The sequence below is a fragment of the Oryctolagus cuniculus genome, chromosome 1, assembly GCF_964237555.1.
Source record: "Oryctolagus cuniculus chromosome 1, mOryCun1.1, whole genome shotgun sequence".
Lineage (NCBI taxonomy): Eukaryota > Metazoa > Chordata > Mammalia > Lagomorpha > Leporidae > Oryctolagus > Oryctolagus cuniculus.
The window spans coordinates 43,885,273-43,957,361 of record NC_091432.1 but is presented as its reverse complement, the minus strand read 5'-3'; the positions used below and the strand labels follow the sequence as shown (position 1 = coordinate 43,957,361).

The window sequence follows — 72,089 nt, the reverse complement described above, 5'->3', positions numbered from 1 at the left end:
ATAGTTAAGTAACTTAGCCAAAGCTATATATGTAGTAAGAGTAGGTAGAAGCCCACATTGAGGTAGTCTAGCTCTGGAATTCTCCTTCTTAATATATCTTGTTTAAAAGGGAAAGAAGCTTTGTATACACACCTGTGGTGTGTCTCTTAAAACATATAAAATATATACAAGTAGTTATACATAATTTTATAATTATATAGAAATAATATTTATAAAAAGATATAATAGTGCCCCTTAAAATTAATGACCACCTGGAACCTCAAAATGTGACATTATTAGGAAATAGAGCCTTTATACATGCAATTAAAAGCTTGAGCTGAAATAATCCTGGATTTAGGGTGGGCCCTAAATTCAATAACTAATGTTCTTAAAAGAAAAGAGAACACAGGGACTGGCGCCATGGCTCACTTGGTTAATCCTCCACCTGCGGTGCTGGCATCCCATATGGGTGCTGGTTCTAGTCCCGGCTGCTTCTCTTCCAGTCCAGCTCTCTGCTGTGGCCTGGGAGGGCAGTGGAGGATGGCCCAAGTGCTTGGGCCCCTGTACCTGCATGGGATACCAGGAAGAAGCACCTGGCTCCTGGCTTCGGATTGGTGCAGTGACGACCATAACGGCCATTTGGGGAGTGAACCAACGGAAGGAAGACCTTTTTTTCTGTCTCTCTCACTATCTATAACTCTACCTGTTAAATAAATTTAAAAAAAAAAAGAAAAGAAAAGAAAAGGAAAAAAAGGAAAGAGAACACAGAGGTATAAAGAAGAAAGCCTTATAAAGATGAAGGCAGGGGTTGGCATGACACCTCAATGAGTTAAGGAACTCCAAAGATTGCCATCAACCATTAACAGCTAGGAACCTACACTGCTGAAATCTTGACCTGGGGCTTTTAAGATCTCCAAACTATGGGAGGATAAATTTTTGTGATTCCAAGCCACTTGCTTTATGGTAATTTGTTATGAGTGCCCTAAGAATTTAATGCATTACACTTTCCATAAGGGAAGCCTCATAATAAAGTTTGGGAGGATTTACTTATTCAATTTATTTTACTATTTAAACTATTTGTCAGGTATTTTGGGAACAGTTATGACCTTTGGAAATATGGATCATATTTTCAAAGAATGCACAGTAGGAAGTGACAAGTAACATATAAGTGATTTACATAAAGAATTATAATAATAATCCCACATGTTAAGTACTCATGTTAGACATCATGAGAAGTGACAAGTGCATTATTTTATTTAATCTTCAAATGGTAGATATAATTCTTTCCATTGAACAATTAAAGAAACTTTTAATTATCTTCACCAAGGTTGTCCATTTTTACCAAAGAGAATTAGGGCTGATTCCAGTTTACAATGAGAGCAAAAAGAAAGAACCTCATCAAAGAAAACACATTTGATCTAGTTCTCGAAGGATGAGTAATGATGGGACTTACATAAATGGAGAGCAAAGGAAATGTGATATGAGTGAGAACAGTGGTAAGCATAAAAGCAGAAGAGCAGGGAATGGTTTTGTAATAGCATGTTTCAGTTTGTTGGACTGTGTAGAACATCATGAGGGAAAAGCAAGAAATCAATTTTTATGGTAGAGTCAGCCCAGTTGTTTGTCAATGAACAAATGTCAGGAAGAGCTGGGAAAGTATTCCTTATACAGATTGGAGTTTTGGAATATTTTGTTATAACAAATGGAACAATTAAGGTGTTGCTTTGGGAAGATGAGTTCCATAGAAGCTGGAAAAATGGGTTGGATACCCTGACAAAGATCTATTTAGGACACAGATACTGTAGATAGAAGAACAAACTCCTTTCATTACTAGAAAGACAACTCTTATGTTCAAACCCCAATTATTCACTTATTCAAAAATATCTGTTGAGAATTTCCATGTTACCCAGAGTGGGATCCATATGAAGTTGTCCTGGGTTCCTAAAATAGCGTTAGGGGAACTTTCACAATCTCTAAAGCCCTTGATGTCCTTCGGTTGAAGGAGGAGGATGTCCTCCAATCTTTCGCAAGTGACACTAACATCGACTTCCAAATGAAACTGTACAGCTATAAAAAGAAAAATTATGCTGCCTACATCATAAATCTGAAAAGGAGTCGGGATAAACTTCTGCTGGCAATTTATGCCATAGTCATTGAAAATCAGTTGATGTCATTATTTTATCCCTTAGAAATAATGGCCAGTGGGCTGTGCAGATGTTTTCTGTTGCAAGTAAAGCCACTCCTATTGCTGAACCTTAGAGCCTTCACTAACTAGATTGAAGCAGCCTTCTGGGAACCAAGTCATCTGTCAGTTGCTGATCTCAGGGATGACCACTAGTATCTCACAGGGACAACTTATATTGAAAAGAAAACTAGGCTGCCAATGAAAATAAGATGAAGAAAGAATTTCAGACTGAATGTATTGCTCCAGCTCCTGAGATCACTACTATTCTCTCTCTCTCTCTCTCTTTTTTTTTTTTTTTTTTTTTTGGACAGGCAGAGTGGACAGTGAGAGAGAGAGACAGAGAGAAAGGTCTTCCTTTTGCCGTTGGTTCACCCTCCAATGGCCACCACGGCCGGCGCACTGCGCTGATCCGATGGCAGGAGCCAGGTGCTTCTCCTGGTCTCCCATGGGGTGCAGGGCCCAAGCACCTGGGCCATCCTCCACTGCCTTCCTGGGCCGCAAGACAGAGCTGGCCTGGAAGAGGGGCAACCGGGAAAGAATCTGGCGCCCTGACCGGGACTAGAACCTGGTGTGCCGGTGCCGCTAGATGGAGGATTAGCCTATTGAGCCGCGGCACCGGCCAAGATCACTACTATTCATCATGAGGTTGCAGCGTTATCTGAAAATGCACAAATACCTTCTGTGCCTGTTCAGCGCATCCTAATGACTGGAGTGCTCAGCCTGCCACTGAAGACTGGCCTGCAGCTCCCACTGCTTCAGCCCTTGTTTGGTTAGAACAACCACAGTGTGGTTTCAAGAGCTGTTCTTCACAGGCTATTATATGCAAAAAGAAAAATAAGCATGACCAAAAATATGATTTTTTGGAAAAACAAAGGCATTGAGCATTATCTTTGTAGCAGAACTCATTCTAACTGTTGAGTACAGAATTTTGAATAAGACAGGCACAATTTCTACCATTGAGGAGTTTTCTTTTGCTGTCTTGGAAAGGCAGAACACAAAACAAAACAAAGAACCAGCAGACACTGTAGTAAGCAGAAAAATAACATCCCAAAAATGTTTTCTTCAAATCCCTAGATCTTGGGAGCAAGGGTGTCTGGAGTTGTTTGACTTGGGAATGAAGACATAGGTTAAGACACCTGCATTCCATATTGTAATACCTGAATTTAATACTCAGTTCTAGCTCATGATACTAACTTCCGACCTTCCTGTGAATACAGATCCTTAGACATAATGATGAGGTTACTGCCATCCATGTGGGAGTTTAAACTTCTGGTTTTGGGACCCAATCTGGCCTACGCCATTGTGAGCATTGGGGGAATGGCCAGTAGATAGAAAGATAGATAGATAGATAGATAGATAGATAGATATCTCTCCGTGTGAGTGTGTGTGTGAGTGCACACGCACAAGCTTGTGTGTCTTCCTCTTTGTCTCTCTGCCACTCAAATATTTTTAAAAATCCCTAAAACCTTTGAATATATGACCTCATGAGGTAAAGAGGACTCTGTAGATGTGACTAAGGACCATGAGATGTTTAACTATCCTGGATTACCCAGCTGGGCTCAGTGTAAACATAGCATTCTTATAGGTGAAGGAGTGAAGCAGCAATCAGTAAAGAACAGATGAAGATGGAGGCTGAGTCTGAGTGCTCTGATTGTTGACTGAGACCTCAAGTCATGGAATGCAGGCAGCCTCTACAAGCTTGCAAAGATGAGGAATAGCTTCTCCTTGAGTTCCCAGAAGAATGCAGCCCTGCTGACTCTAGGACCATAGCCATGAGAGGTCTATGTCAGACTTCTTTTTTTTTTTTTTTTTTTTTTTTTTTTTGTTATTTGACAGGTAGACAGTGAGAGAGAGAGACAGAGAGAAAGGTCTTCCTTCTGTTGATTCACTCCCCAAATGGCTGCCATGGCCGGCGCTGAGCTGATCTGAAGCCAGGAGCCAGGTGACTCTTCTTTGGTCTCCCACGTGGGTGCAGGGGCCCAAGCACTTGGGCCATCCTCCACTGCCTTCCCGGGCTACAGCAGAGAGCTGGACTGCAAGAGGAGCAGCCAGAACTAGAACCTGGCGACCATATGGGATGCCGGCACTGCAGGCGGAGGATTAACCAAGTGAGCCATGGCGCCAGCCCTGTGATAGACTTCTAATCTAATCTACAGACTTAGAGACAATTGGTGTTTCTCTAAGTCACTACATTTATTACCATTTCTTAAAGCAGAAACAGAAAAATAAAACCATATGTATAGGGGCTGGCACAGTGGTTCACTTGGTTAATCCTCTGCCTCTGGCGCCAGCATCACATATGGATGCTGGTTCTAGTCCCGGTTGCTCCTCTTCCAGTCCAGCTCTCTGCTATGGCCCAGGAGGGCAGTGGAGGATGGCCCAAGTGCTTGGGCCCTGCACCCACATGGGATACCAGGAAGAAGCACCTTGCTCCTGGCTTCGGATGGGCGCAGTTCCAGTTGTGGCGGCCATTTGGGAAGTGTACCAACGGAAGGAAGACCTTTCTCTCTGTCTCTCTCTCTCTCTCTCACTGTCTATAACTCTGCCTGTCAAATAAATAAAAATAAAAAGAAAACCATATGTAGAAAAAGAAACAAGATACTTTTAGATAGTGATATGTTGTCGAATAAAGAAAAATTAAAAAATAAGGATAGCATGATAGTAGGCCAATGCAAATATCCTAACACAAAGGCATTTCTGGCTGTGTTTATGACATAGAAGAGCAAGAATGAGAATAGTTAAGATGAATGTGGAGAAAGGAAATGTTGCATTTATTTGGTTGAGAGACAAAGTGAGACACAGAGACAAAGATCTTTTATCCCCTAGTTCATTCCCCAAAAACCCACAATGGCCAGGGCTTGGCCATGGTAAAGATAGAATTGAGAAATCAATCCAGGTCTCCCATGTAGGTGGCAGAGACCCAACTTCTCAAACCACTGATATGGCTTCCTAGGATCCACATAGGTAGGAAACTGGATTCAGGAGAGAGATAATTGAATACAGGTACTCTGACACAGAATGTGGGTGTCTTAACCAGAATCTTAACTACTAGTTTAAAGTCTGCCCCAGAAAACATTCCAATATTCTGCATATATTCATCAAATAATTGTCGGAATGAGGAAACATAATACATTTATAAACTAAAATATTAATTTCTTTTAATGATTAATGTTAATATTTTTCTACTCCCATAAACAATAAATAGGCCCTATTTCAATACTGACAAAGTCAAGATAGTTTTGTTTTAAATATAAAATGGACATAGATTTCCAGTTAAATATAGAAGTTTACATCCACCTTCTCCTGGGACCTCAATAAAATGATATGAAAAAAGTATTTAAAAAGCTATAGCATTTAGAAAATGATAAGACTTTAGATGATGGACAAAAACAATGGACAAATGGAAACTGACTTAAGATAATGAAGACTTCAAGCACAGATGAGGTCTGGAGTGAAATCATGAGGAAAAATCAATTCATATAATGACTGGCGAGACGCTACGCTAGCCCCTTTCCTACTGAAGTTTCGAAATGCTGCTTGCCAGCTGTCTAACATTCCCCAGGAAAGAGACTAAAGGACTCTTACATAGAGAAACTAACTAATTTGAGAAAAATATATACAAGGGGTCTTCAACATGTTCATGCAAAATGTGCTTTTTTAAAAAAGATTTATTTATTTATTTGAAAATCAGAGTTACACAGAGAGAGGAGAGGCAGAGAGAGAGAGAGAGGTCTTCCATCGGCTGGTTCACTCCCAATTGGCCACAGTGGCTGGAGCTCCGCTGATCTGAAGCCAGGAGCCAGGAGCTTCCTCTGGGTCTCCCATGTGGCTTCAGGGGCCCAAAGACTTGGGCCATCTTCCACTGCTTTCTCAGGCCACAGCAGAGAGCTGGATCAGAAGTGGAGCAGCCGGGACTCAAACTGGTGCCCATATGGGATGCCTATACTGCAGGCAGTGGCTTTACCTGCTGTGCCACAGCGCCAGCCTCATGCATTACTTTTAAATTATATTTTCCTGTGAATTTTGTGAAGTGCTCTTATGTTGTTACTCTCTGGAATCTACGGCTGAAGGGCTGTGGCAATAATCTCAGCTGACAAACCCCATGTGCTCATAGAGCTTTACCCTCAAATATAAATGGATAGTTAAGGTCCCTGAGATACTTAAACAAGTCCTGACAATTATCTAATTAAACAAACACAAACATGAAAATTAAAGGAAACACTGAACAGAGGAAAATCTGAAATGAGAACAACTAATTTTTTTATTTACAGGAAAAGAATAAAGATAGTTCTTCTGTAAAACAAGAACAAAATGTTGTCAGTAAAAAAAAAAAAGAAGATTCAGAGAATAAAGGACTCTTAGAAATAAAAAGTGTAATATTAGAAACTTTGGGGTCGATTCAGTGGTGTAGTGGGTAAAGCCGCCACCTGCAGTACCACCAATCCATATGCAGTACCGGTTCGAGTCCTGGCTACTCCACTTCCAATCCAGCTCCCTGTTATTGTGCCTGGTAAAGCAGCAGAAGATGGCCCATGTCCTTGGGTCCCTACATCCACATGAGAGACCCAAAAGAAGCTCCTGGCTCCTGGCTTTGGATCAACCCAGCTCCGGCCATTGTGGCCATCTGGAGAATGAACCAGCAGGTGGAAGACCTCTCTCTTTCTCTGCCTTTGCCTCTCTGTAACACTGCCTTTCAAATAAATAAATAAATCTTTTTTCTAAAAAAAATAGAAGCTTTAAAAATTAATGCATTAGGATACAAAGAAAGGAAATCTATGAAAAATGGATGGAAAATAATTTTTAATTGAGAATTTAGGATGGATTGCTTCTCGGCCTTTTGGCTAAGATCAAGTGTGGAGAATTTAGGGTGTCTAATATCTAAGTGTTTTGAGATGGAACAGAGAAATTGGAAGAGACTAAATTATCAGAGATCAAATAAAAACATTTTCAGGCTCTGAGTGACAAGCACAAAGATCACAAGCGGCCACATGTTAATATGTGCCATCATTCTCTCTAACCCTAGAGAGAGTAGTAAATATAAGATTTCCAAAGAAGGAATTTTATTTTATTTCTTATTTTATTTTTAAGATTTATTTTATTTATTTGAAAGACAGAGTTACACAGAGAGGAGGGGACAAATAGAGAGGTCTTCCTTCCGCAGGTTCACTCCCCAAATGGCCGCAATGGCTGGAGCCTCACACAGATCCGAAACCAGGAGCCAGGAGCCTCCCCCGGGTCTCCCACACCGGTGCAGGGTCACAAGGACTTAGGCCATTCTCTACTGCTATCACAGCCCACAGTAGAAAGCAGGATCAGAAGAGGAGCAGCCAGGACTAGAACCAGCATTCATATGGGATGCCGGTGCTCCAGGCTAGGACTTTAACCCGCTGTGCCACAGTGCTGGCCTCCAGAGAAGCAATTTTGAAAAGCATATACAGTGGCTCAGAAATCAGAATGATTTTAGTGTAGCCAATAAAAACATTAGGCAATGAAAAGAAATGAACAATGCCATGAAAATTATCAGGAGGGGCAGCATTGTGGCATAGCAGTAAAGCTGCAAACTGCAGTGCTGACATCCCATATGGGCATTGTTCGAGTCCTGGCTGTTTTACTTCTGATCCAGCTCTCTGCTATGGCCTGGGAAAGCTGTAGAAGAGGGCCTAAGTCCTTGGGCCCCTGCACCTGCCTGGTAGACCTGGAAGAAGCTTCTGGCTCCTGGCTTTAGATCAGCCCATCTTCTGCAGTTGTGGTCATTTGGGGAATAAACCACTTGATGGAAGATCTCTCTCTCTCTCTCTGCCTCTAGCACTCTGTAACTCTGCCTTTCAAATAAATAAATAAATATTCACAAAATGTATCAGGATAAAATAATGTACTTGGAACTCACAGAAGCAAATATCAATCAAGTGTGAAGATAGAAGAAAGTAAAATTTAACTATGTAAGCTTTCAAATAAGTTATCTGCCAGTCCTCTGTTGGAGGAACCTGTGAGTCTGTAATTCAGGAAAGATATGGAATCCTCAAAATAAGCAGTGGACACAGAAGGAAGGAGGAGGGATCCCCAGGATGATGGCAACTGAGGACCCCAAGTTGGCAACTGGGTAACAGAGCAAGAGAGCACATAGATTAGACTGAAGTAGAAGGGCAGGGAGCACCAGGAGAAAAGTGGCTAGTGACTAAAATGGAATTGATAGATTATCTGATGAGTCTGATTATATAAAGGGAATTTGCGAGCTTTCTTGGAGTATTTTGAGATGTGTTAATGACAGGAACACAGAAAACAATAACAAATAAAAGGATGCAATTACAAACTCTAAGGAAAAGATAATTCTATGTAAGACAGGAAATGAAAACAAAGTAACCCTATGATTTGGCTGTGAGCAATAAGAGCAGATTGCTTCAGCTGAAATTTTAATGCTGCTACTTAGTTAAACTTCAGAGAATTGCTTCCCATTGTTATTATTACTGTCATTATATAGACACAGAATTTTAATTTAAATAAAAATTGTGAGAGGATGAGGGACAGGAAATTGTGTCTGTGTGTGTGTGTGAGAGAGAGAGAGAGAGAAACCAAGAAGACAATTAAAATTAATTCCTTATATTTCATAAGAGGATATTAATTGATATTTCAAAAATTACAAAGTAGCCAACAGCGTATAATGATAAAAACAGCTAGCATATATGGTGTTTAGTCTGTGGCAGACACTTCTTTATACTGTAAGACACACACACACTCATATGCACACATATACTCTCTCTTTCTTTCCCCAAAAGTGGTGTCTCTGGTACAAAATTTTGTTGGTGGATGAAACGAGTCAAAGAGCAGCCCTAAGAAATGTATTTGAGATGGACTTTTGGTCTAGCAATTGAGATGCCTATATCCTGCATAGGAGTGTCTGGGTTTGATATCTGGCTCTAGCTCCTGACTCCAGTTTCCTGCTAACGAAAAAGCTTGAAGACAACAATGTGGTTCTTGTCAGCCATGTGGGAGACCTGAATTGTTTTCCCAGCTCTGGCTTCAATCCAGCCTGGTTCTGGCTGTTGTGGGTATTTGGGGTGTGAATTAGCAGATGGGAGCGCTCTCTCTCTCTCTCTCTCTCTCTCAAATAAAGAAATAAAATTTAAAAAACCCAAAAATTGAAAAATAAGAAAAATATGCCTCATTTTAAAATATAAGTATGTGTGTGTATCATTTGGATAAAACAAAAGTTTAAGTAAAATATATCATGGATTAAAGATATTTTTATGAAATTTCTTACTACTTCAGAATGATGATTCACTTTCTGTCATTGTCTGAATTTTGCTTCCATATAATAGGAAGTAATGAGCTACTGAAAATTACTCTCCCCTCTCTCTCTGTCCTTGATAAGATGGACTCTTACATAGGACACACTATAAGAAGATGAGTTCCACTCAAATGTGGGGGGCTCCTATATGTTTTATGTGTTCTGTTATTGCTTTAAGACCTGGTCCAACATATAACGCTTGACAGAAGAAAAATTCAAATGACAAAAAAAGGAGTATCATTGCTTCCAAGAGTCAATTTTAGAGGAATCAGTCACATTAGATCCGTTGTTGCCTACATCTATCTGGAGGAGGAATTTTCGGATGGTGAGCATATTCAAACTTGAGTCCAAGGATAAGAAGAGTAAGGACTGTTAGGTGATACTATTGCTACTGATATTTTTCTCTTGTCCATGCCTTAGATAAATGTGTTTGGTTTTCTTTCTTATTTTAATGACTGATTTTCTAACAGTGGTGAAATGGGAGTGTTGGCCAGGGGTAAAGAAAGTATACTAAATTAAATCCGCCCAGAGAAGTTATTTGCCTGTATCGTTTAAGTTGAGAATTTTCTAACGGAGCTCAGCAAAACAACTGTGTCCTAATTCTGGCTCTTGTATATTGCCTTTGCGTCTATCAGTAATTTTGCTCACTCCTGAAAGCCTGATTATCATTCAGGGAAAGAACACTAATTTTTTTTTACTTGTTTAAAAAATCAGCTAACATGCTGATGGTTTCTGAACTGGGAACCCTGCTTACCCCTTCCTCTACACAATCGAGTACACCATTGCCTAACTAAACTTCTGAGAATGTTACTGTACTTGATTAGACTACTTCCTTGATCATTTTTTTTTAATTCTAATTATCTGTAAGATAAAGTCTGACTTTCCTAGTCAAAGTCTCAGTTCTCTGGGAGCAAGATCTTATTTATTTCTGTTTTTCTCGTACATAGTCATTACTTAGAAATGTCTGTTAAGTGAAATAAACTAGACACAGAAGAACAAGTACTAGATGTTCTCTTTCATATGTGGAAGTTAAAAATACAGTTTATCTGAACTTAAAATATTGAGCCTGAGGAGAGTGGGAGTCAGGGGTTAGAAAGAGCAAGTTCTAATGTTGCACAGTGCACTGGAGTGACTATAATTCAGAATAGTATATTATATAAATTATGAAGAGAAAGAGAGGAGCTGGTAGGCTCCATGCACAAAGATGGGATAAGGAAATAGAAAGCTAGGTACTTGAGTTGATCAATTTATGCTGGGTACACCTGTTGAAATACTGCACTGTAACCCATAAAATGGACACATTTTACATATTAAATTTATTAAAATTTCAAATTATTAAATTTATTTTAAAAATATTATTTTTCCCAAAGGAACCTCTTATTTAAGGAATATAATTTTTATGAATTTCATAAGTACAACTTTAGGAATATAGTGATTCTTCTCACTGTATACACCCTCCCACCCACACTCTCACCCCTCCTCCTCCTCCCTCTCCCATTCCCACTCCCATTATTCACTAAGATCCAGTTTCAATTAACTTTATACAGAGAAGACCAATTCTATATTAAGTAAGCAGTTCAACAATTTGCACAGGAAAAAACAAACTGTTCCTCAACAGTCAAGACAAGGACTGTTCAAAGTCATTGCATCTCGAAGTTAATTTCACTTTTTTTTTAAGAAACTTAATTAACTTTAGAGAAGCACCCAAGAATGACACATCTTTTGCAAGCAATTAGATATAACTATAACTTATGAGACATAAGACCTCCATTTAATACATTAAAAGAAAAATAAGTCCTTGAGAATAAGTTTTATCATTAACTAAGGAAATACCTAAGAAAACAAGAAATGGAGTTGCACAATTAGGCATAACTAAAACTTATGAGGCATAAGAATATCTTCCACTTAATACGCTGAAATGAAATAAATCTTTGAGAACAAGTTTTACTGTTAACTCTCATAATGCAACTCTTTGAGGACAGAGGTCCTGCATGAGAAGTTGGTGCACAGTGACTCCTGTTGTTAATTTAACAATTAACACTCTTATGTATGCCATCAGTGATCATCCAAGGCTCTTGACATGAGCTGCCTAGGATATGGAAGACTTTTGAATCCACAAACTCTGTCAGAATTTAGAAAAGGCCATAAACAAAATGGAAGTTCTCTCCTCTCTTCAGAAAAAAGTACATCTTTCTTTGATGACCACTTCTTTCCACTGGGGTCTCTTCCACAGAGGTCCTTCATGTAGGAAATTTTTTGCCATAGTGTTCTGGCTTTCTATGCCTGAAATGCTCTCATGGGTTTTTCAGCCAGACCAGAATGCCTTAAGGGCTGATTCTGAGGTCAGAGTGCTACTTAAATCGAGTGTCATTCTGAGTCTGCTGTGTGGACTCCTTCCCATGCTAGAGCATTCACTCATTTTTAATTCTATCAGTTATTATTATCAAAAACTTAATCCTATTTATAGGATCACTTTAACACTTAAGCCTATCCATATGATCACCTTAACACTTAAAACACTATTTTTACCACCCAGCTTAAGGAGAATTATGGTCTCATGGCAAGTTTTTAAACTGTACCCTTAGGAGTAAGTTTGCAGGAATGTATGCCAAGCTATACAGCTTTACAGTTACAAATTTCATACACCTCATAATTACAACTTTAGGTACATGGTGATTCTTCCCTCCATGCCCACCCTCTCACCCCTCCTCCCAACCCTCTTCCTCTTCCCTTTCTAATTCACACTCTTATTTTTACTAAGATCTATTTTCATTTAACTTTTATAAACATATGATTAACTCTATGTTAAGTAAAGAGTTCAGCAAATAGTATTAAAAAGTGTTTTAAAAGTATTAATATTTAGGGGGTGGCACCATGGCTCACTTGGTTAATCCTCTGCCTGCGGAGCAAGCATCCCATATGGGCACCGGGTTTTAGCCCCACCTGCTCCTCTTCCAGTCCAGCTCTCCGCTGCGGCCCAGGAAGGCAGTGGAGGATGGCCCAAGTGCTTGGTCGCCTGCACCCCCATGGGAGACCAGGAGGAATCACCTGGCTCCTGGTTTTGGATCAGGACCGGCCGTAGTGGCCATTCGGGGGGGTGAACCAATGGAAGGAAGACCTTTCTCTCTTCTCTCTCTCACTGTCTAACTCTATCTGTCAAAAAAAGTATTAATATTTAAATATATTTTAATATTTTAAAAATATTAAATTTAAATTTTAAAAATATTAAATTTTAAAATAATTTAAACATGTTAGTTGAATTATTCTTGAAATTCAAAGCTCCCTATTGAGTAGCCTATTTTGCTACTCAAATATTTCATTATATAATTCTTCTTACCTGACTCTGTCTTTCCAGCATTTTGAGTTTGCATTCTAATCATGGATTCTATTTTTTTATACTTTTCCCGATAGTATATTTCTTCATCCACTAAATGTTTTGTGGTGATATATCAAGCCACTGTCAGTTGTAAGTAAATACTAATTAATAGTTTTATTAGATCAAAAAAGTAAAAAGACGCTATATTTAGAAGGGTTTCTATGATTTAATCAGATCTATGTTTCTTCAGAATGAGTGGCTGAAGGAGTGGACACTTAATAACCAAAGGGTCTCAATGAATTACCAATGACACTTCACTCTACACAGTAGCACCTTCCCACTTTGGTTTTCGCAAGAGTATTATGGTGTTTTTACCATTATTATAAGTTCACATGCAGGCACCAAAAAGTTGTATAGGCAGAATTTTTTTATTATTAAAAATGTGTTCCTTTTTTTTTAACTAAAGAATAAGAGAGACAGAAAGCAACAGATACAGACACAGAGAGTTCCTATCCACTTGTCCATTTTCTAAATTCCTGCAGCAGTCAAGGCCTGGGCCAAAGTCAGGAGCTGGTAACACAATCCAGGTCTCCTACATAGGTGAAAGGAATCCAACATCTTGAGCCACTACTGCTGCACACCCTACCCTTCATAGGGTCTGACTTGGCAAGAAAGTGGAGGGAACCAGAGCCAGAGCTCAAATCCTCGCATTCTGACATAGAAGCTGGGTGTCAAATGCTGGGCCAAACGTCCACCATGCCGGAATCCATTTTAAATCATGATTTACCACTATCCTTGTCTTCTTTATGCTAGGGAAAGCTCTCTCCTAGTTTAATATTAATTCCATTAGAAACATGTTTACCCACTGACTTTTCAAATCATTGAGATCAACGTTTTAATATAAGCTTTTTAACAACAACAAAAAATTTCCTCATTTACCACCAGAGGGCAGCAGTTAGGAAACAGCTAGCTGCACAGTACCCTTTTCTGGTAGTCCTGTTTTAACTTCTCCAAGATCATGAATAGGGAATGCTTGTAGCAGTAAAATAGTTTTGAGTTTAAATAATAAATTCTATTATCAAGCTAAATATTCATATTTTTCTTGAAAAGTGTTACTGTAAATATCTTAGAAGTGGAAGTTTCCCTCCCCTCCCCCTTGAACAGCATAAGTAACTTTTGAAACAGAATAAAGTTATACCTTGCTCCTAGCCAAGTGGTACATTTCAATATTGTCAGATGCCTCTCTTTAAAGAAGACAAGATGCCTCCATCTGTGATGGCAAACACACAGTGGTCTAACAGAATCAGTAACCCAGGATGGTGAGAGTAAAATCTCACTCCTTGGTGCCACAAGAAGAGAAATTACAATTAGGGAATTTATCCAAGTTGGTATTAATACCAATATATGACCTACTTGGGGTCATTCAGTCTGTTTATTCATCTGTAAATTCCATGAGTAATGATTATCTTTGCTTTGATCTCCTTCACATTGAAATATGTATTTCATCTATTCTTTTTGACATTCACAGTTTGCAGTTTGCCTTTTCTTTCTCTATTTTCTCCCATACCTTTCTCATACCTTTTACTTGAAGGAAATATTTTTTTAGAGTTTGAAAAAATCAATTATTTCAAAGTTTTTCTGTAATTTACTACCTTTTTTTTATGTGTATAGTGTAGGATTCAAAATTCTTTCTGGACATTAGACAATATGATTTATTTCTGGAATTGGTCTCTATGCACATCAAAATCTGGATTTTCACAAAGAACAATGGCATATACTGACTTTAGTACAGAAAGAACTGGAATGATATGCATTATTCTATTTGTCAGTTATAAATACAGTGTAGATGCACACAAAAAGAATAATTTATAATTATATACATATATTTTGATAGTTAACATATATGTTTAAGGCAACATTGTAAATTTATTAAAAATTTCCTGCTTCTACAGTTTAACCAGAGAAATAATAGAAAAATCAAAAGATATTTTATACTAGGCCACTAAATATAGCAGGGCAGAGTATTGGGTTATATATACAGATATGGTTCTTAAGACAAACTGAATTATTTCTTCTTTCTCCAGCTCTTAAGAAATTGTATAATGATAATTTCTTAGAAATGTCTCTGAGACTAACACTGCAAAGTAAAATCAAATACAGCTGAACTAAAATCTGCCTATATAAAAATCTTTGATAAGAAAAAGTTACAGATGAATCCTAGAGCTTATTTGTATACCCTCCACCTGAAAGACATGCATAATTATTACAGTGAATATTTACTCGGGAATTCAAAATCAAATAAAGCCATACTGTAAAAAAAACTCTTAAAATAACTTTGCTGTTAAGGGATATGCACTTTTAACATTCATTATAAAAAACTATAGGCCAGCGCCACGGCTCACTAGGCTAATCCTCCGCCTGCGGCGCTGGCACTCAGGGTTCTAGTCCTGGTCGGGGCGCCGGATTCTGTCCCAGTTGCTCCTCTTCCAGTCCAGCTCTCTGCTGTGGCCCGGGAAAGCAGTGGAGGATGGCCCAAGTGCTGGGGCCCTGCACCCCATGGGAGACCAGGAAAAGCACCAGGCTCCTGGCTTCAGATCGGTGCAGCACCAACCGTAGCAGCCATTTGGGGGGTAAACCAACAGAAGGAAGACCTTTCTCTCTGTTTCTACCTCTCACTGTCTAACTCTGCCTCTCAAAAAAACAAAACAAAACAAAACAAAACAAAACAAAAAACTATAAACCTGTTCTGAGTTAATTGGCTTATTCTCTTAGAAAGGAACTAGCCCATAGTGGGTACAAATATGTGTTAAATGAACACTTGTTAAAATATTTAATAGAAAATATTTCATTCAAGATAACCTCAAAATTAGCCATCTTGTAAATTTGTGGAAATAAATTTTTCTTAAAAATGTTCTAGAAATAATTTATGAATGACCTCAAATATGGTTCCTTTAGGAACATGTAAATGTAGACAGAAATTTTCAAACATACTACTATTTTTAAATATTTATAAAATTATCACAATTTATTCTATTGAGATGAGAAACTAAACCATTTTCCTTATGTAAGTACCACACCATTTTTCAATGTTCATACACTGAAGTTTCCTTATAGTAACTTTTTGATTGACAAAGGGATACTCTCTTATAGTCAACTTATAAAAACATAGTACTCATTTAGACAATTTCAAATGTATTTTTCATAAAAGACTTCATATTTTTAAATTTAGATTTTAATTTACAAAATTAAGGGGAGGGGGAGTAAGAAATAATGGAAGAAAACTAGTTTTAATTATGTAACTAAGGACAATTTTTGTAAATCTTAACATATCCTTCCACTAGAGGGCAACATTTGCAAGACATTTAAAATGTCTCAAAAGTATTTCCTTACACAGGATATAAAGAAATGTAAATGTTGCTGTTGTGCAATGTCTTATGTATAATCTCAAAAAATACAATGAACAGAATTACTTAAACATTTATATATAAAACTCAATACCTACTCATAATAAAATGCAAGCAATATGTTCAACTCTTCTTCAAATATGTAAGAAAATAGAACTTTCAGAAAGCAACATATTTTTATACATTTCTTTTTTTCAGTTTATTAACAATTTAACTCAAATATAATGAAAAATTGTTAAAGTGGGAGAAACAAACAAAAAGTAGTTTTACATAAATGAATAAAGTAACAAAAAATCATGGGATTTTATAAGTGGAAGAGGTGAAACAGATTATCCACTATGAACCTTCCTTTAGTCAATAAAGAAATGCAAATTTATTGTTATAGGAGTGACTAAAAGTAACAGGGATGCTAATCAGCAGAACCAAAACCCAAATCCGTCTGTTGATTTTACATTTCTGGGTGGGGAAGATTTTTTCTGTCAAGGGCCACTTGAGTATTTATAACACCATTCACAAGCCATACAAAATTATCAACATAAAAATTAGCCTTCCATAGATTTAATACATTTTTAGTTCCACCTGCAATTGCCATGGCAGGACAAGACCAAATTATTTGGAAGGCCTTATATGGCCCACAGGCCTGACGTTCCCCGCACTTTCCAAGTGAGGTCCATGTTTCCAAGTGAGGTCCATGGACCAGCATTCCTGGAAATTTGCCAAATTGCTGAATCTTGGGCTCTGCTCTAGACCCTATTTAATTAGAATCCTGTTAGATTTTTTAATTGAAAACTACTCTAACCCATGTTGCTTCTTCAATAATTGTTGTGTAACTTCAGACAATTCTAATATCTCTTTCCTCCTAGATAAAATTGGAATAAAACTATTTTAGTCTATATCAAGAGTAATTATGAGGAATGAGATCATTCTGTTAATGAAAGCCATTCATAAGTTGTATGCAGCACACATTAGTTATATTCAATGAAACCTTCACTTGTATTGCTCAGAGCACTTTGGAAGACAGGCAATTCTTCCCTTACAGGAAAACTTGTCTAATCATGTGGTTTAAAGTGCTATTAAAAGTGGATGTATGATACTGGAGGTAAAGGAGAGAATCCATGGAAAAGCCTTTAAGAAGGGTATACATGGAAAGGAAGGCCTTTCTTTGATATCTGTAAGCTAACATCATATTTAAATAACTTGCATGGATTTGCATAAAGATAAATCTGATGAATTTATCAGATTCATAAATGTACATGTTTTGCTTTTGGAATTTGAGACCACAAATGTGAAGAAAACCTATTGGGTTAGTAAGTGGCACCTGACTATATGTCTCAGATTGAGAGCAGCTATTAATTTAAGGATAGCCTAAACAGCACAGTTCAGTCTCAGGTGGCCTGGTAAAAATTCTTGTAATTTTCCATGTACAAAATGTTTCCTTTGCTTATTACCGCTAAAAATGTCCCCTCTGGCTGGGATGCTCTCTAAATACCATTATTCTTGCCTCCCCAATTCCACTGGGTTTCCATCATCATATGACTCAGTCTCTTCCAAAGTATTATGACAGACAAGGAAACATCACCTCCTGAGATATTTTTTGTACACTCACACACCAACTGGGTTATTTAACCCAGTTTCACCTATAATTATTTATAATTGTATCTGTGTGTTTATCTACCATGCAGCTTATGAGCTCTTTCAGGGGGCATTCCCAGACCTGGTGTATTTCTTGGCACTCAATGAATATTTTTAGAGTGAATTAATCAATATTAACAACTATTCCAATTTAAGCACACATCCTGTTTTTCAAGAGAATTGAGGACAGAACTGGATGCCATTTATTTCACTAAAGGTGAATGCAATTATCTTACTCTAGAAATGATGCCTTTGTGGAGGATTTACCATTGCTCAGATATGCATAAAGGAGACTTGGCTATATATATACTGGTGGATTAAATTACTAGTCATTTTTGGTAAAACTCAAGCAAGAGTGCTTGGTAAATTCATTTTTATATCACCGCTGCAGTTTCACAGATATTTACTATTTCAATTTTCAATTGAAAAATCATGAATTTCTCTAAATGAATGAAATGTAATTAATTTAGTCATTAATGTTTGGAAATATCTAGTATTTTGAAACCATCAAGATGAGTCAATCTGATAGCTTGAATCTTTCATTTGCAATTAAGTTGTTTGATGAGTTTGTTCATATTTGATCTTTTCTGAAAACATTATTTAAAGACATTCCAGTGCTTTAGAAAAGTTGAATTCTGTTTCATTAAAGATATATATTTTATCATACATTTATTGAAATAGTATCTTTTTCACCAAAATTCAAAATGGCATGTAATTTGATAAATATCAAATTGAACAATGGCAGATCACTTTAGCTACTTCTGATTTTTTAAAGTATCAATTCAGTGAATACATTTCCATTACATCACTTGAAATACTCATGGACTATCCTTACAAGATTCTGTACTTAGATGTATACTTCTGAGTTTTAGTCCCAGAATCCCTGAATAAATCTATTTCTCTGTTAGCTTAAATGAAATTTGAGGTTTTGACCTTGAAATGTAGTTCAAGGTCAATCTGTTTTATAAGAAATTGCCTGAATCACATCTAGGAGGTTTGTAATTCATGTAAAAGTATTAATAATTCACAATTAATTAGCATAGTTTTTTTTTGCTTTAAAATTAATTCATTGATATTATGCCTACATATGTAAAATCAAAAGTCTTTCATGAATGTCTCAAAAAGCCTGCTTTAGGAGAAAGTGACACAAACAAAAAGATTTCAATGGAACATAAATAAATTAAAATAAATCTCAAAACTGCTTCAATTATGATTTTTGATGAGTATGATTATAACCACATATTGCATCAGTATATTGACATTTCAATAGTGTATTATAAATTAGTGAAGTAAAGAAGCTTAAAGTTCCAAGGAATATATTTCAAATTCCCTCTTTTATTTAAACTATTCTTTCCTCTGTTCTATTACATGTCTCTTCTCTTCCCACTCCCCTTTACAACTATTTTCCTTTCTTTTCATAACAGGGATTTAAGCAAATGCATAGAAATATAATTATGAATTTTGTGTGTAATTTTATGCATTTTGATAATCTAGGTAGCCAAATGTCCTGGAATACCACAAACCTATGTGAAGTATGTTGTAATATTCCTTCCCTGCAAGACTGTCAAAATTGGCTTCAGTGTGGTTCTGGGCAAAACTGGAAGTAACTTGTCAATTTTTAATAAAGTCTTCCTTCAATGCCAAATGCAGCATTGTTTCTGCAAATCGTGGAGATGATGACATCTCCCACTTGGTTTCCATAGCATCCGTTCCTGAAGAGCCCCTGAATAGTCTTTGGTCAGGGCAATCCGCACAGCTCCCCTAGAAAGTTGCCAACCTGGTTAGCCAAAGCAGCATCCTGAAACTTACTCTGTCCGTGGTGCTGAATTGTTCTGCGGAGACCCGCCCAGACGGGCGCTGTCAGCCGTGCTGGGGAAAAAAAAAATCCTGATGCTGTCCAAATCAGAGCTGTGAATCTATTTACTCACGTTCTCAGAGAGCAGCAAACCTTCTCCATCTTAATTCGACTCTACCGCAGAGCAGATTTACGCCAGCGTGATGGGAGGAGATCATGGGCAAAGAGGAAAACTAACAGCGGCATTGCTCACCTGAGACCTTAGATGCTCCCAAGAGTTTTTGGAAGTGCTCTGCTCCTTACAGCAAAGACACCATTTTAAAATGTAGCATTCTTTGACTTTGTCCTTTCACACGTTTTCTGTGATATTTCCGGCTCCTCCATTTACAAGGCAGCAGATTCCATAGCAATAAGCTTTCAAAACCGGGAATTTACATTATTTTTAAGTGAATTGACTTCCAGCACAAGGACTCATCTGCACCCGCCCAGATACCATGGCACTGCGTGCGCCCTTTGCCACCGGATCCTCCCCTTCCAATGAGACTTTCTGATTGTGTCTACCAACTCTCCTATTAGGAAACCCGTGGGTTGTATGCAGCTATTCTGTTGTATTCTCATTCTCACTCTCCCTCCCCTTTCTCACTCTCACTCTTGCTGGAGGCACACCAATACCATTCTGCTGAGAAGAAAAAGCCCAGAACTACCTTAAGGAATTAAGACAATATGCGCAACCCTTGCCTTTCATAGCGATCACTATTTAAATCTGGCAAAAGCACCAGTCTTTGCAAGGATGGAGTCTGTAAAACAAAGGATTTTGGCCCCAGGAAAAGAAGGGCTAAAGAATTTCGCTGGAAAATCCCTTGGCCAGATCTACAGGTAAGAGAAAGCAAACCCATGCTTACCTGGGGCTCTGCATGAAAAAAATCTGGAAGGGCATTTCTGTATACTCTGGCTGTTTAGAGAGATTGAAATATGATCAGAAAGTCTTTTTGTTGCTCATTTCTGTGTTAGAGCTGCTCTGTAAATGTACCTGTTAATGGAGAAATTTTGTACTAAATGAACCTGTTTGCTTCTCGTGTTTTTTGTGTTTGTGTCTTTGCATGAATTTTGCTTGACTACTTGCACATTTTCATTCTTTCCGACTTAGAACTTATCCTCTTTACAAGACAAACAGACCAAGATTCTTGCTTTAGGGCTTACGAGCACCCAAAATTAAATTCCCCTGATTCAGATGAATGAATAAAAATACCCAACACTTTAAAAAAATTAACCAAGAAATCCCAATGAATATGGCAAAGAGAAATTTAGATTTCAGCTTCAAAACCTTACTAAATAATTCCCCAGCAGAATCTTCCTTCTGTACTGAATGAAAAGGAATCAAAATATATCAATAATTGATAACAGAAGTAGTTTCTCTTCTCTGAATCTGAAATGATGTGTATGTATTTTTAATTATTTGTCCTCTCATAGAAGTCCACTTATTTATTTATTTTTTTGCATGGGAAATGTCAAAGTGATTGTAAGGACAAGCATAATAATAACCAGCAAAATTGTTTTGGAAGCACTAGGAATTATTTTTAATGTTTATCCTTTTATAGTCAATGTACCAATTATGCTGCAAATTTCACAGCTTTAAGTCCTTTAAAGCATGTTGCCTGAATACATTTTTTCTTAACATATGAACAAAATAAAGGAGCGAGGACAGGTCCAAATGGATAAATGATTCCAAGAGAACATAAATTTCACATTTGAAAATCTGAAGCCTTTGTAGATGTGTAAGAAATGTAAAGAAAATGAACAATGTGCCTCCCAGATTTCCACATCTCTTTGAATCTGGTGGGCTTCACGGAGGCTCCATCATGCACCTATGCGGCAATAGATACTGCAAGGGCCCTGCAGTCCTGCAGCCACTGTGGAAAGCCCTGGTTTTGCCCCAGCCCAAGTGCCACCAGGTAAAGAGTTCATGTGCAGAGTTTAGCTTTTTACATATGAGCATATAAATCCAATATTTTAAGTGACATTTGTTATTTTTTTTCTCCCAGAATAAATAAATTGTAATTTGGATTGCATTTTGGCTATAAGCATTAACCCAACAATAGGTGATCTAGTCTTCAGGTGAGACTTTGTAGAAACTGAGATTCTTTTCCAATAACCTCAGATTGCTTGGCAGCATTATCCCAAGCTCTGCATTCCTGGAATTGATCTAAAATTTTAATTTGCTCCATTCTTGTGTGGAAACAATTGTGTATACATATCGTTTAAAGACAGCACAGATTTCAAGAGAAAAAACAACAGCAACAAAAGGAAGCACACAATGCCTTGGAAAACACCTGCAAATGTAAATACCAATACCGAGGCTCTTTGTTTAATTAAGGAAAGTACAGACCCGGAGGGACTACGATGTTACCTTCCCCATTCTTCTTCTTTCTTAAATAGAAATCTCAGGGATAGCTTGTTGGCTAGAACAACACTATCACTTTCAAATACAGCCTTTCCATAACTCCCCGTTCCGTTTCCCATCCCCGTTTCCCATCCCCATTTCCCACAAGGAGGAAACACTCCGAAATAATTGAATGGGATGTGTGAAAGCGTGTGCGATTTTTGCTGGTGTTAAAAATGAAATTGTCCACTTTGGTGTGAACCATGTTACAAAGTTGATCTGAGGGCGCGTTTGTATATCTGGAAATCGCCTTTTACATCTTTGGAAATGGGTCCATAGAATTTTTCTGTGTCTGTAAATGAAGTAATGACGCAAGATTGTGAATAATTAATTATTCATGTTCTAGCTGTTGGAAGCTTAGGTGTCTGCCATATGCTGTGGAGGCCTTTGTTTCCTACTCAAGTAAAAAGAAAAAAAAGCAATAAGATGTGTAACAGGGAGTAAGCACTGAGCTGGCACCCTGGGGCTGGAGGAAGAGGAAGCAGAGCGGTTAACAGGCTCCAAGAGTGTTCTCTGTCCTTTTCTCCGTGGCTAAAGGCTAGGAGAGGCCTTAGTCACCAGGACCCTGGGGAATGAGCTGGGCGGAGGGAGCGGGGCGGGATGGCGACGTCTTCAACGTGGTTAAGAAGGAGCCCTAAGAGCCGGTGCGGGTTGAGTGGTTTCCTAAGACCTGTGGTCCCAGGTACAAGACCTCAGGAGGTGAGGAGCAGGTTTCCAAGCAGGTGTGGAGGAGGCATCGCTCCAGAGTCCCTCCCCACTCCCTACTCCTCAAAAACTGCAAACCCCGAGGGAAAGTTAGGCCCAAATGGCCTGTGCATGTGATTCGAGGGGTTGGGAAAATGCCCGACAGAATGGGATTCAAGAATTTTAGGCCTGAAGGTATTGCAGTTGAAGGGATGCGGCCGCGGGGTGGGAGACCAAGGGAGGTGAGCTTGATGTCACTCTACCAACCCTAACCATAGGGAAGGGAGAGGTCAGCGCCCCTCCCCCGAGCCTTGAGGGGCTCTAGAAAATAGAAACGTTGCAGAGCCAGGACTTCCTAACGCGCGGCGCCCTTGCCTCCCCGCTCTGCCGCGCAGGGTGCTGGAGAAGAAGCAGGAGACCGGTGAGACCATCGAGCTGACGGAGGATGGAAAGCCCCTGGAAGTGCCCGAGAAGAAGGCGCCGCTATGCGACTGCACGTGTTTCGGCCTTCCGCGCCGCTACATCATCGCCATCATGAGCGGCCTGGGCTTCTGCATCTCCTTCGGCATACGCTGCAACCTGGGCGTGGCCATCGTGGACATGGTCAACAACAGCACCATCCACCGCGGGGGCAAGGTCATCAAGGAGGTGGGCAATGGAGGGGCCGCCCCGTGTGACCCTGCGAAGCCGCGTCCGTCGCCCGTGGGAGCCCTGTGTTCCTTCTCCACCACCCAAGAAAGAGGATGCTGGGGTGCCCGTGTTAGCGCTGCCCTTCTAGGGTGCTCGGTGGTAGCGTTATCACCTCTTCCCCTTCCTATCTGCAATTTGAATAGAGCCTAGCCCGCTAGGTTTTTTGTGAAGAGTGACTAATTCCACGAATTTGTTGACCATTGTCCACTAAATCTCAATAGAAACAGTTTCCCTTTATATGGAGGAATTGGGTAGCCCACTATCATTTCCCCCTGGTTCCCCTTCGATTCCGATCAAACACTCTAAATAAGCATAATGAAACAAAATCGAAAACAGAAATCTCATTAACTGGGCGTGAGGGCACGGGCGGGTTCGGCCAATGGGCCTTTAGCAGAGTCTACACCGCCCAGCATGGGAGAGTCCCAGGGTCCCCGGGAGTGCGGTCCCCACACTAGTGTATGCTGGGCGGTGACGCCTAGAAAGGGGAGAGTCACCTCAAGGTCACTGAAATCCGCGAGTCCGGCCTTCCTACTTACGAAGGCTGATGGCCATAATCTTAGGCTGAGCAAAAATTGGGAGGAGAAATTACAAACTCTCTGTGGATGGGAAGCGGTGAGTGCCACTGGGCTCGGGGGAGTCCAGGGCAGCCTGCAAAATACGCTGGGTCTCAAAATTTTGTTTAAATGGAGCGAAAAGGTCCCCAGTTCCGCAGGCAGAACAAGCGCTCTCTGAGGGTTCCTACGCAGCTATTTCACCCCAGCTTACTGTGACGTGCACTTCGTGGGGCGGCACAGATTTGTCCGGGCAGGTACCAGGACCCACTGTCATACGTATGCCTGGCATGCACTTGTTACAGCGCCCCAAGCAATGCGCAATGCCTCCCTCTCTCCAGCGACTCCCCCAAAACTCGCTGGGCGACTCCAGCACTCTCTGACCCAGCCCCGTTCCCTCCTTGCTGGGACGACCTTACTCGTGGCTCCTTCACCACCAAAACCTGCCTTCCTGTTCCCGAATTTCACTATTTGGGTCTGGAGGGTTCGGTTCTATTCTCCATGCAGCCCCGTCACTGCATCCTTACCGGCATCGGCCAAACGGACCCCGGCCCAGAGCGTCCATCCCGCGCCCGCTAACGAATATCTTAATGCGGAGCCCGAATGTCCACGACGGGGATGGTTTAAGGATTCCTCGCCTTTCGAGGAGATCCAACCAGCACGACAGCAGTCGGGAAGCAGAACCAGGCTCCCCCAGCTGCTTACAATACATTTCGTTAATGAGCAGGGTTAGGAAACGAAAACCGAGGCACCCACCCCTGGAATGCAGCGAGCCTGGCCCAGTAAGGTCTCGGCCTGCGAACCACTGAAAAACGAGTCCTCAGCACGGACTCCTCTCTCCAGCCACTTATTTTATTTTTTCCTACTCCCCTTAGAAAGCCAAATTCAACTGGGACCCGGAAACCGTGGGGATGATACACGGTTCCTTCTTTTGGGGCTACATCATCACCCAGATTCCTGGAGGTTACATCGCATCTCGGTTGGCAGCCAACAGGTGAGGCGCCAGGCGGGACCAGGACTGGGGGCGCGGTGTTGGCACTGCGGGGTTCGGAGACTCCTGGGCGGGGCTTCCCAGTCCCCAGCACACGCCCTCCCGACAGTAGCACGGCCGGTGCCTCCTCGCTGGGTAAGGCCGAGGGCTCCCACGGCCTCGCGTTCGCTGCGGAGACTTCTGGCTAAATGGTCGACGTGCCTTAAGGCCTCAGAGGAGTGGAGGCTAGGCCTGACCGGGGGTGGGGAGACAGCAGGGACATTGCGGGGTTGGTGGGGGGATGCCGAGAGGGCCCTGGAGCCACCGGTGCACGGCTCCAGTCTTTGCGTCCCGGGGCGCCCAGACTCCCGGTGGAGCTAGACTCCCCGGAGGGAGTGTCCAACGCTGGGTCCCAGAGCCCGCCCAGATGGTGCTCTGGGTCTGAAGGGTTTGTTTCTATGGAGGCAGGAGGGATTTATTTCAAGCACGGGAGTGCGATTCCACCTGTTAATGAGCTCAGCTCCTTAGGGGCAGGGTGAGGGGCGGCCCTCAGCTGCGTCCAGAGGCCTCCAGCCTTGCAGTGGTGGCCGCAGCCAGAGGTCCTAGCGCCAGCTCCCTGGAACGGTACGAGCGCAGTCCGTCGGGACACTCCAAGCCTGAGGCGCAAGGACTGACGGGGTCGGGGTGTCGGGAAGCACAGCTTGGCCGCCTGAGGGTGACAGGCAACTTTGTATGTTTCTCCGCGTTATTTTGTTAAACAAAACTAGACGTTCTTCGAGTTGTTGAGCCGACGGGGAACACTTAACGCTCGCCCTCCCAGGTCTGGCGGCTTAGCGACCCAAAATACAGACCTCACGGCTTCCCTCACACCACTCCCTCCACACCAACCACGTGTTAGAGAAGGAAGACACGCCCCAGGCACCTCCCGGGTTGTGACCTCCCCTCAGCCTTTGTAACCCAGCACCTCCCCGCTGCTCACTGCAATCAAACCCGCCAGCCCCACCCCCGGGCCCAGCCCGCGGCACAAGTCCGCTGCAATGCTTCTCCCTAGAGGCATCTTACTGCCCGAGGCTTCTCTGAGTCTTCAGGACCGGGGAGGAATTGTTGGACATTTAATTTTAAGGTAATAGTCCTACGTAGAGGAGTTTTGGATAGTTTTTCAAAATGTTAACAGGAGAGGGCAGTGGATTAGGAATAATGCTTTTTGAATATTTTTATCTGAAAAGAAGGATGATTAGTTCTCTAACCCAGCAGGAAACAATGTTCTTTTTTTTTTAAAGGAATCAATTTAAGATGAAAATAATTAATTATACAGAGTTCGATTTTACAGATTCGATAAAGGAAAGAAAAATTTTAGATAGAAAAATTTAGACAATATTCTGTTAAATGTTACTGATTCTGAACATGTTGCACTTTTCATTTTCAAATCCCCAATATATGATTCTTTCATTTTTTTTCCCTTAAAAACTACTTCCTAAAACAAAATATAAATTTCCAGAAAAAACTCCAAATATGTATATGAAATATTTTACTTCAGAAGAAAAAAACAATTCATCAGAAAAAGAGAAATGATACAAAAAACTATTATGTCAAATGAAAATACAATGGTGGTACCTTTAAGGTTGTTTTCAGAATCAAAATATTCAGCTTGCCAAAAATTAAAGCCTTAACATTTTCCTGCCAGGCAAAAACACCAGGGATTCTTGACTTTCCCTTTTTGTAACACTGGGTGGTCAATAAACAGGTTTTCCTGATTAAACACACACACACACACACACACGTTCAGTGCTATCATTTGTATCATGTTTGGTAATGAAAAGATTGATCCTGGTTCAGGATCTATTTCTTGTAGATTTTCCTCAAAGAAAGAATTTCTGAATTTTAGATTTCTTGTTTGGATCCAAATTCATTGGTGCCTTTAAATCACTATTCAAGGGAGAGAATTTTATATTTTCACATACAGTATCTTGTGTCTTACAAGATTAAGAAAATAAAATTAAAATCTGTATCCATTATAAACATAAAGAAAATTATGGAGGCTATTTTTATCACGTCTGAGGGATTTGATATATTTACTTCATTTTTAAAATAGCACATTGCATATACAATTGAAACTGCTTGTAGAAAAATGTTTTAACTACATATGACATTTCCTTTTTTGATTATAAAGTGTTATAAACTGAATGAGGCATATATATATATATATAAGAACAGTAAAATCATAAATAATTTAATTACCCAGTTATGCCTATTGTTATCATATTGGTGAAGGTCTAATTAATCCAACAATGCTACATGGATTTTTATTTTAGAAGGATTTTTATAAATACAAAATCAGAGAGATTTTTGGAACTGGTTTGAAAGATCCATATTGTTTATTGTGATCATTTTTAAAAAATGTTAAAAGTAGTATAGCAAAATCAGTCCTCTCCCTACAAACAGCATACACCCATTCAGAGAAGCTGCTCCAAATGGATCATTTGAAAGTGGAATGAGATTTCCCTTGGGTGGGATACTAGGGACAGATTTATTTTTCTCTGTGCATAATCAAGCTCATTTGGGAAAGTGTTTGCCACCACTGTTTTGGACAGAATGCAGGAGAGGAACTGAGGTGTGTGGAAATGGCTCCTCAGTGGAGAAGAGCTCTCTGTTATTCTTCCTGGCAAATTTCTCAATGAAAATCCAATAGCAATGATCTGGCTCCCCTTTTTAGTTGATTAGGCAAAAACAGCCCAATTCTCAGTTAAACTCTTGGTGCTTAAATAGGTCAAATTCTAAATATTTTTGTTTTCCTGCTTATTGAGAGTAGGCAAAGGGGGAGTTAGGAGGGAGTCCATTCAGTCCCAGAGGAGTACCCTTGCGTCATTGTTTCCTTTGTCTTCCTTTAGATGGTGATGGCACATGTGGCCCTAAGAAGTTACTCACCTCCACCAGGGCTTCCAGAAAGGGACTCAAAGGGAAAAAAACTCCTATGACCATTAATCTTGTTTACGTCTACATTGTCCTTATTAGTAATCCAAATGGATTATTTAAATTGTGATCAAAAATCCTTCTTTTCATGTATCTTGTTTATGTCTTCTAAAATAATTTCCCCATATACATTATTCACAATTGAAAATATTGTTCAGTGAAAATTTTGTAAATCTTATTTGTAGGCTTTAAAGTGGTGCTATCTTAAAAATGCTAGTAATTCAGTGCATACAGCTTTAACTTTTAGCCTGGCACAGATGCACTTAGAGAAATCCATTTAAGTTTGAGATTAGACTTCTTTGTTGAGGTTAGTTTATTTATCCCTATTTCTATCTTTTGTTTAGGAAGTTGATTTCTTAGTGTACCATGTTTTCTTTTCAGGCATATCTTGGGTTTTTAATTTGGCCTTTCCTAAGGAAACAATAATTCTTTTTTTGAAAAGGAACCTGAGGCTCAGGTGGCTGTGGCATAGAGGGACATCCCCCTCCCATAAACAGAAAGAACCCCTATTAAATTTGGACAATCTTCATCTAATCTGATCTCTCAATTTACAAACCAGGAAATCAAATAGAGAATTAGAGAGGTGGCTGGTGACTTATCCAAGGTCACAAAGGGATTTTAACTAGAACTCAGGAGTCTATAATGCATGATCACAAGCTACCTTCACAGTGAAATGTAGTATCTCTGATTAATACTGTGTGCTTCATTGCTAAGTTCACTCTCAGCAGCAGGCTGAGCCATCTGCTCTCTGAATGAGTAACTACAATCTATCACACCCAAATCCAGCAGAGAAATACATGAATTGGAGATAGAAGCCTTTAGCAGACTCAAGGGACCCTTAGATTCTTTTTTGGCAGGAGAAACATACTGTATTTTCGTGTGTATCCTGGCTCCTGGAAACACTTGGCCACAACACAGGTGACTGTGTTCTTTGCAAAAAGGCAAACTACACACACTTCATAATGGCTAGCACAAATAATGTGGTATTCTTCAGGAAAAACACATCATTTAGGACTTTTTCTTCCCACTCAGCTTCTTGGGCAGTTTGGGCTCCTAGGAGATTATAGAGATTTGAGCATGACTGAGGGAGTTTAAACTTTATGTCTGCAAAAATGAAGGGATTCTGCCTTGGGGTTTGGCCTGATACAATTCAATTCATTTCCTTGATGTAGGAGAGAGCATAATTATGTACATAAAAATACACATATCAAAGTGTATGGCTTTAAGCTGCTAACTAATATATGTTTGTATTTATAAAAATGAAATAGTAATTATCTTTAGGTAAAAACTCTGGCTTTTCTGATTATGAAAAATTTAGTTGTTAGTGTTGTTATAATGATTTTCAGAAACAGAAGAAGATATTTTAAATGCAACAGCTTTATATTTCAAGCTCAGAAAAGGGCAGTTTTACTGGTGGAATTCTTATTATATTACTGAAAGAAGACAATAAAGATAGCCATTTTTATTTGAATAAGCATGGGAAATGAATTCATAAGCCCTGTCACCAATCATATACGCAACTCTCTCCCTCTCTCTCTTTCTCACTCTTTCTCTTCCTACCTACGTACTACCTGCCTATCTACCTATCTGTCATTTTCCTTCTATCTGCTTACCTGTACATTGCAACCTCCACTGCATGGAGGGGTTTTCAACTCTTTCAGTGAGAAATATTTGTAAATTCCTTTTGTGTGAGAAAATAATTCTAACAGTGAACACAAAACCTACTGCAAGAGACCACCATTCTGCTGTGATGGAAATGGTTTATAAGCACACAGTCTTTTGGGATAAGAAGTGACTTTTGTCTTTCTCACCTAGCTGCATGTCCAACATCTCGCTGCCTCTCCATTGCGAGCCATATAGGTTAGGTATCTGGGGGAAATGCAGCTTTTCTTTTTCTGACAAAAGAAAATACCCTTTGCCACCAGATGAATAGATGGATTGGGGGTGGAGAAGAGTCTCCAAGGGCTTGCACGTGCTTCGCTACACAAGCTTTTCTCTCTCTTTTCATTCTCCAATCCCTGCTCCACTTACAGCTCTGGCTTCTGCTGCTGCTGCAGCATTCTGCAACCGCAGTGCAGAGGCAGCTTCTGGATGGGAAGGATATGATTTTGAGGGAGGAGAGTCAGGTGGGCAGCTGGTGGAGTGATTCTCCTATTGCCATATGCCACCGTTGGGGCTGTCTAATTTCTCTGTCATGAGTGATGAAGTCATTTTTACAACTTAATGATGTACCAAGGGACCCAGAGGGCTGGCTTGTGCCTGTGGTCTCCTTTTTTAATACTGGAGTAGGGGCATCAGATGTGACAAAGGGAGGTGCCCAGACCCTGATCTGATTAGATTAAATAGATTAAACAGCCTGAATCAGTCTTCTGCAGACCCTGCAGGAGAAGATTAGTCTCACACCTGGGGTGAGAAACAGTAGTCTCCTGTTAAGTGACAAGCCACTGCCCAAATGGAAATTGATTGATTGATGAATTGATTTAGGGAAAATGGATAGCAACTGTAGAAATGATGTCATCAGCAATTTTGGCACCCTTATAAGGCAAATCCTTTTGGGATGGGTGTCATATTCTGGGGTGTTTGTGGCTGTTGACCATATAAATGAATATAGCTTTGGATTTCACAGGTAACTTATTATGGGTTGCATTGAATATTAATCGTCGGGTGCTTTGCATTGCAAGTTTTCAGCTTCATTTGGTTTTCCAACCATTCCTATTTTCTTCAGTAATATAGAGCCTCCCACCACACACACACACACACACACACACACACGTACATATCAGTGCACTTAAAATGATTACAAAAATTGATCATTTCATACTGTATGAGACAAGAGAGGAAATTTGTGTGTGTGTCTGTGTGTGTGTGTGTGTACCAAGTAGAGGAAAAACAAATAAGATTTAGAGTTTAACTTGAAAATAATCACAGCAAATTCATTTTAGCATGTTATTTTCCTCAGAGGAAATTTTGAGAAAAACAATATTAACTTGTTTTCTATGGGTTTATCATGTTGGAAAGCAACTTTAAGAAGCAGATGACATTCATTTCATTTCACAGAGATTTTAATAGTGTTCTTTGAAAAATTAAGAGTACCCAACACTTTCTAATTATTTTCTTAAGAAATAATAAAGTTAGGATTTTATGTATTACTTTGTACATTTCTTTCCTTTTTTTACTCCAGCCAAATTAGTGATGGACTATCTCTGACTTATATTTACATCATGAATGGGTTTTTTAAGTTAGCACTTCAGCTGCCAATTATAAGGACTTTAACAAAGTGAAGTATCATTTTGATTGAGATTCAGCTTACTATTTGGAACTTCAATTTCCGCAATTTAATTAAGACCTGTGTGGTCTGATTATTTTTTCATTGAAAATGGCATGTCAACTCAGTTTATTTCTGAAAATACTTGTGTGGTTTGCTAGAATTCTCCATTGATGACTTATTTTAATAGTAATATAAATATACAGTATACTATATATCAGTATTATGTAATATAGCAATATATTAATATTTATATGCCATACTTACATTACCGATATTTTACATTATAATTATATAATAGTGATAAAATACACTACATTATATTATAAATACCTTACCTTTCTTTTTTTCCCAAAGAAAACGTTTAAGAGTACAAATTTCATAAGTACAACTTTAGGAATATAGTGATTCTTCCGATCATATCTGCCCTTTCACCTCCACTCTCAGCCCACCTATTTTTCCTCTCCCATTCCCAGTCCCATTCTCCATTAAAACAAACAAACAAACAAACAAAAAGCAAAACCAAAACCAACCAAACAAACTTGTTCCTCAACAGTAAAGACAAGGGCTGTTCAAGTCATTGATTCTCAAATTCTCAATTTCACCTCTATAGGTTTCCTTTTAGGTGCTCTGTTAGTTATCACAGATGAGGGAGAACACATGGTATTTGTCCCTTTGGGACTGGCTTATTTCACTAGTATGATGTTTTCCAGATTCATCCATTTTGCTGCAAATGACAGGATTTCATTTTTTTACCCCTGTGTAATAGTCCATAGTGTATGCATCCCATAATTTTTTTTATCTCATCTTTAATTGACAGGCATTTAGGTTGATTCCATGTCTTTGCTATTGTGAATTGAGCTACTATAAACATGGGGATGCAGATAACTCTTTTATTTGCTGATTCCATTTCCCTTAGGTAAATTCTCAGGAATGGGATGGCTGGGTCATATGGTAGGTCTTTATTCAGATTACTGAGGTATCTCCAAACTGATTTCCATAGTGGTTTTACCAGTTTGTATTCCCAGCAACGGTGGCTTAGAGTCCATGTTTCCCCACATCCTTACCAGCATTTGTTGTTTTTAATTTCTGTATGAAAGTCATTCTAACTGGGTTGAGGTGAAACCTCATTGTGCTTTTAATTTGCCTTTCTCTGGTGGTTAGTGATCCTAAACGTTTTTCATGTGTCTGTTGGCCATTTGGATTTCCTCTTTTGAAAAATGTCTGTTTAAGTCCTTTGCCCATTTCTTAACTGGGATGTTTGTTTTGCTGTTGTGGAGTTGCTTGATCTCTTTATATATTCTGGATATTAATGCTTTATCAGTTGCATTGTTTGCAAATAATTTCTTGAATTCTGTTGGTTGCCTCTTCACTTTCCTGAGTGTTTCTTTTGTAGTGTAAAAGCTTCTCAGTTTGATGTAATCCCATGTGTTGATTTTGGCTTTGATTGCCTGTGCTTCTAATATTTTTTCCAAGAAATTTTTTCCTATGCCAATGTCTCACAGGGTTTCCCCAATGTTCTTTAATAATTTGATGGTATCACATCATAGATTTAGATATTTATCCATTTTCAATTGATTTTAATGTAAGGTGTAAGGTAGGGGTCCTTCTTCATAATCCTACATGTGGAAATCCAATTTTCTCAGCACCATTTGTTGAAGAGACTTTCATTGCTCTAGGGGTTTGTTTTAGCTCCTTGATCAAATATAAGTTGGTTGTAGATGCTTGGATTGATTTCCGGTGTTTCTATTCTGTTCCATTGGTCTATCTATCTGTTTTTGTACCAGTACCAGGCTGTTTTGATTATAACTGCCCTCAAGTATGTCTTGAAATCTGGTATCGTGATGCCTCTGACTTTGTGTTTGTTGTGTAAGATTGATTTAGCTATTCAAGGACTCCTGTGTTTCCATATGAATTTCAGCATCAGTTTTTCTAGATCTGATTGGTATCACATTGAATCTTTACATTGCTATCGGAAGAATGGTCATTTTGATAATATTGACTCTTCCAATTCATGAACATGGAAGATTTTTCCACTTTTCGTGTCTTCTATTTATTTCTTTAATGTTTTTTAATTCTCGTCATACAGATCTTTGTAATTCTCATTGTAAAGGTATTTGATTTTTTTGTACCTATTATGAATGGAATAGATCTTAGAGAAGTTCTTTTTCAGTCATGGGATTGTCTGTGTATGCAAAAGCTGTTGATTTTTGTGTATTGATTTTATATCCCACTACTTTACCAAACTCTTCTGTGAGTTCCAATAGTCTCTTGGTGGAGTCTTTTGTATCCCCTATATCTAGAATCATGTAATCTGCAAATAGAGATAGTGTGATTTCCTCATTCCCAATTTGAATCTCTTCAATTCTCTTTCTTGTCTAATGGCTGTGGCTAAAACTTCCAGAACTATATTGAATAGCAGTGGCGAGAGTGCATAGCCTTGTCTGGTTCCAGATCTCAGTGGGAATGCTTCCAACTTTTCCCCATTCAATAGGACGCTGGCCATGGGTTGTCATAAATTTCCTTGATTGTGTTGAGGAATGTTCCTTCTATACACAATTTGCTTAGAGTTTTCATTGTGATAGGGTGTTGTATTTTATTAAATGCTTTCTCTGCATCTATTGAGCTAATCATATGGTTTTTCTTCTGTGGTTTGTTAATGTGATGTATACATTGATTGAACCACCCTTGCATCTCAGGGATAAATCCCGTTTGGTCTGGGTGAAAGATCTTTCTTATGTGTTGCTGTATTCAATTGGCCTTAATTTTTTTTGAGAATTTTTGCGTCTATGTTCATCAGGGAAATTGGTCTGTTGTTCTCTTTCTCTGTTGTATCTTTTTTCAGGTTTAGGAATTAAGGTGACGCTGGCTTCATAGAAAGAATTTGGGAGGATTTCCTCCCTTTCAGTTGTTTTGATTAACTTGAGAAGAAGTGGAGTTCGTTCTTTAAATTTCTGTTAGAATTCAGCAGTGAAGCCATCCAGTCCTGGGCTTTTCTTTGTTGGGAGGATCTTTATTACTGATTCAATTTCTGTCTTGTTGATGGGTCTGTTTAGTTTTTCTGTGTCTTCATGTGTCTTCAGGGCTCAATTTAGGTAGGTTGTATGTGGCCAGAAATCTATTCATTTCTTCTAGGTTTTCCAGTTTGTTGGCATGCAGCTCTTTATAGTAATTTCTGGTGATTCTTTTTATTTCTATAGTGTCTCTTGTTACATTTCCTTTTTCATCTCTGATTTTATTGATTTGGGTCTTCTCCCTCCTTTTTTGGTTAGTCGGGCCATAAATAGCTTACCTTTGAATTTACTAAAATCAAAAAGATCCGAGAAATTTATAGTATTTCTTTGGGAAGGTTTACTTAACTCCAGAAAATGCCTTTTTATATAAAGTCCAATATTTGTTTGTTTCTCATTATTCACCTTTATATAGAAAAAGTGATCAAATATTAAGTGAGTTTCTTTACTGAAATGTCTTATAATGAAAAAAAACAAAACAATAAAACACAATATATAAACATGAAAGAGATTAATTTAAGAAATGTATAATTGGTTAATCACATTGAATAATAATAAATATATTCAAATATTCTTAGATAAACTATGTTATTATTTCTTATTTTGTTGAATGCAATACTCAATTTATAGATAAATTGGTACATTGAAAATGTACCTGGAAAAATCCACAATGAAATATCAAAGTTGTAAAGATTGTAAATTAAACAAAAAACAGCACAAATGCTTTTTTAGGTAGAATAAAGTCAGGCAGTAAAAGAATTACTTAATTTATGTCATGAACTAGGGAATCTATTTCTCCTTTCCTGAAGCTCAAAAAGCCTAGATGTTGAGCTTTCAGACTAGAGTGGGGAAAAACAAAGCCAACTCATCTGAATTGAAAGGCAGAAGAGACTCTCCCTATGTAAAGTGGAAAAGAGTGAGTTACTGTCACAAAAGCTTTTCAATCAGTGTGGTGAATGTCATTCAGCAATGAAATTTCTACATCTCTCTAAATAGCAGAGATTCATATTGAGGGTGGGAATAGAGAGGATATGAATTATAAATCATCTTCATAATTGTCTTGGTTTTCCATTTGCAGAGGCAGATGGAATTAGAATTGAATAGAATAATAAATATATGCATCACTAAACACTTTTATGTACATCATCTTTCTTCCTTACAGTGACACTGTAAGGTACTCATTCTCATACTACTTTTACTCATGGGAGAAAGAATATTGAATAGCAGAGTTGTTTTTTCAAGTACTACCAGATGATAAGAGGCAGAGCTGGGTCATGAACTCTAGGGTATCTGATTTCAAATTATATTATTTACTAAAGAAATTCTCATGTAATGTAACTTATGCATATTTATATATATATGTGTGTGTGTGTGTGTGTGTGTGAGAGAGAGAGAGAGAGAGAGAGAGAAAGAGAAATACCTTAATCACTATATTACTTAGTGTTGGGCTAGGTCCATAGGAAAGAACCTGGCTGTGGAATGATTTTAAAGTTTATTTAATTACACAGTTTTGATTGTCAGACAAATCTTTTGATCAGAGGATGAGCTTGAATATTCTGTAGTGAGGATATTACCTATAGGGAAACAGTGCTGTGAAGCCCAATTATATGTGTAAAACTTAAGACTAGTCAGGGATAATAACATTGATCTAAGCATTAAATATCTTCTGGTATATAATCTATTTCCCTCTGTTTGTAGAAATACCAAAAATACATTCAGTGCTATGTTTTTGTTTTCTAACATCAAGCCAAACAAAAAATGACTGTCAAACATAAAAAGTATATATCACAATATTAAATATTGATCAATGGTAAGGAGCTTCAGGAAGACACTACATTACCTCTGAAGCATTCCCATCTACTTCAATTTTGCAAGCAGAGCTTTAGAGATATTAGTTTCAGAGGCTAATGAGGATGCCATAATGGACAGGTAATGTTATGAAAATTGGTTTCAGGAGACTCCAGCATTTGCAAGACTCAAGGATGAATCCAGACTGTACCATGTACTTGAACTCATGAGCTCCCTCAAATGAAGACTGATCCATAGGTGTACTCTAAGCCCTAATCCAAAACTGCCAACATACAGTTATTCTATGAAAGTAACTTCCTAGAATTGATAGGATACTCCAAATAGCAGTTTGTTCCTTTAAAGGCTCAAGAACAAATAGCCTATTGATCGAGGATACCGAGATAAAGAAAATTCAGGGAAGAAAGACCTGTTGTCATATATGTATCCCTCAGAAAGGAAGTTATTATTACCCTGTATGTAAGGTTCTGGATGCTTATTTCCTAAGAATATGCCATATAAAAACATTCTACTAGAACCATGATGCTTGAAGTGATGAAACTGTAATCTATTCTCTAATAGACACACATAATGGAAGGGATGAGAAACACATGAACCTAGGATTTTGAAGGAGGAGAGTCAGCTGGGCAACTAGGTTGTCTTATAAAGGTGATCTACAGTGCTTCAGGAATATCTGAGAGATCAGATTAGCTGGAAAAATAACGGGGTGTGTGTGTGTGTGTGTGTGTGTGTGAGTGTTTGGTGGGAAAATTCTGGGATGAAAGGATAAAGGAGATACTAAGGCAGGTATTCATTTAGAGAAAGTTACCAGTTTTTGATTATTTGTTTCCTGCTGGATATTTTAAGTGAACCACTGGGGGGACAAGTTAAGAGCCTGATGCATTTCAGTCAATTTTGTATGACTTCAGAATGGGAGGTAGAATTCCCACTACATATCTTCATGCACTTAACACTGTTAGATTTTCAGAGTGATGTGGAATAACTGCATCTGTGGTTATAGGAATAGCATTATCTTATTGGGGCAAAATATTTCTGCGGAAAAATGATGAGGAACAATAATCTGAAAATACTTCCAGAGTACAGGAAATTTCTCTTCAATGACAACTACAGTATTTAGAAACCATTTACTATGGACCATACACTGTTATCTTTCATAATTCATTGAATCTTGGTGATATTCCTTTGAAGTATGGAAACTTATCTCCATTTTACATATGGAGAGAATGAGGCTTAGAGAATTCAAGTACTAACAAATTGTCCAGTAAGTAAGTAGAGTTGGAGTTTGAATTCGCACAGTGTAACCACAGAATTTATATCCTTAACTACTACTATGTTATACTATATAAATGTCCCCGAGTAAAATGATAGCTATTCGGTCAATCTGATGAGTGAAGATAGTGAAAACTAAGGGCTTCGCTTGGGTTCTAATTCTAATGATCTTACTTCAATTTGTGTTTTGTAAAGCACATCTTCCCTATCAGCAGGTGTTTCTATCTACCCTCATATCTTCCATTTATAATAAAAAGTTAAGCTCCACTCTCCCCTCTGCCCAGCAGTTTATTATAGGCTGGCTTCTCCTTCACATAGCTGTATCTTTTGTGATGACCTAGGAGGAATAGCTAACATGATACTTATAAAATAATGGTCTCAAAGAAGGACCAAGCAACAGCAGCACTACCTGGGAACTTGCTAGAAATGCACTTTCTCAGGTTCCACACAAACCCACTAAATTATGGACTCTGATGCCCATCAATTTTTATGTTAATAAACTTCTTGATTATCATTTGTAATAAACCTAGAAACTGCTATGCTAGAATATCTTATATTCTTGAACTTCTTTTCCATATCACTTCTACTACTTCTCTCATTTCTCTGTTGTAATACAGATTTAGACAAAATTATTCACATGAGCTTCTCCATTGAACTACTTACTTCAGAATACAGGGCAGAAGAAGCAGAACTCTGCTCTCACTCCCCACTGCTGATACTATATATTTTTCAATAATATTTTCATTTTTTTCAAAATTTGTCTTATGTTTTCTGCTGCTACTGGCACTGTTAATGCCAGTATTAGTGCTCCAGCTATTATGATAAAATTTAGTGATCTACTAACAGGCTGAGTAAATGTAAGTTACAGCTATTACTTTGCTATTTAAATAACCTTGGCAAGTTATTTAAACTCACTGGGAGTTGGTTATCTGCCTGTGGATATCCACCTGTGAAATGTGGATAGCTAGTAGTAGCATCTCAGTTCTGTGTTAAAATGAGAGTCCAGGGATGAGTGTTGTGGTGCAGCAGGTTGAAAGGCTGCTTGAGATGCATACATCTCATGTTGAAGCACTTTTCCGAGTCCCATCTACTTTGCTTTTATCCAGCTGCCTGCTAAGGTGCCTGAGAAGCGCAGATGATGGCTTCAGTTCTTGAGTCCCTGCCAGCCATGTGAGAGACCCAGATGGAGTTCAGATTCAGACTAGCCTAGCCTTCACTGTTGTGGCAACTTGGGGGAGTGAACCACCAGACGGAAGATCTCTCTCTGTTTCCTTCTCTTTCTCTTCCCTGTTACCCTGCCTTTCAAAAAATAAGCAAACAAATCTTTTAAAAAATGTGAATCCAGAAGTCACTTGAACACTTAAAGAACTCAAAAACTGTTGACTACTATACTTATTTCTTATTGGACTACATTTATTTACTTATGGATTTACTTCCATGTGCCAGGCACAAGACTAAGCTTGTTAGGTGGTGCATTATTTCCTTTAGCCTCATCATAGTCTTAGATAAGATACATTAATATCAACATTGTACAAGACCTAATATCCATTAAAAGCTTAGTATGGGCCAGACATTCATCTGGGCAATTTACTTGTAATGGCTTATAAGCTCTATTATTTTAACTTGGCAGATAAGAAAAGAAGCAGAGAAAGTTCAATAAACTGCTCAAGTTGCTCAATAATTGGCAGAGATGAACTTTGAACTCAGAATGTCTGGCTCTAGAATCTCTGTTCCTAACTATTAACCAGAGTTGCCCTTTTTATAGGCAAGGGATCAGAAGCCTAGAGAGGTTAAGCAAATTACCAGTCACATGGTTGCTAAGCGACAAACCTAGAGTCCTACCAAAAGTTCCATATTTTGCTTATTTCAGCTTTTCCATCTTCTGTCACCATCTAGAACTTTCCTCTTGCTCTCCTTCAAATTGCCTGAACATATCTGGACCTTGATCTCCTAACTTTCTGACTGCATAGATCTCTCTCCCCTTAATGCCAGTAAGTGTCCTATTTACTTCACTTTGGGGCATACAAAGGTATTTCAAAGAGTACCCTTGGAAAGTGTAATTTAAAATGAGTTTATTTTGGTGCAAATATTTTTGAAACACTCATATAGTTTTTTTTCATAATTTGCACCAAAATGAGCTCATAGTTTTAATTTCATTTTACATGACCTTTTTGAAATAACCTTGTAATTGTCACTCAAACTTAGTATGACTTTAAACTCCATCACTTATAAGACGCTGTGAACTTCTGGACTGCAGTCTACATACATTTTTTCAACCTCTGCTCATTCATTATCCTACTCTACATGTTCTTACTTCTCCTACTCACCTGTACTACCCCATCCAGCAATTTTCAATACTCCCTTAGTTTCTGTTACATAATGCAACCTTTTTAATTTTTGAAACTTTATGAATCAATTTATCATTTATAGTGTTTCTTCTTTCTACTTTACATTCATCTTTCTTGGCCCAAGCCAAAAAGTATCCTTATGAAAGTTTGCTTCTTAGCTCTCAGGAATAGATTTTTTTCTCTTTTGTTTCCCATTTTTAGCTTTAAATTTTTTTTTATTTATTCATTTGAGAAGCAGGGGAGAGTGAGCAAGCAAACACTCCCATATGTTAATTTACTCTCTGGGCGGCGCCACGGCTCACTAGGCTAATCCTCAGCCTTGCGGCACCGGCACACCTGGTTCTAGTCCCAGTCAGGGCGCCGGATTCTGTCACGGTTGCCCCTCTGCCAGGCCAACTCTCTGCTGCGGCCAGGGAGTGCAGTGGAGGATGGCCCAAGTCCTTGGGCCCTGCACCCCATGGGAGACCAGGATAGGTACTTGGCTCCTGCCATCGGATCAGCGTGGTGCGCCGGCCGCAGCACGCCGGCCACAGGGGCCATTGGAGGGTGAACCAATGGCAAAGGTTGACCTTTCTCTCTGTCTCTCTCTCTCTCACTGTCCACTCTGCCTGTCAAAAAAAAAAAAAAAAAATTTACTCTCCCATGCCACAGCTACAGTGGTTGGGCCGAAGTAAGGAGGTAGGGGATCCGGCTCAAGTCTCACATGTGTGTGACTGGGACTCAATTACTTGAGCCATCACCTGGTGCCTCACAGGTTGTCTACAAGAATAAGAAGCTGGTGCCAGCAGCATTGTGGTACAGTGGGTTAAAGGCCTGGCTTGCAGCACCAGCATCCCATACAAACGCCGGTTCGAGTCCCAGCTGCTCCACTTCTGGGAAAGCAGTGGAAGATGGCCCAAGTACTTGGGCATCTGCACCAGTGTGGGAGACCTGGAAGAGGCTCCTGGCTTCAGATCAGCCCAGCTCTGGCCATTGCCGCCATCTGGGAAGTAAACCAGGGGATGGAAGTCTCTCTCTCTCTCTGTGGCATTACCTCTCTGTAACTCTGCCTTTCAAATGAATAAAATAAAAATTTTTAAATTTTTTTAAATTAAAAAAAAAAAAAAAGAAGAAGCTGGAATCATGATCAAACTGAAGTACTGTGATGTGGGATATGGGAATCTTAATTAAGTCTCTTAAGCACTAGACTTAACACTTTCCCCATTTGCATTGTTGTTCCCTTTGGCACAGGTTGTCTCTTGGTCACCTTCATTTTTCTACTCTGCTGAGTGCTGAGACTCTGAGACTCTGAGACTCTTCCTTCTTCTTCTTCTTTTTTTTTTTTTTTTTTTTTCTCTCCTGACTGCTTGATAGCATCATGTAGATGACAGAGCACAGGTTTTCTTGCCAGATTGTCCTGGATTCAAATCTCAGCTTCACTACTTTTTTTTTTTTCTTGACTAGTATTTCTGCTTCAATTACATTTTGTTGAATGAGAGCAAAATCTAATTCAGAACTGCTGTAAGGATTAAATGAGTTAACACAGATGGAGAAAGTAAAATAAGCACTCTGTAGATCTTAGCCTCCTCTACTCAGCACAACACTCTGCTCTAAATATAGTCTCCCACGGAGTGGGTGCTTGCCAAACTGGTTGAGATACTGCTTGGGACGCCTTCACCTGGCATCAGAGTACTTGGGTTCAAGGACTGGCTTTGCTTCCAATTCTAGCTTTCTGCTAATTTACAACCTGGGAGGCAGCAGGTGATGCCTCAAGTGCTTGATTGGGTACCTACTCCCCATATGGGAGACTCAGACTGTGTTCTGGGCTCCTGGCCAGCCGTTTGCACATTGAAAACAGTAAATGGAAAAAATTCTCTCTCTCTTTCTCGATCGCTCTCTGTCTGTCTTTCTCACATCTCCCCTTCCTCTTTTCAAATAAAAATAAATCTAAAATTTTTAAAATTAAAAACAAATAAGAGTATAGTCTCACAAAGAATTGAAATGTGGTTGTATGGATGAATGTTGAATGCAGAAGCTGCCTCAGTTTCAGTTGTCTGTCGAGAGAAAATGCAAAGACCCCCATACCCATGGAGGAAAATAATTTTTATAAGTAAAATTTTCATTACTTGAATATTAGATTGGAAAACAATGATATGAAACTAAAGAAGATGTGGTTATGTAAAATTTGATGCATTTTATTTTTACCTAGTCAGTCAATGCATTTTAAGATGCAATGACCACTAATGGCATGCAAAATCACCTTTGATTGAAAATCAAAGACACCTACTGAGCAAAAGGTACAAAGGAAGAGTATAACAGAATAGTTGACTCATGAGTAACCGTTTACTTCATTGCTGAGAAGCCACTGAGGGAAGGCAGATACATGTTGTATAGATTTTTGCACAGAAGAAGGTGGGCAGGAGTATGATTGATAGAAGAAAGAACTACTCAAATTCAGCCCTTCATAAAGTTGTATATAAAATTTTAGGAGCATATTAATAAGAGCCAAATCTAGGTTTTTGACAGTTACATGTCCCCGCTAAAAAAAAATAAAACTTCTTTAAGGTACTCAGCCTTGACTGAATGCAAGACTTAATGTTGCATCTTGATAAAACTTGCCTCATACACAGAGATTAGTATGTCAGAGATAGTATCTCCAAAACATCTCTGCAGGAGAATATTTTCATAAAGTTACCTTGTTAAGGAGGCATTTAGTTCATTAGTATCAATTTATGGAATTTTTTTTTGACAGGCAGAGTGGACAGTGAGAGAGAGAGAGAGACAGAGAGAAAGGTCTTCCTTTGCCGTTGGTTCACCCCGAAATGGCCGCTGCAGCCTGAGCGCTGCAGCTGGTGCACCACGCTGATCTGAAGCCAGGAGCCAGGTACTTCTCCTGGTCTCCCATTGGGTGCAGGGCTCAAGGACTTGGGCCATCCTCCACTGCACTCCCTGGCCATAGCAGAGAGCTGGCCTGGAAGAGGGGCAACCAGGACAGAATCCAGCGCCCCGACCGGGAATAGAACCCGGTGTGCCAGCGCCGCAGGCAGAGGATTAACCTATTGAGCCGCAGTGCCTGCGGGAATATTTTTTTAAATGATGAATGAAATACACATGGATTAAAACTTTAACACCATATTTTTTACCTGCTGTATTTCTTTTTCTTCTTCTTTTTTAAAAGATTTATTTTATTTATTTGAAAGACAGAGAGGTAGAGACAGAGAGAGAGGTCTTCCATCCACTGGTTCACTTCCCTGGTGGCTGCAACAGCTGGAGCTGCACCTATCGAAGCCAGGAACCAGGAGCTTCTTCCAGGTCTCCCACGCGGGTGCAGTGGCCCAAGGACTTGGGCCATCTTCTACTGCTATCCCAGGCCATAGTAGAGAACTGGATCGAAAGAGGAGCAGCTGGGACTAGAACCAGCACCCATATGGGATGCTGGCGCTTAAGGCCAGTGCTTTAACCTGCTGTACCACAAAGCTGACCCCTAGCACCATATTTTTAGCAGTTCCTTCTTAAAGTGTTATGTGTGTATACACTGCTGGAGTTGTGCCTCATACAGAATCTGCCCTTTCATAAAAACAGGAGAGAAAAAAAGAAAAATCTTAAGACAGACATATTAATTATAGTTATATGTATTATAAAAACCTATGCTGGGGCTGGCACTGTGGAGTAGCAGGTAAAGCAGCCACCTGTGGTGCTGGCATCCCATATGGGCACCAGTTTAAGCCCCGAGTATTCCCCTTCCAATCCAGCTCTTTGCTAGGGCCTGGGAAAACAGTAGAAGATGGCACAAGTGCTTGGGCCCCTGCACCCTTGGCTCCTGACTCCTGATCAGCGCAGCTCCAGCCGTTGCGGCCATTTGGAGAGTGAACCAGAGGATGGAGACTCTCTCTCTCTCTCTCTCTCTCTCTCTCTCTCTCTCTCTCTCTGCCTCTCTGTAACTCTGCCTTTCAAATAAATAAGTAATTTTTTTCTTTTTTGTAGTGGAAAGCAAATAGCGAGGTTTATTAGGGTAGGGACATCTGTAAGTACACATGGGCACCTCTCCAGACAGAACCTGAGAGAGTGCATAGTTCACATTTAGGCTGGGGCTTTTAAGGAGATGGGTCTTGCCTTCCCGCCTTTTCTCTCCCCCTTTCCTTCCTCTCCCCATGAACAAAGGACTTATTGGGTGTAAATATGAAAAATTCCTTTCTGAGTTTTCCCCTCTGAAGTTATCAGACAGGGGAAGCCTAGCTGGCATCGCCCCACCTTAGAGGAAGGATGTTTATCAGGCTAGATGGAAGGTGCAGGACCCCCTGGAAGGTCATGAGGATCTGGGCAGGACTTTGAAGTTCAGATACTAGGCTGCACCTGGAAGGTTGTCAGGTAGAAGGATCAGGACTCCCTGGAAGGTCATCAGGATCTGGGCAGGACTTTGAAGTACAAGATGCTGGGCTTCTGGAGCTTCTGCAGTAGGTGCTGTCTTCAGGCCTTTCTCATACACACATAGGTTCAATTTCTGACTTCCTACCTAACATATCTCCTCTCAGGAAAAAAATACCCATTATTCTTTTATGGGGATAAATGGGTGGAGTTCCATCTTCTGTAGCTACTTCGAAGCTGACAAATGAGCGTTGAGATGGAAATGGGTATTTTTCTCTTGCTATCTGTCCTATGGTGCTTGAGAGTGGCCTCAGGAAGCATTGTCCTGCTGATTTAGAGGGTGGGTCACCTTGTCTGAGGTAGGCTGGAAGCCATGTCTTAGAAGCACGAGCCAGATAGCTTGTCTTCTGTTAGAGACAGAACAAACAAGTATGTTAAAGCACAATACTCTGCAGAGAGCAGAAAGAATGTGGACGCTATGTTGCCAAGAGAGGCAATGACCAGGATTTCCATGACCAGATGTGATGTTAGGCCAGAAATTAGGCCAGCCTTGTCTGACGTGGTCCTGGAGTTGTCTGGCCTTGTCCAGGAAAGCATGAACATGATTTCGTACCCATTTAATTTGACCCTAGTTTGGGGCATTTTCTCGCAGGTAGCAGGTCTAGGGCCTGCCTGTTTGAAAGACTGAATTAGCAATCCCTTTGTGAGAGCTCTAGTCATGGCAGCTTTTCAATGGATGAAAGCTCTGCTTTGGTTGTTTTTCTTAAAGGAGGGGGCTCTGCTTTGGCTCCCTGTTGAGAGCCTGGTTTAAGAACGGTGCTATTTCCGTTATCTAGGAACCTGTAACCTGTTAGAGAAATGCTGGGACTGCCTAGAGTTTGCAGAAGTTGGAATTTGCTTCATGGCCCATATCCTCTTTGGGGCTGGTTTTCTCTCCTCAGGGCTGAGGATAAGGGTTAAATAACTAACACTCTAATGGACTGGCTATGCTTTTTTTTTTTTTTTTTTTTTTTTTTTTTTTTTTTTTTCCTGGATACCTAGTAGCTAATTTTGCTAGGAAGTTAAACCAATGTATAAGACCAGAGTCTCAGTCTGGGAAAGGAAACAGACTAATAAATCATTTACATTTAACCATCTACATTTTGGATTACTTTGCACCCCCCTCAAGCGATAGGCCCTTTAAGTCCTTGGTGAGGACTCATTCAAATAGGTGCAGGACCACCTAAGTTAGCAGTTACTGAAAGCCCTGTTTTTAGGAACTGGCAGGGAGTGCTTTCTAAGCTTAATAATATTTGGATAGACTTTAAGGCCTGGCTGGGTGTGTGAGGCCCAGACCTATCCATGGATGTGAATCTCCTTAAGGGAGGCACCCTGTTGACTCACATTATGTGGCTGGACTAGGAGGAGAGCTAAATAGGATGCTGGTACAAATAAGCAATTTACGTTTCACTGACCCTAGGCCATCCCCTCAATAGCAGTGGCTAGAGCTGGAAGCTAGGCAGAGGATGGGCAGAGCCAAAGTCTTTTTAGCTCGGGGCCACAAGGTATGCGGTTCTGAACTAGGAGTCCTTCGATACCCATAGCAGTTCCGTGTCCAGTGGCCTTGCTCTTGGCAGAGCTGACAGAAGGCGATTCCTGTCACTATAGCTGCTTGCTCAATGCCCTGGCTCCTCAGGTGCTGTTTGGGGTTCACTGGCCTTGTAAGGTCTCCTTGATGGCAGATCACCATGTAAAATAGCCATTAATTGGCTTGTTGCCTATCCTTACATTGCTCCTCGTTCTCCTGGTCACTAATAAACTAGACCATGGAGGCAGCCTTTATGATGTCAGTCAAGGGGGTGCTCAACCCAACCCTGAATTTTAAAGATTTAATATCATCAGGGTGAGCTAAAAAGCTATGGACATGGGCAAATTTTGACACTTAGTATTTTCCTGTGAGTTAAGAAAAAATTATGCTGTGGGATATAACCATGAGAATACTTGAGACATTTAAAATCAATTCCGTTATAAAAATTCCTATGCATATGCAGCTCCTCAGGGAATATCACATGGTTATAAAATGTCAAATTCAACTCCATTTATACATTCATTATTTTTCTGAACAACTCTTTGGTGAGTATCAACGATGTGTCACACATGATCCTAAATGTTGGGCATTTAACAGTGGATTGGAAAATCAGGCACTTGCTGTTAAGCAGTTTATGGTACACTGAGACATGAATCCAAAACACATAGAATGATTCATTAAATATTTATAATTTATAACTGGACATGTGAAAAAATAAGTATAAGTAAATATAACCAGATTAACTATTATTTTATTTATTATACATCAAATAATACATAATTTCTTGATTACTGAAATATTTATTTCAATAGCTAGCTGATCAAGTCCACTGTTTTATACTTCTAGAAAAATAAACTACCTGAAAAGTATAATTGTTAATTGTTTTAAATGTTCCAGTTAGCTTGGGATTTCAGGGCTATGTATCTATAATACTGAATTATTTCAACAGGTTATCATGTTTTCAATTTTAGGGTTTTTGGAGCTGCCATACTTCTTACCTCTACCCTAAATATGCTAATTCCATCAGCAGCCAGAGTGCATTATGGATGTGTCATCTTTGTGAGAATATTGCAAGGACTTGTTGAGGTATGGAACTACAAAAGGATACCGTCTTAAAATTGGCATGCCACTGAAAATCACCAGTTTATCTTTAGAAATATACCTGCACTATTAGGTTGTATCTAAATAATGTTAAAATAAAAATGAACAACTGAGAAGTTAGACGGATATTTTCTCTATAAATTATGCTAAACTAGGTCTATGTCTGCCTACCTCTTGCTTTCTAGAACTGAACAGGATGAAATATATTTTAATGACCCTGACTTTAAAAAAGCATGACTTTTTTAATGCATTGTGATAAAAAATTTTGAATCTGTCTTTTGCTGGTGATAATGCTGAGTTAATATCTTTTGAGAATTTTATAGCAAGTCTCCATTGGTCTGAAATTATGAGATGAGTCTCCATTGGAATATTTCATTGAATATATTCTTTGGGTGTCTGACTCAAGTACTTAGCTCTTTTTCCATAAGTTGCAATCTTTGAAAAAAATGCTATTCAAAAACTTTTATTTGGTGCAGCATTTGAGACACAGCAGGTGAATTGCCACTTGTGAAGTCTTCACCACATGTGGGAGTGCCTGGTTCAATTTCTGACCCTGCCTTTTCCATCCAGTGTCCTGGTAATATGCATCCTGGGAGGCAGCAGATGATAGCTCACGTATTTGAGTTCCTGACACCCATATGGGAGAACTTCAGGAAGTTTTTGGATCCTGGTTTTGGCCTGGCCTATCCCTGGCTGTTGTGGGCATTTAGGAAGTGAGCCAGCCTGTCTCTGCTTATCTCTTCCTCCTCCTCCTTCACTACCTCCCCATCCATATACCCTTCAAATAAATTGAAAAACCAAACCAAACCAAACAAAACAAAACTTTAGTTTGTCCTACCTATTGCTCCTTCTGCTTCCATGGATTATGGTGGGAATAGATAAATAACAAAATATTAATGCACCCCTCCAAAAAATCTTACCTCATTGTCCCAAAAAGAAAAAGAAGTGATAGAATCAAAATAATAGGAAAAGGCTGACTGTTTTAAAGATTTTGAGTTGTAGATATTACTTTCAGGATGTGTGAACGCCAAGGATCTTAACGTTCCCTTGTATTGATTGTTTGAATGTGGGAATTACTGAATTTAATGCTTCACAAGAAGTTCTCCCAAATTTCATAAAAATCCAGAATTTCAGACCAATTTATTAATACAGTGTCTTTTGCTTTAATCAAAAGAAATTTGGGCTGTAAAAAACACCTGAAGTGTGAATATTATTTGAATAGATATAACACCTATAAGGCTGTACCTTATATGTTCTGAACTGAAAATTTTGAAAATGGTATTTCGGGAAATCAGTAAGGGCCCTTCTCTAATACTTTGTGACCACTCTGTAGGAGGCAGCATCAGAGAAAGGTATGTGCTTCTTTTCTGTTTACTCTGGATCCTTGATGTTGACATATATTGTTCCCCAACATAGGGTGTCACCTACCCGGCGTGTCATGGGATATGGAGCAAATGGGCCCCTCCTCTGGAGAGGAGTAGATTGGCAACCACCTCCTTTTGTGGTGAGTACTGTTCACAGGGGTAGTTATAGTGGGTAACTTAGAAAAGTATTGAAAATTTGATAAAGTCACTTATAAAACTATCTGGGTTGGGAGGAAGGGTAAGATTTTTGATCACCATTTAAACTCTTGTTCTTGGTCTCCTTAAAAGCTGTATTTCTTTTTGTGTTTTGTATTCTGTAAATTGATCCATTTTTCATTTCTTATTTTACATTTTTATATTTAAGCCATAATACAAGATTAGCAGCATTATTACCTAAGATGTTGAATTTATAAGCATTGGGCTTAAATCACAGAACAAAAGTATCGCCTTTTCTATAAGTACTTCATTGTTTTCACAATCACCTTTCATGAGTTTTAAAATAAGCAGAAAGCACTACACTAAACTGCAATGGCATGGCTCTGCAACAAGGAGATATATGCTTAAGGTGCCAAGAAAAGGTTCATATTGCATGGTTAGTTCTGACACTAACATGATAAATAAATATGCAAGATACACATCACCCAGCATGGCATTGTTTCTAAATCTCTGCTGTGCCTTGGGTAAGCGAATTTTATCCATTTGTGTAGTCCAGTGTTGTTGTATATGTATGTAGACATGACTATGTATTTTATGGCCTGTATGTGTAGTTGCCAATGCAGACTACTGAGTGTGCAGTGTGTTTGCAGGAATCAGCCAAAGAACATGAGAGGAAGTAAAAAATTTCTTTAATGATTTCACTTAAATTGTCTCTTCTTTTCTTCTACTTCAGGTTCCTATGCTGGCGCTGTGATTGCAATGCCTTTAGCTGGCATTCTTGTACAGTACACCGGCTGGTCTTCAGTATTTTATGTCTATGGTATGTAACACTTCTCTACAGTGAGTTAAATGAGAAGTGCATGGGCTGAAAGAAAAGTAGTTGTAGACACTGAGATACATCTGTGTCTACTCACCTATTTTCTCACATTAACAATCCTTTCCTTATATTCTGAGAACAAAGAAAATATTTTTTCTGTGTTATTTTCCCTACATTGCTCCTTCTTATTTTGAAAAGCAGCCTCATTATCTAAGGAAACTTTGTGCTGCATGAAATGTATTATATGCCCTTGATTATGAAGAACAAAGTAAATTAGCTCTTGACTAAAAGCTTATGAGGATGAGAGATGTACACAGCATCTACCTCTTCGTTTGTCTTTTCTTTCTTGGTCATTTTTCCCGAGTCTGCCTCTTTAAGACTGAGTAGGAGTGAAACCTGGAAAACAGTGATGGTGCAAAAATTTAATTTTGTGATGAAATAAAAGTAGTTGGACATGGTAGTAGTGCATCTTATGTCTCATTTACTTAGAATTAAAAGCAATTTAAGCCCTACATTTGAAACCCTATGTCTAAAATACATTGTATGTACACATTTTAGCAAGAATATGAAAGTTTACTACTTCTAAGTACCCCAAAAGTCTTTTTCTCTAAGAGACATATTTTTTAAAAGAGACTTTTCAATAATGAGGAAATGATAAATATAAGAGTTAGATTCTAACTGGTATTATCATCTTTGGACATATGGACACAACTTTGAAAGATTAATGAAGTCATGCCATAGAACAGTATCTGGCTGCTTCCAAATTTGCCACAATTCATTCCCAGCTTGAAATGTTCTATCAGAGCAAATTCTTTTGCTTGCAGAATATTATGAAGGCTATTTTGTCATAGGGACTCTTTTCATGGCTCAAAATCAATGAATGGGTTTTGGACCCATGAAGGACAGAAACTGTAAGGCATGTGTGAGTGTGTGTGTGTGTGTGTGTGTGTGGCATGTGTGTGCATGTGCGTGTATACAAATATATTTTTTCTAGGAAGATATTATGAGATTTTAATCCACATCTATCATTAAGTTTTCAATAGTCCATAATTCACTGGAATTTAAGAGCACTTGTTTATGGGGTGTATAGAACAAATTGATATGGCTATCCACTAAATATTCTGGTTTGTGCCCCAGCCAATGGCTCAGTTGAAGATATGATATAATTATAAAATAATGATATTAAACAAGATACTCATAAAATCCAATCTAGTTATGTCTCTTTAATATTTATTACTGAATGACACAAAGTATAAACATTGGGTAATCTCAAAATATCATATCATAGTACATTTATTGGTGTGTAAATAACAAAAATTGGGTATTTAGGCTTATGTTCAGAATTAAATTTTATGAATTAATGAGACATGACATGTATAATAAGTTAAAATAAAGATAGTGCATATGAAACAATTAGTAGAGTGTCTGGAACTTTAGTTCAGGCAGTGGTAATGACAGTTGTTAATAAATTAGAAGAGCAGTCTTTTATTCAGTGTGTATTTGTTCCAGCCACTGTGCAAGTTGATTTCTATAATATCTTCTTTAACTTTTCTTTGCCACAATCCCAGGAAAATGAATTGTTATCCCATTTTATACTCATTTAGAAAGATTTAGTTACTACTTGTGTTATAAGAGTATACCTAATGAGTTTCACAGTCAAGCTTCAAATCTGGGAGAGTCCTATTCTGTAACCACTATATTATAATGACTTTTCACACCATTCAAGCTCAAATCATGTTTGCTGCTATGTTCAGTAACTAAAAGGAATACAGCACTTCAGAAGATATGTATAGTATTAAGGAACAATTCTTAAGAGATTGACTTGGCCAAAAAACGTATTAAGGAGATCAGGGGCATTTAGATTGTTACTCCAGGGACGAAGAGAACAGAATGAGGGGAAAAATGAAATGGCTAACTTCTGGGAAACCAGAATAAATCACTTGCAATTCTTTCCATTATTAATGCTTTCAGATTTATATTGTGCAATAAGGACACGTTTTAATGGTGTGAGTACTAAATAAAGAAGGGATGGAAAAAGACTTGTAAGCAGTTTATGGCCTTGGAATTTATAACTTTCATCTGCCAAAAGAATGATCGATAGGCAATAAATAGAATGTGTTGAAAATAAAGTTATATGGTTAAACAAAGTGTTAAATTCTACCATGTTAATTGCAAGGGTCTATTTTTCCCATAATACAGCCACTCAAGCTAAAATAGTTGTCTGGATTTTATTTAATAGTCCATTTGCTAGATCTGGAAGTGCTAATAGGAGAGGGGAACAAACATCTCTTTTATCTGAAAATGCAGACTATTTTCATATATGCAAGGCAGGCAAGTAAGAAACAGATTAGCCCCAGAAAATTCTCCGAGGGCAGGAGTGTTTTAGTGTTCATTATATTTGCATGAAATATGAACCACTCAGTAAACATTTATTGGCTATATGAATATCATCCCAACTCTGTTATTCAATCACTTTTATGGTAAAATTCTTTGTACCACTACTCTTTAACAGAGAAAAAGAGATAAAACCACAAGACCTGTCTTCAGTGAGATGGAAGTCTAGCAATAAAAGACAAGAAGAAATGGTTAAAGTCAGCTGAAGAAACTAAGTTCCAATTCTCCATCCCACACAATTTATTTGTCATATTATTGTAGTTTTATCCTAGCAAAAGACTGTTCAACAGAAGTATGTTTGATGGCTTTCATTAACTTCTTCATTTTGAACTATTGTTTGCAGGAAGCTTTGGAATGGTCTGGTACATGTTTTGGCTTTTGGTGTCTTATGAGAGCCCTGCAAAGCATCCTACTATTACAGATGAAGAACGTAGGTACATAGAAGAAAGCATTGGAGAGAGTGCAAATCTTTTAGGTGCAATGGAAGTAAGGACTTTATTATGGTGTATATTCCTATTCTTTCCCCTCATCACACTCCCCTTGATGAACTAAACTGTTTTACAAGTTCATATTCAACAAAACTGATTTGGTATCAATCATAACTTTTTTTTTGTTCATCCATATCCCAAGACTTCCTTAGGAATGGTTGCTACTTCCTTTGTAATGTATTGAAGCTTTATCCTGTCTTAAGCATCTTAAAATATAGAGGACTGTAGCTATAACTGCAAATCCAAGCAAGTTAAGACAGTTTAATGTGGTCCTTAACTGAAAAAGATACAATCTATATTTGTTAATTTTAAAATGCAGGAAATTTTAAGACAGTCATGCAAAGGACTATTTTATACTTGATGTGTATTCAAAATGTAGATTTCACAAATGTGTATTTACTTTATATGTAGTTTAGGAAATACTGAACCAAGAATGCCAATAATAGCTGATTTGTAAATGCTGTTAATTTAATCATTTATTGATAAAATGTCATCATCTTGATTACTATTATGAATAACAAGTATTATAATGATAGTGATGTGAAACTTGGAGTTCTTAGATATTTGCCTATAGAGAGAGAAAATGCAGGTTTATTTTGGTAAAGCAAATATTTTACTCCATCTGTTGTTGTTATATACTATAGTTATAAATAAACAATCATTTGATATTATTTTAAAAATCCAGTTAGCAAAAGTAGTGTATTTAGGCAGGTTCAGTAAACAGTAACTGAATTTTCTTATGCTAATAGTTGAAAGGGCCCTGCTCCTCACAATATGAGTCTACTCTTCTCTTCTTCAGTGCTTCCTCTCCCCATTCTAAGTATCTTTGATTGTGTCTCTGACTCTCTACTTCATTTGTTAGTGAAAGACAGTTTTTGACATTCCACCCTAGGTAGAATGGTCTGTTACCCATTGTTGCTGAGCGTATTTTGGCCTAATGAATATGAAAAACACCAAGGATAAACATTTTTTCAACTTTTATTTAATAAATATAAATTTTGAAAGTACAACTTTTGAATTATAACAGCTTTTCCCCCGTAACCTCCCCCTTACCTGCAACCATCCCATCTCCCACTCTCTCTCCCATACCATTCTTCATTTTCAATTATCTTTATATACAGAAGATCAACTTAGTATATACTAAGTAAAGATTTCAACAGACTGCATCCACAAAGACACACAAAGTATAGAGTACTGTTTGAGTAGTAGTTTTACCATTAATTCTCATAGTACAACACATTAAGGGCAGAGGTCTTACATGGGGAGCAGGTGCGCAGTGACTCCTGTTGTTGATTTAACAATTCACACTCTTATTTATGACGTCAGTAATCACCCAAGGCTCTTGTCATGAGCTGCCAAGGCTATTGATAAACATTTGATGCAGCAGTTAAATTACCACTTGAGACACCCCATTCCATATCGCATTGCCTGGGCTGAGTCTCAGCTCTGCTTCTGATTCCAAATCCTGCTAATGGACACTTGGAGAGGCAGCTCAAGTACTCGAGTCCCTGCCACCCACGTGGGAGACCCAGATTGGATTCTGGATTCCTGCCTTTAACCTTGTCCAGCCTCAGCTGTTGCAAACATCTGGTGCAGTCTACCAGTGGATGGACGAACTTTCTGCGTAACTCTGCCTTTTGAGCAATTTATTGTGAACAATTCAGTATTGGCAAAGCAGAAAGAGTAGTACCAGATTGTTTCTTTCAACCAATTCAAGCAGGAGCCACCTCAAAAGCTGCATTAAGAGAATTCCCATAGGGGTGTGCTCCACATCATCCTGAAGCAGGATTGGCTTGATTCCCAAAGAAAATAGCACTCAACGCCCAAGTGAAGAGTCCAGAGCATTTATTGGGGGAACTCACAAAGTGCAGCAGCTATTCTCAACCAGACTGTGAGAGAAAGTGATATTCTTATGTATGCCTTCAGGGAACAGGGCTCAGAATGGGCTTTATGTAAGAGTTTAAGGAGTTTGATTCAGGGACAGGGCCGGTTTCTTTAAGTGTTTTAGACAACAGCCTAGACACCTTTATCAGTGCCCAGGAATGTTCAAGGTCTGGACTTAGGTTTAAGCCTCTAGGGGAAAATATGCCACTTGCTGGACTCTGTGTCAGGACTGGGACACAGAAAGAGGAACTGAACATGGACCCCTACACAGGAACTTCCCTAAACCACCACACAGGTGAAAAAACTATTGTTATTTGAGTCCAGATATAATTAAGATCACTTTTTTTTTTTCAGTTGCCTGTAATGCCTCTTTTTTTTTTTTTTCATTCAAAAATGGTTTATTTTCTTATGTAAATTTCACTTCAATAAAGATTAAAAAATAGTCTATTTCTTCCCACAGGTTTGATTATCCCTTCTTCCTCATTCTCCCATGATTGATGATATGCAACCCTGCATCAGCAGTTTCTCACTCTCTTGTAATGCCTCTTAAATCCTTTTTATCTCTTTAAAATAATTAAATATACATACCGAAAAAATGCAGAAGTGTAAATGAAGAGCTTCATGAAAATTTGTAAACTAAACACACCTGTGAAGCCATTAGTTCAATAAACAGGTTTTTATCAGGATATGATAAGCCTATTTCTAGCTCCCCAGAATTTTTAAAGGCATTTACTTAGTTAATTTTCTCTTACATTTGATGGTGTACTTTACCACCTAAAGTTCCTAGAAGAGCTGATCCTAGTATGAATTATGGAATATGTTCTCAGCAGGGAGAAGTTGTTTACTACTGCTAGTATTTTGATGCTATTTCTTTCACGAATATATTAGAATGCAGGCATTCCTATCTTTTGGTCAATTTTATTATCTGTGAAATAAATATATTTATCTGGCACTGTTTTCCTAGAATGTATTGAATATTTTTTTAAATAATGCACTTTTTTAACTCTTTAGATGAAGCTGTCACTGAAATTTTGGACCAGAGTCACAAGCACCTATTACATATTATTGGAACAGATTTTGTTTTATTTATTTTGTTTCTTTTTTATTTTACATGTATTTGTGTTTATGAAAATGTAGCATCTTACTATATAACATTTAAAGCGATCTTTAAAAGCCATAGTAACAGTCACATCAACACTAATACTTATGAGGTTCCATGTCCAGGAATAATTACCAAACCTGCATAAAAAAAGTCTGCCTCTTCCTTTGGTAATTTTGCCAGGGCAAGACCCAAAGCCCAGGAGATCATTAAATGAAGTTATTTTAGGCTAATGTTTCTTTGCCAAACAGTTTTTTGGTGTTCCAAATAAAGTAATAAAGAAAGTAAATATTTGAGATATGAGAGATATCTTAAGGTCTAAAATATAAGTCTTGGGGAAGAATTCTTTGGGCAAATGTAATATTGTTAAATGTGCTAGGTTTAACTTTGAAAGGATATCAACAGCAAAGCCAATCACAATTAGATTGCTAAGTTTGAATACCTTGAATGACTTATATATTGAGTTATGGTATGCCCGAGGTTTGCTAAATGACCAAATGCTTTACCCAACTGAATATATTATGACTTTTATGGAACTTTGCACTCCAGAGTCACAAAATTTATATTGATCTCCATTATCTAACAAGAGAATTTATTGGCTGGCGCCGCAGCTCAATAGGCTAATCCTCCACCTAGCGGCGCTGGCACACCGGGTTCTAGTCCCGGTCGGGGTGCCAGATTCTGTCCCGGTTGCCCCCCTTCCAGGCCAGCTCTCTGCTATGGCCCGGGAGTGCAGTGGAGGATGGCCCAAGTGCTTGGGCCCTGCACCCGATGGGAGACCAGGAGAAGCACCTGGCTCCTTGCTTCAGATCAGCATGGTGCGCCGGCCGCAGCGCACCGGCTCTGGCGGCCATTGGAGGGTGAACGAACGGTAAAAGGAAGACCTTTCTCTCTGTCTCTCTCTCTCACTCTGCCTGTCCAAAAAAAAAAAAAAGAGAGAGAATTTATTTATGGGTAATGAAATAATTGACTGTAGATGTGGGCAAAAAAAAAAAAAACTACACTCCTTGTTCTTCTTATCTTTCTTCTCCCAACTACAATGAAGTTCCAATGTTTTAAATAAAATAGTTTGAATATTACAAGACTACTGCTTTTGCTATGAGTTTTACCTGGAAAAAAATGCTTAAACCTTAGAAACCAAGACCTATGCTTTTGGAATTAATTTTTGATAAGCAAGGAATCTTGTATATTACTAAAGCCAGAAGAATTTAATCAGAAGAAGAGGCTTTCTTCTTTTATATTTTTCCCTTTCAATGATTATTCCTGTAGCTAAGGTTATCTGGACAACTGTAATTGCCAATTTATTACCTCTTACCTCCTTCTCATGTCCCATCACACTCATCCTGAAAATATAAAATACCACATATTCTTATTTATGTTGAAAAGCATTTAAATGGTCAGAATAACTCTCTTTTTGGAATTTCAGAAATTCAAGACTCCATGGCGCAAGTTTTTTACGTCTATGCCAGTCTATGCAATAATTGTTGCAAATTTCTGCAGAAGCTGGACTTTTTACCTATTGCTTATTAGTCAGCCAGCATATTTTGAGGAAGTCTTTGGATTTGAAATCAGCAAGGTATGTAACAACTAACCTTATTTAAATAGAGGCTGATTTTTGTATTCAAGTGAATATTAAATCCCATTGTTAAAGTTTTAAATCTAATGAGTTACTCATATATTCATCTGAAAATCCACTGCTGGAAAATAGAAGCTAAGTAAATGTTTGAGTGTCTACTGTATGCTATTGCCTACTAGAGACCAATCTCTAGTGGTAGGAATGCAGGAAATACAGACCTGGTTTCTGCTTTCATGAGCTTTACATCCCAATTGGTTGAGTAGCAGTGCAGCCTTTTTCCTATAAGTAAGCATAGCCTCCTTTGGACCTGAGGTCAGAGACATTACAGTATGTTCAAGATAAAATTATTCTATTCAAATGGATTTGTACATAGATGATTATGAATATAGTTCTTCAGTATTCTCAGAAATACATACAGCTATTTTGCAAAAAAAATTCTGAAAAAATCTTTGTTCATCCGACTTATTAATTTAATGAGTATTTGCTGGACATGATATACAAAGCCTTATGTTAAGTTTGGGAATAAAAGCATGGTTTTTGTCTTGCAAATTTTCAAAGCCTACTGCTTTGGAAAAAAAAAAGAATTATCGATTATGGCACAGCATGAAAGGCTATCCATAGACAGTTGTTTACAGTTGTGGAAATAGAATCTTTTTTAGGATTTTTCCATAACAATAAAATGAATACACACATATTATTTTTCTTTTATATGGGACTTTGAAATTTAGAAGACTTTTTCACATTCATAAGCAATGTATTTGGAAGACCAGCTGGATACCTATCAGAATTTCCATTGAACTTATAGGGAAATAGAAACTAGGGAAAGTATCCAAATTGCCTAAAGCCATGCTAGTAATAAGTGACAGCAACAAGCTCAGGCTGAGATCCTTTGATTTCTATTTCAATTCCCTTTACTATGCTATTCAAATTCAGGTAAACTATATATCCATTCAGGCACTTAACAAGTATTTGTTGAATACCATCTTTGTGCCAAGCCTTTTCCTGAGTCCTGAATACACGTGTCTGTACTGGCAATAGTCTTGCCATCTCTGTTCATGTTATTACATAAGTCCAGCTGGGCTCGCTATTCATAGTATGTCTCTACTTGAAAGACTCCGAGGCCTGGGACTGAAGCAAACCTGAGTTTAGGAGTAGCTATTCTGAGAGCTCTTTTGTTATCCCTGTTTCTAAGGAAACTGCTTCCTCCATCACGGAGAAGAATGAGTGCTTTAGACAGGGCTCTTCCCCCGGGAGTGGATCAAACATTGCAGGGTAGCCTTTGGGAGCTCTGTGAGGTGTTACACTTCTCAACAAAGGCTGCTGGAGGTGTGAGTTCATTTTCATAATCTAGGACAAATATGACACTGGGAGGCTATTAATAAAGTCAGGTCTTATGGGGAAGAGGGAAAGAGCCAACTGATGTTAATTAAACCATGCAGTCATTCTGGCTCTGTACTCTAATTAATTGAAATGGACTAAAAACAATGTTGTTTTGCAAAAACTAAATATAATAGCCAAAAATACTGATTTACCTGCTTGAGTCACCTGCTATATACTTAACTAAAATTGTGGATAAATTCTGCACACACAGATTGTTCTGAATATTGTGCTTAGACTGCTAAAAAAATCTGCTGCCTTACCTAAAAAATGTATAGAGGAAGTGATGGAAAAAATAGAGCTTGGGCTTTGAATCTAGGGTGACATGGCTTTGAATTCAAACTCCACAGTAAAGTTCTGGTATGTAACCTTGGGAAATTTTAGAATAATTGCTGGTCTTACTTTCCTACTTATAGATAATGGTTAACACTATGTTTCAGACGTGAAGCAAAATTTAAGTGAAATAAAATATTTGCATAGATGATTATTCTCCCCAACTTTGGTTAAGTAGTGTCTCCTATAGATAAAACCACAAATACAAAGGTTTGCTATTCTTTCTAGATATACTGACTCAATGAAAACAGAACTAACATATATCTATTTTATATCTATACCTATATGTCTGTGTAACTGTATCCATATCTGTATCTATTTTTATGATCTATACTCACATAATTTCAAAATACTTTAAAAGTTTGAGCAAAATTAAACATAAGTTTATTTTAGCACAATAAAATTTCAAAATCCATGTTTAGTTTTCTCATATACATTTTCTATGAAAATCATGAAGACCCCGTGAATGCATGAATTTTAATGTTTTCTTGTGCCCAAATAAGCACCATTTAACTCCATTCTCCATGAAATGTTTGAAGTAAGCACACATGCACACACACGCATATGTGTGTATATGTATATATATTGAGACAAAATTTATTTATTTAACATGTCATATACTTAAATAAAATTTTATTAGGATGATTATATATAATATATTTTAGAACTAATATGTTAACTGATACCATTCTATATTCAGAGGTAAATATTTTCAAGCTCTTGGGAATGGCGTATCAGGGGAAGGTAAGTGCTAAGATTAGCCACCTCCTTGAAAAGTCAGATTGTAGGGATCAGTCCGATTAGAGCATCCATTCATTTCTTTTCAGCTTCTTAATGAGGACCAGAGGAAAGTCGTGTTGGATGTCTGCACTTTCCTACAGTGCAGCATGCCAATTTCTAAAAAGAATTTGGGCCAGATGGAGAAAGACACAATCCAGAGTTTGACCCAGATAAAGAAAGAGGAAGATGGGGCAGGTCTAATGAGCAGGGATTTCTATGAAGAATCAGTTATCTATATGTTCAGAACATTTAGCTTACCCTTGGAAACCTTAAAATAAGGACCAAACCACTGTGTCATTGTCATAAATAATAATACTCTAAGAAGTTATTTTTAGTACTTAAAAGTTATTTATTTGAGTGATAAATACACACACAGATAAAAGAGAAACAGAGGCAGAGGAGGAGGAAGATGTAGAGGGGGAGGGAGTGGAGGAGAGAGAGAGAGAGAGAGAAAGAGAGATACATTTGCTGGTTCTCTACCCAAATTATCACAATTGTCACAGCTAGGGCTAAAGCTGGGAGCATGGACTTCAATCCATTTCTCCTATGTGGGTGGCGGGATCCCAGTTACTTGAGCCATCGTCTCTGCCACCCCGGGCCTGCATTGGCAGAAAGCTGGAGTCAATTGGAAAGGCATCCCATAAATGAGCAATCACTGGCAAAAAAACAACAACAAAAAAATTACCTAAATGAAAGATCTCCATGAGTGAGATCCCTGTGGAAAGAACAGGTCATCAAAGAAGGAGGTACCTTTCTCTGAAGGGAGGAGAGAACTTCCACTCTGACTACGACCTTGTCTAAATATGATCAGAGTTGGTGAACTCAAAAGGCTTCCATAGCCTTGGCAACTCATGACTAGAGCCTAGGGTGGTTACTGATGCCATAAACAAGAGTGTCAATTTGTTAAGTCAACAACAGGAGTCACTGTGCACTTACTCCTCATGTAGGATCTCTGTCTTTAATGTGCTGTACATTGTGATTTAATGCTATAACTAGTACTCAAACAATATTTTTCACTTTGTGTTTCTATGTGAGTGCAAACTGTTGAAATCTTTACTTAATATATGCTAAACTGATCTTCTGTATATAAAGAGAATTGAAAGTGAGTCTTGATGTGAATGGAAGGGGAGAGGGAGTGGGAAAGGGGAGGGTTGCGGGTGGGAGGGAAGTTATGGGGGGGAAGCCATTGTAATCCATAAGCTGTACTTTGGAAATTTATATTCATTAATTAAAAGTTAAAAAAAGAATAAAAAAATGAGCTATCAATGCATCTCAAAGACCTAGAAAAACAACAACAAACCAAACCCCAAATTAGAAGGAGGAAAGAAATAATTAAAATTAGAGAACTTAAGAATAACTGTGCATCAATTACAGATCTAAACCAGTCATATTAAGTAGAACAGATAAAAAAACTACTAAGAGGGATAATGTATTTAGTTGTTCATTAACAGTCAGGGCTATGCTGATCAAGCCACCATTTCCCATAGTGTCCACCTCACTCCAACAGGTTTCCCTCTTGGTGTTCAGTCAGTCGTCACCGATCAGGGAGAACATATGGTATTTGTCCCTTTGGGACTGGCTTATTTCACTCAGCATGATGTGTTCCAGATTCCTCCATTTTGTTGCAAATGACTGGATTTCGTTGTTTCTTACTGCGGTATAGTATTCTAAAGAGTACATATCCCATAATTTCTTTATCCAGTCTATCGTTGATGGGCATTTAGGTTGGTTCCAGGTCTTAGCTATTGTGAATTGAGCTGCAATAAACATTAGGGTGCAGACGGCTTTTTTGTTTGCCAATTTAAATTCCTTTGGGTAAATTCCAAGGAGTGGGATGGCTGGGTCGAACGGTAGGGTTATCTTCAGGTTTCTGTGGAATCTCCAGACTGACTTCCATAGTGGCTTGACCAGTTTGCATTCCCACCAACAGTGGGTTAGTGTCCCTTTTTCCCCACATCCTCGCCAGCATCTGCTGTTGGTAGATTTCTGCATGTGAGCCATTCTAACCGGGGTGAGGTGAAACCTCATTGTGGTTTTGATTTGCATTTCCCTGATTGCTAATGACCTTGAACATTTTTTCATGTGCCTGTTGGCCATTTGGATTTCCTCTTTTGAAAAATGTCTATTGAGGTCCTTGGCCCATCTCTTAAGTGGGTTGTTGGTTTTGTTTTTGTGGAGTTTCTTGATCTCTTTGTAGATTCTGGTTATTAACCCTTTGTCTGTTGCATAGTTTGCAAATATTTTTTCCCATTCTGTCGGTTGTCTCTTCACTCTCCTGACTGTTTCTTTTGCAGTACAGAAACTTCTCAATTTGATGCAATCCCAATAGTTGATTTTGGCTTTGACTGCCTGTGCCTCCCGGGTCTTTTCCAGAAATTCTTTGCCTGTGCCAATATCTTGAAGGGTTTCTCCAATGTTCTCTAGTAACTTGATGGTGTCAGGTCGTAGATTTAGGTCTTTAATCCATGTTGAGTGGATTTTTGTGTAAGGTGTAAGGTAGGGGTCTTGCTTCATGATTCTGCACGTGGAAATCCAATTTTCCCAGCACCATTTATTGAATAGACTGTCCTTGCTCCAGGAATTAGTTTTAGATCCTTGATCAAATATAAGTTGGCTGTAGATGTTTGGGTTGATTTCTGGTGTTTCAATTCTGTTCCATTGGTCTATCCATCTGTTTCTGTACCAGTACCATGCTGTTTTAATTACAACTGCCCTGTAGTATGTCCTGAAATCTGGTATTGTGATGCCTCCGGCTTTGTTTTTGTTGTACAAGATTGCTTTAGCTATTCAAGGTCTCCTGTGTCTCCATTTGAATTTCAGCATTATTTTTTCTAGATCTGAGAAGAAGGTCTTCGGTATCTTGATTGGTATTGCATTGAATCTGTAAATTGCTTTTGGGAGAATGGACATTTTGATGATATTGATTCTTCCAATCCATGAGCATGGAAGATTTTTCCATTTCTTGGTATCCTCTTCTATTTCTTTCTTTAAGGTTTTGTAATTTTCATCGTAGAGATCTTTAACGTCTTTGGTTAAGTTTATTCCAAGGTATTTGATTGTTTTTGTAGCTATGGTGAATGGGATTGATCTTAGAAGTTCTTCCTCAGCCATGGCATTGTCTGTGTATACAAAGGCTGTTGATTTTTGTGCATTGATTTTATACCCTGCTACTTTGCCAAACTCTTCTATGAGTTCCAATAGTCTCTTAGTAGAGTTCTTTGGGTCCCCTAAATACAGAATCATGTCATCTGCAAAGAGGGATAGTTTGAGTTCTTCCTTCCCAATTTGTATTCCTTTAATTTCTTTTTCTTGCCTAATAGCTCTGGCTAGAACCTCCAGAACTATATTGAATAGCAGTGGTGAGAGTGGGCATCCCTGTCTGGTTCCAGATCTCAGTGGAAATGCTTCCAACTTTTCCCCATTCAATAGGATGTTGGCTGTGGGTTTTTCATAGATTGCTTTGATTGTATTGAGGAATGTTCCTTCCAAACCCAGTTTGCTTAGAGTTTTCATCATGAACGGGTGTTGTATTTTATCAAATGCTTTCTCGGCATCTATTGAGATAATCATATGGTTTTTCTTCTGCAGTCTGTTAATGTGGTGTATCACATTGATTGTCTTGCGCACATTAAACCATCCCTGCATACCAGGGATAAACTGAAATGTGATCCCTGTTGAACATGGTGGTGGGAATGGGAGAGGGAAGAGAAGTATAATTTGGGACATGCTCAGGCTGACTTGCCCCAAGTGGTGGAGTTGGAAGCATACCAGGGGATTCCAATTCAATCCCATCGAGGTGGCATGTACCAATGCCATCTCACTGTTCCAGGTGATCAGTTTCAGATCACAGTTGGTCATGGTGAAGGGACTGGGAGTCAAAGGGAGCACATAGACAAGTCTAGTACCTGCTAACCCTAACTGATGGAGTAAATAAAGGGGAGAGTGATCCAACATGGGAAGTGAGATGCTCGGCAGACTCATAGAATGGCGGATGTCCTAAATAGCACTCTGGCCTCAGAATCAGCCCTAAAGGCACTCGGATCTGGCTGAAAAGCCCATGAGTGTATTTCAGGCATGGAAAGCCAAGACACTCTGGCAAAAGATCTCTGCGAGTGAGATCCCAGTGGAAAGAACAGGTCATCAAAGAAGGAGGTACCTTTCTCTGAAGGGAGGAGAGAACCTCCACTTTGACTATGACCTTGTCTAAACAAGATAAGAGTCGGAGAACTCAGAGGGCTTCCATAGCCTTGGAAGCTCATGACTGGAGCATAGGGAGATTACTGATGCCATAGACAGGAGTGTCAATTTGTAAAGTCAACAACAGGAGTCACTGTGCACTTACTCCTCATGTAGGATCTCTGTCCTTAATGTGCTGTGCATTGAGATTTAATGCAATAACGAGTACTCAAACAATATATTTCACTTTGTGTTTCTATGGGGGTGCAAACTGTTGAAATCCTTACTTAATGCGTACTAAACTGATCCTCTGTAAAAAAAAAAAAAAAAAAAAAAGAAATTATCAATTCCCAACTTGACTCTCACTGGGATTAAACATGACAATAGGTCTGCTCTGATTTCATCATCATTTAAAAAAATCATCTATTATTTTTCACTTTATGTTTCTGTGTGGGAGCAAACTGTTGAAATCCATACTTAATGTATACTAAGCTGATCTTCTGTATATTAAGATAATCGAAGATGAGTCTTGATGTGAATGGAAGGGGAGAGGGAGTGGGAAAGGGGAGGGTTGTGGGTGGGAGGGACGGTGTGGGGGGAAGCCATTGTAATCCATAGGTCGTACTTTGGAAATTTATATTCATTAAATAAAAGTTTAAAAAAAATAAAAAAATAAATTAGAGAACTAATAAATAAAATTGAAACCAAAATAATTTTGAAAGATCAGTATGAGAAAGAGCTGTTTTTTTGAAAAAAAAAAAAAAACAAAAAAACAAAATTGATATACAATTGGCCCAACTAATCAAAAGAAGAGGGAGAAGATCCAAATTAATAAAATCAAAGATGAAAAAGGAAATGTAACAACAGATACCACAGATCATCAAGGGCCAGCCATTATGGGTAGAGCCCCTGCTTGCAGAGCCAACAACCCATATATTCAATGATTTGAGTTCCAGCTACTCCACTTTCAATCCAGCTCTCTGCTATGGCCTGGAAAAGCAGAGGAAGATGGCCCAAGTCCTTGGGCCCCTGCACCCTCATGGGAGACCCTGAAGAAGCTCCTACCTCCTGGCTTCAGATCAGCCCAGCTCTGGCCCTTGTGGCCATTTGAGGAGTGAACCAGTGGTTGGAAACTTCTCTCTGTCTCTCTCTGTCTCTGCCTTTCTGTAACTCTACCTTTCAAATAAACAAATAAATCTTTTAAAAAAGAATCATCAAGAATTATTACAAAGAGCTAAATCTCAACAAATGGGGAAATCCAGAAGAAATGGATAGATTCCTGGATACATACAATCTACCAAAATTGAGTATGAAGACATAGAAAACCTAAACAAACCAATAACCAAGACAGAGATTGAATCAGAAAGACCTACTGAGAAAGAAAAGCCAAGAACCAGATGGCTTCACTGCTGAATTCTATAGAACTTTTAAAGAACTAATTCCAATTCTTTTCAAACTATTTAAAACAATTGAAAAGGAGGAGGAAGGGTAGGAGTACACGAGAGAGAAAAGGTGGGGTGGGAAGTATCAAAATATTCCTAAATCTGTATATATGAAATACACAAAATTTATACCTTAAATAAAATTTTTAAAAAATTAAAATAAAACAAATTTTAAAAATTTAGAAAAGGAGCCAGATCTGGGTGTCAAATCCAGGCACTCCAATGTATGACACTGGAATCTTAATCATTAGGGTAACTGCATTCTCCTCTAAGAAGGTTTTCGTCATTCTGAAACAATAAGTGTTACTTACAAGACAATGGAAAGTGTAAAGACAGTTGAAGAACCATCAGGAAGTTTTGAAATGACTATAACCCTTTGAGGTCACAAACAGAATACATTTATACATTGTCTAAGGAACTAGCAGATTCAATACCCTCAATTATTAAGACAGTAGGTTAAAACTTCACAAAAATTCTATTTCTTTATTCTCTGTGTTGCACTTCTCATAGTGCTTTGCACAATCCCTTTGCCAAAAGAGTGAAATATTGATAAGCAAAGCTTTGCATTTTGCTTATCCAATTAATAAGACTATTTTTTCTCTCTCTATTACTCTTCAACTCCCCCTCTCCTTCTCTTGGTAATGATGAATTTGTGGAGAAACATTTAAGATATAAAATGGACATACAAATGTAAGCCACTATGAGACAAGATTCAGGATAATTGATTCATAAACTCAAAATTTACTGAGTGAAACATAGCATAAAAAAGCATTTCCTTTTTCTAGAAGACAAAAATGGATCAAAGTAAATTTACTTAGCTTTATTTGGTCGTTCTGGGAAGTTATTGCTTATTCTGGTAGTGAGTAAGTGGTCATTTGGAGAAAGTATTTTTCCTTCTCTTGTTGCTAAAGAGTTGATGATTGATTCAGAAAATCAAGTCCATTAAATTACACACACTATTTATGGTCATGTATATTTATTGCCCTTTTTATTTTCCATCAGGTTGGTATGCTGTCTGCTGTGCCACACTTGGTAATGACAATTATTGTGCCTATTGGAGGGCAAATTGCAGATTTTTTGAGAAGCAAGCAAATTCTTTCAACTACTATGGTGAGAAAGATCATGAATTGTGGTGGTAAGTACTTAAGTTTCAGCAAATTCTCCTCTAAATGAATGAATTACTTGCAACACATAGCAAATTACTTAGTTACATTTAAATTCTTGCCTTCATTGTTCATTTAAAATCATTTTCCATCTTACTTCCAGCTATTTATAACTTCTAATTCTAGATAAATGCATAATAATGTAATTAGTATATATTATAACTATCTCAACTCTTCTGTATCATTGAAACTAAGTTGTTTTGGGTATTTTTGTTAAAACACAGGAAGAATAATCTCTGACATCAATTATTACTACTATTAAAGTCTTTTTTAAGGATAAAGTCTTTTTTAATATGAACTCTCCGAGGTGATATTTCTAGACAATTGAAATAGCACTCATTTCTAATGAATTTCATGTGTTTGTTTTTGAAGGTTTTGGCATGGAAGCCACATTGCTTCTAGTTGTTGGCTATTCTCATACCAGAGGTGTAGCAATTTCCTTCTTGGTACTTGCAGTTGGATTCAGTGGATTTGCTATATCTGGTAAGATACAATTTTTTCTTTGCACTTATGACATTCTGATTTTGACTGTTAATAAATGTTATATATACAGATACTATATATAATTATATATGTATAAATAACTTTGTTTACATAAATATTTTTATCTACATCTATGTATATATCTATATAATGTGTTTCTCATCACCTTTTAATATTCCTGTAACCCTGTATGTGACAAATGAACAGACATATAAATATGAGGGGACTCCCAACATTTTTCAGAAAATGCATATAATGAAAAATACAAATGAATTTCAAAATTTTTAACTTTCATTTTCCACAAATTTCTTAAAGTACCCAATATATAAAACCACATATACATATTTTTGCAAATATATATATATATATATATATTATGTGATGAATAACAAAATATTCACATTAAAAATAAGTCAATACTTAGAAAACATAATTTGGATTTGTTACTACTCAGTTCACCCCCAGTGTCACCATTTATCTTTATTGTTGTTGCTTAAGGTGAGGATTGCACATTAGGTGTTGGGCAAGAAATTATACCTAATTATATTATATCCCTGAGGTAAATTATCAAAACGCCTTTATCAAGCACATGTTTTATACCCAGCATCTGTTAAGGAGTTGTGGTGTGTTAATCTACAGATACTTACTTTTAAGAGATTTGTGAATGTCTGAGTCAAAGCTTATATGTATATTTCAGGTTTCAATGTTAACCACTTGGATATTGCTCCAAGATATGCGAGCATCTTAATGGGCATTTCGAATGGGGTTGGCACATTGTCAGGAATGGTTTGCCCTATTATTGTTGGTGCAATGACCAAGAATAAGGTAAGATGGAGCAAAACAGATATTCAGTCGTAGAAGATCCTCTCATATGGTTGCCAAAGAGTTAATATTTTCTTTTTTTAACTTTTATTTAGTAAATATAAATTTCCAAAGTACAGTTTATGGATTACAATGGTTTTCTCCCACCCCATAACTTCCCTCCCACTCGCACCCCTCCCATCTCCCACTTCTTTTTGGCATTGAATGCACTGACATATACCTCTGACCAGGAAGGTAATTGGAGTTAAGGGAAAAATCTCTCTCTAGAAACTCTTGAGTCCACATTCTCAAGCAATCAGCAATATGCTTCTCAACAGCCTTCCTGATACCCCTGATGCAATTTTAAAAATTCATTTTACTCCCAGAAGGCATATAGAAGTCTTCTGTGCATGATTTGCTAACCTCACATTAGACAAATATACAGTTGTCCATGGAAAAATATGATTATTTGCTATTAGTCCCTATGTGTACATGTAGGACTTCAAAACTGTGGTTACCAGAAGAAAATTAACAAAAGGAATAGGGGAAAAAGGTAGATAAATCAATGTAAATAAAGAGAACATGAATATTTGTAATATTAAAAGACCATGGCTATATTTAGAATTTTATTTTATCACTTTTAGATTTAAAAATTTAGATAAGGAAAGTAATAGTATTATATAAGTTTTTTATCAGATTATTTGTTTTACATATTTAGGACATAAATTTCCCCAAAGATAGTGCTTTAGTTAGCGCTCAGTGATGAAGATGTTAAGTTTTTCCATCATGGAGAGTTTATTCTCATGGTGCCACTTTTTGTCACTGCAGTCACGTGAAGAATGGCAGTATGTCTTCCTGATTGCTGCCCTAGTTCACTATGGAGGAGTTATATTTTATGCAATATTTGCGTCAGGAGAGAAGCAACCCTGGGCAGACCCTGAGGAAACAAGTGAAGAAAAATGTGGATTTATCCATGAAGATGAACTTGATGAAGAAACAGGGGACATTACTCAAAATTATATAAATTATGGTACCACCAAGTCTTATGGGGCCACAACACAGGCCAATGGAGGTTGGCCCAATGGTTGGGAAAAGAAAGAGGAATTTGTACAAGAAGGGGTACAAGACTCATATACCTATAAGGACCGAGATGAGTATTCATAACAAAACTAATTGCTGGATTTATTTTTAGTGTTTGTGATTAAATTAATTGTGATTGCACAAAAGTTCAAAAAATGTGGTGTAAACATGTAAACATATCAACCAGGCAAATCTTGCTGTAAGAAATGAAAATTAAATCAGAACAAACCCATGAAATTGCCATCAAGTGCAATCTGTAGAATTTGTGAAGTTTCATCATTTCCAAGTCATCCATTCTTGCATTCGTAATTTAAGATTTGACTGGTCAAAACTGTAGAAACAAGTAGTTACTCATCAGGTTCATATGAGCTAAAACTCATCACCATTAATAAAGCACAACTAAAATAGTTGACACACTTCATCCTACAAAGGTTAGAGGCCAAAGTTACTTGATCATGTAAAATGCACTTATATATTTGTTACACTATATTGCAAGATATCGCACAGAAGTCCTGTTTTAAAAAGGGGAGAAAACTGTTAAGTTGGTTGCATTATTGTTTTGACAACATTCATTAAATGTAAATCATGGAGTTATCTCTTAATTGAAGAAATATAGTGTGGACTAGCTGCTAGCAAGTTGTATTGAATAATTATTATGATAGCATAATGTGGGAAGTTTTGTTGATCCTAAAAAGGAGTATCTTGCAAAGCTTTATAAGTAATGCTTGGACACAAACACTTATTTCTCTAAAAGAGAACTTATGAAGTGAGGGGTATGCTTCATGTTCTTCCACTCATTTACCTAACAGTATAAAACACTTCACATTTCAATAAAATCCAGTTTTTTCATGTAACATATCACATAACTTTTTGCAAAAAAAATATAAAAATAAATAGACTTCAATGTATTTTTTATTACAACTTTGTACTGGTTGTAACTTGCATTAGGAAAAAAAGATATATACACCTTAAAGAATCTAATAAAAATTTAATATGGAGGTAAAGCCCTTAAAATGCAATATTAACAACAAAATAAATAGAAAATGATTTAGATATCTTTCTTCAATAGAAATTAAATACTATATGAAACTTGTGCCACAGAGCTATATATAATATGAAAAGATAAACTTATTAGAGATACTGTAAGTAGACAATTTTATTATTTAAATTCCCATTTAAGAGATATTTGTTTTAAATATATAGGACAATAAATTATATTAAAATTATATCTATCTATCTACATCTGTAAATCTTATACATATCCATGCACAGGAACATAAGAAATAATCTTCACAACAAACCAAAAATAGCATACACCTAATGTTGGGTTAGGGGACTGTAATTTCTACTTTCATAGAGTCATAGAATTTTAGATGGGGAAGAGGCATTTTGCTTGTCATTTCTTAATATAATTCAACAGGAAATGCAACATTTGTGTACCAAGCAATAAGTGCAAATCACTAAATTTCCTGTCTGTATATTATCTTCATTTTGCTTGTGGGAGCTGTTTGGTTGGTTGGAATGATTTTTTTTTTGGTTTAAAAAGTTATCATCAGACCTCTTTATAATGCTCTACAGTTAATAATAATGCATTTCCCAACTCAACTAAAAATATCCTTGGTGTATTTGTCTATTCTGGATATTTGATTTGTTCATTGTATTGTGCTAGTGACTGGAGGCCCTGCTACTGCAAATATAAAACAAAAAAGTTTGTTTTAAAAATGCAAACCATTCTTGACCTTAAGAAAATAAAATACCTATTGCTTTGTGTCTCAAAGTGATGTAATGTGATCATAGCTTCTGTTGTGTTGAATGAAAAGATGTGGACTGTCATTTTGTTGCAGCAAAAAAGTGTTAATAAAAAGCTCTATTTATCCTTTTTTAAAAATCATTATGTTATTGTGGGTTTGTTTTATTTAGGTTTTAGTTTTATTGAGAAATTTGGCTTGTCTATTCTCCAATGAAGGCTACTCTAGGCACAATAATAGTGGCCTTTTTAAGTCACTTGAGAGTTAATGAAAGAATATGGAACCCTTATCTTGTATGGGGCCTGTGGGGTCTATAGGCCGAATTTTAAATCAAGAACTCAGTCTCTGATTCAAACTCCATCTTTGAATAATAGTCTTCTCACAACTGCTGCCAAGCTTAAAGAAGAATTTGTAAAAAAAAAACCTGACAGGAGAGAGACGCAGAGACAGAGAGAGTCCCATTCATTGAATCCCTTCTCAAATGCCCACAGTGGCTGGGGCCAGGAGCTGGGAACATCATCCAGATTTTCAATTTCTTGAGCTATCATTTGAGCTTCTCAAGGCCTGCATTAGCAGAAAGCTGGAGTCAGGAGCCAGGGCCAGGACTCAAATGCAGAAACTGTGATGTGGGACATAGGTATCTTAACCACTAGGGCCTTCAAATTACTATTAGTGAATATTCTGTGTTTGTCTACAAAGAACACTACAGGTAATTGGCTCTTCTGGAGTTGTGCTCTTCACTAGTGTTTAACCAAGCATCTACTGTGTGTGAGGCACTGGGGACACAGATGAGAAGACAGATCCAGTGTCAGGGTGTCTCATGGCTTGAGGCGGCCCAGTGAGCTGCACAGGTGTGGCTGAGAAAAGCAGCTCCTGGAGATACAGCCTTCACTAACAACCTTTGGAAAAGGATTCTTCTGAACCTCAAAAACTCCTAAACGGGGACTGTCTTCAAGGTGCTCTCCTTATCAATTCTTTTTTTCTTGGGTTCACGAGAGAAGTCATTTCTCAGCCTTAGAGAGCCCCGTGCTGCTGTGAGGCGAGATCATGTGGGAAACCAGCAGCTATCATCTCCAGTGACTGAAGATGATCTGAACCTCAAAGTGCATTTCCCAACATTGAATTTCTGTTTTGTTCCTTCCCCAGATTTCTCATGACTTGAACACCTTCCCTTTACATTCTGTCCTTCTTCTATATACATTGCCTCATTTTTTGTATAATTTAATTAGCAGAGTTGGATCTTTTTCTTTCCATCCTTACCCAGGACCTCAAACTTAAATTTTCACTCAGCTGCTGTCAAAAATGGTTTATTTGTGAGGGCTGTCTAATGTTACTCAGCCTTTAAAATGGCCAAGTTTCTCTATGTTCTTCTGAATGCACTCAGGCTCCTAAAATTTGTATGATTTTGGCACATCATTCTGTCTTCTGCCCAAATTTAGGAGCATCTGATGAAGGAAACTCTCAGCTCTCAACATGAGCAGACAAGATGGAGAAATCTTTCTGGTTTTATTAAATCCCATTTGGGGACGCGTTTTGTTATTTTGCCCAACGTGCTAGCTAAAGGTCAGTGCATTTCTGAGAGTCTGAGGGGTACTGTCCCTGCTGCATTAGTGCACTGTCAACCACGAGATATATGACAGGACATGGAACCTAGCACACTTATATCTTTGTCTCCTTCTCTGGGAAACTTGAAGACATGCTTTTTAGCTTAACTACTTCAATTACTACCTTACTCTCGCTATCTCATATACATTTGACTTTTTTTTAATGTTTGCTTAGGTATTTTACTGTTTCTTTTTTAGATGTGATTTATCTTTGATTTATTTTAAAGGGAAATGTGAATAAGGGATTTGAGAGTAATAATAGTATTATGAATAATTTATATGGAGTTTATGAAACATCAGCCACCATTCTCAATATAACTATAAACTGTGATATGTATGAAAGGGTTTCAAAAAGCTTCTGAACAAATGAAATTAAAAGATACTGCATATATTCCACAAATTTTTGAAGCCCCTCATATATTGGCTCATTTAATTTTCACAATTAGCCTTTATGATAGGTACTAGTGTACATTAACTTTTATAAATGAAGGAGGTTAGGCGCAGAGCAATTAAGTAACTTATCCAAGGTTAATCAGCTTTAAGGTACATTTAGAATGTGAACAAAAGCAGGTTAGCCCCAGATCCTATACTCTTCATCACCATAGTCCATTGCCTCTGAATAGTTGTATGATTTGGGGAAGTTACTTAAATTTTCTCTGAACATTAGTGTTTGTTTCAAAGAGCTTATGGTTTGTTTTTTAATTTTTTTTTA

General features: G+C 38.1%; 1 protein-coding gene across 1 annotated transcript; it reads left to right on the top strand.

Annotated features, from left to right (window-relative positions):
• The first annotated feature begins 19,556 nt into the window (after positions 1 to 19,556).
• Positions 19,557 to 69,895, top strand: SLC17A6 (solute carrier family 17 member 6). The gene is made up of 12 exons (XM_002709004.5): positions 19,557 to 20,472; positions 23,116 to 23,368; positions 24,837 to 24,955; positions 46,483 to 46,597; positions 48,029 to 48,116; positions 48,866 to 48,952; positions 51,687 to 51,829; positions 56,241 to 56,390; positions 65,501 to 65,633; positions 66,034 to 66,144; positions 66,842 to 66,969; positions 67,774 to 69,895. Exons 1-12 carry the CDS (start codon positions 20,387 to 20,389, stop codon positions 68,107 to 68,109), a joined length of 1,749 nt encoding a protein of 582 aa, XP_002709050.1. The 5' UTR covers positions 19,557 to 20,386; the 3' UTR covers positions 68,110 to 69,895.
• Positions 69,896 to 72,089: the final 2,194 nt, after the last annotated feature.

What these genes read in the sequence shown, in the direction of transcription:
- SLC17A6 (XM_002709004.5), top strand. Translation starts at nt 20,387, where the DNA reads ATGGAGTCTGTAAAACAAAGGATTTTGGCCCCAGGAAAAGAAGGGCTA. An exon ending in GGGGCAAGGTCATCAAGGAG is followed by an intron (nt 23,369 to 24,836) that starts GTGGGCAATGGA and finishes TACTCCCCTTAG; the next exon opens with AAAGCCAAATTCAACTGGGA. An exon ending in TATTGCAAGGACTTGTTGAG is followed by an intron (nt 46,598 to 48,028) that starts GTATGGAACTAC and finishes TCCCCAACATAG; the next exon opens with GGTGTCACCTACCCGGCGTG.